The sequence below is a fragment of the Hordeum vulgare genome, chromosome 1H (genome assembly GCF_904849725.1).
Source record: "Hordeum vulgare subsp. vulgare chromosome 1H, MorexV3_pseudomolecules_assembly, whole genome shotgun sequence".
In the NCBI taxonomy this organism is placed as follows: domain Eukaryota; kingdom Viridiplantae; phylum Streptophyta; class Magnoliopsida; order Poales; family Poaceae; genus Hordeum; species Hordeum vulgare.
Window position 1 is genome coordinate 223,119,888 of NC_058518.1, and position 72,089 is coordinate 223,191,976.

The following is a 72,089-nucleotide window of genomic DNA, read 5'->3' on the forward strand; positions in this document are numbered from 1 at the left end:
GACAGTGGAGGTGCTGATGGAGCTGATGCAAGTGCTGATGAAGATGGTCTTGTCTCCAAAACTGGCACGACAGAAGATCTGGCGTGTGTCCTGAACTGAGCGTGAGTCTGGACAGGAGGATTGTCATCATCATCACTTGATCTGGGGCTTGGCACAACATCCAAATCATGCTTCATCCGGTTGACCGTGCTGGTTATCTTAGCCACCTTGACATCAAGATCATGAAACTTAGTTTGTACAATCCTCTCAAGGCTCTTCTACTTTTGGAGTATCTCACTCACGTTCTTTTCTATACCTTGGATAGTGCTGATGAGATATGCTATTTGGTCACCCTTTGTCCTTGGCATCTGAGCACTAGTGGTTATGGCTATTTCTACCTGGGCCTCAGCCGCAATCTCAGCATGTGCAACATCTGAAGTGGGATGACTTGGCTCCATCACCACGAAATTATCCTCAAATTCTAGCTGTAGGGGCAAGTGGTGTCTATCAAGCAGATATTGGCTCTTTCCAACTTTGGAATTGATAAGCATCTGAATGTACGGAGCATATCCACATGACCTCTTTTGGTAAGATGCGGTCCTCTTGATTGTATCTACAATCAAATCTATGACTCTAAATCTCCTGTGGCTATCCACATGATGGAGCATGTTAGTGGAATAACCACGTAACATCTTATGATCGCCTAACTTTTGCATCAAGGTATGCCTCAGAATAGTATTGGTGGTAGGTGGTCCGGCTTGCAAGAAGTAAACTGAGCCTAGCATGTGAGTCTTGAGATACTCTTTGGGAATTAAGTTATACATATTTGCCATGGAGTTGTGATTCATCTTGGACTGAGAATACATATTAAGATCCCCTTCTTCCACCTTCGGGGATCCTAATATGGCAAACCACTCATCAACTGTCGACTTGTATCTCATGCCCTCAGTCATCCACAAAATGTTACCATGTGGATAAAAGTGTGTTGTTGAATAGAACTGCATAATCATCTGATCATTCCAAGCTGTCAACTCTCTGCCAACAAAAGTAACATTGTAGTCTTCATTCTCCTTGATGAATTTCCAAGCAACTTATCACATGACAGTGATAGTTGGACTCTAGTCTAGCAACACAGTCTCATAAAAATATTGTTGATCCTTAGTGAGGAAGCAAGCATCGGCAACTTTCCTTCTCCTGATAGCATAGGGATTAGCAATTCTCCATTTTCTAAGCCCTTGATACTTTCTCTCCTTCATTTTTTCTGCCACTGGATGATCATCATTATGATCTCGCAGGTGAGGCATGATCTTCCTCAAAATAGCAAGTTCTTCTTCTTCCTCAGTAGCATCCTTGGAGGTCGAACCTTGTTTTTATCAGCAGCTGGAATGTCTCTGGTAGTCCTCTTAGGCTTGAAGGCTACTGGCTTAGTTGTTGTAGGCTTGGCCTTGGGAGCAGATGGTTTAGCCTTCAAAGCAGGATTGCTTGCCGTGGCATCCTTCGAAAGCTCCCTTTTCTTATAAGGAGGAGGATAACCAGCTGGAACCTCCTCTTCCTTTTCCTCCTCCTCATCTGGATATTCTGGAGTAGAAGAGTGCAACACAGTTTTTACAAACCTAGTTCTCTGCCTTTTCTGCCTTGACTTCTTCGCCTTTGATTTCTTGGAGATGTTAGGGGCCTCTAGAGATTTTTATCCCCCTTTGTCAGACTCAGGAGCCTTGCTAGCATGAGGGCTATCACACACCTTTCTGACGGTTCTCCTCTTGAGCACATTTTCCTATGGAATGAAGTATGCATCCTCCTCATCATAGTTTCTTGCCTTCCTAATCCTAGTGGCTGCCTTGGGAAAGTCATGCGAGCTAGGGGTTTTAGGGTCTGAAGAGCTAGCTTCTGGACTAGTGTCAGCATAAGATCTGAACTTGGATCTGTGTAAGCATTGTGACTGTGCTCTAAATTTTACATAGCTTATCACTGACCCTGTGAATAGATACAAATGAGAAAACGGATGAGCATCACAAAATACAGAGTTTTCCAAAATTTAAATTCAAAAACTTAGTTTCAGATTTCCACAGTATGGGTTTCGGTTCCATCGAGTTTTAAATTTTGGAGCATCTGGGATAGACAATTTGTTTAACACAGACTTGGTCACTTCTGACTCGGTCTCATCGAAAGCTGACTCGGTCTCACCGAGACTGTTCTCACAAACCATAAAACTCCAAATCGGTAACACCGATAGGTACTTTCAGTTTCATCGAGAAGTCCTTCGTTTTTTGGGAGACCCACATCGGTAGCACCGATTTGTATCCACTCGGTGACACCGGAATGCATATGGCAGAAACCTAAACCTAAAATTTCTCGTTCGCTTAACACTATGGAATTTTCTAGTGGATGATATTGATACAATCCGTGGGAATACGGGGAACTCTTCGTAATGCACAAGAACCAGCAGTTGGAGAGCAAAAGGGGTCGAAGTCTTACCCTAATCCGGTGAAGACCTCGCTATGGCGGCAACGGCAGGGAGGTATCCCGTTGACGGTGGTGGACTCCCGCGGCAAGGGTGCGCGGGAGGTGAGGTACACATTCGTACAAACGAGCGGAGGCAGTAGAGGGGTGCAAGGTTCATCATTTCAAGATAGATTTCAAACGTCATATCCAGAAGATACATATATATATACCCGCATGCTGTTAGAGACACCAAAGCAGAAATTTTTGTTCCACCGAGATGCGTAACTAGCAAATCGGTGATGCTGAGATTTCAAAATTGGTGATGCCGAGATTGAAAACCTAGATCAACCCTAATACTTTGGTGGAACCTAGTTTTGTGAGTTGGTTACGCCGAGTGGCACATGGGAGGTTTTTGAAGTCAATCCTTGTCAAAATGGAACTACCGGTGCTCCTCACACAAAGGGTCGAAAAAGTTCTTGCTCAAATTTTATGGTGAAGCTTGAATAATATTAGAGACGAGAAAGCATATAGCAAGAGGGGGTACTTAGGCATTCGTGTACATCCAATTGCCCAAAGAAAATGAAAGCCAAATAACAAAAATTGGATATCCTCGAATGAAGAAAAATATGCATACCAACATGCTCATACAGTAAGATGTCAAGTAAAACATGGCAAACATGCAAAGTCACTCCAGTATCTACCAAGCTCTTTGTGGATGATGTAGTCATCTATATATAACTATATTAACTTTGGAGCCAAGTAAGAATACTTGATCATAGGTCATACTCATTGTTTAAGCACAAGTGGATTTGCCACTTTTACATAAAGCTTTTAATATCTTCACATCTTATGAGATGCTTTGACTCAAGTCTTAGAGTAAATCTCACCCTTAATGTGGCATCCCCCCTAAGAGGGATAAACTAAACTTGGGTTTATCATTGAAGACTTGATGTCGGTTTTGTAGTAGGGATACTCATGGTTAATGAAGATCATCTTGACTTAGGAGCAATCCCTGTTGTTTTGTACTCTTCTCACCTACATGGATTAGTCCCACACACAAGGTAGAAATACAATGATATCTATGGACACAGAGTAAAAACATGCATGATGATGACCATTGATACATGAATTACCTTATCCCTTGCTTACCTATGAGGGAATGTGTGCCTCCTTGAACTATTGCATAAGGTTGAAGTTGATTGCAAACAGTTCTTGCCAATGATGAATGCGAGTGATTTTTTACGACGGATCACCCCTCAAGAACTTCTCTAGTTCTTCTTCTTGGGGACGTAAATCAACTTTATGGGGATCCTTGGAGTTGAGCTAGCGCTTGATGAAGTAGAGCTAGTGGTGCACTTGGGAACCCACTTGACCATGGCTTGGGGTTGTTCTTCAAATGAGTCAATGTCTTCTTGAAGCTTGTCCTTTCCCTTGATCTTGTGGTCTTGTGGTGGAAGGTCATCTTGAGCATTTGTTCCCTTGGGGAGAGTAGGATCATACTTCTCCTTTTGGGTAGAAAACTTCGTATTGGGGTATTGACTTTCTTCCCATTCAACTCCATTGGCATTGAAATAGACAATGCCTTGGTTCTTTTGGTGCCATCCCTGCTTGCATACAATCTCATCAAATTGCATACTTCCGGCAATATCTTGTAGATACCTTCTCTATAATTCCTTTCAACAAATCATTTTATTGATCAAGTGTAACTTGGCTAAGAGAATCATTAGTGGAATCAATAGAACAACTAGAAGTAACATCATTTGATTTAACATTTATATTGTTGCTACTAGATGAAGAACCTTTCTTGCCTTTGTTACTATTTTGCTTAGATTTAACTTGTGGAAAAAAGTAGACAAGAGTAGTCGTTTGGCTAGATAAGAAGAACTCGTCTTTTGAAGATCGTCATTAATAGCTTTAAGAAACTCATGTTCTTTCTCTAAATTTAGCTTATCGATGTGTAACTTCTCATGAGTTCTTAGAAGCGCTCTATGATCGTATTCAATAGATTCCTGGGCTAACTTAAGAGTGTTAAGTTATTTAGTAAGACGCACAATCTCCTTGTCATCATCACACGACTTATCTTGACTAGCATGATTATTATCAAGTTCATTTTAACTAACATCACTAGTTTCATCAAAGAGCAAGTCATCATATCCTAGTAACTCATCCTCATCAGTATTAAAGTCAATGTATTTGGGGTGTGATACCTTGGGGCCTTTAGCCATGAAGAAACTTCCAGTTCCTTCATTTCATTAGTCAAATCTGTCACACGAGTTGGAGGAAACAAGTGCTAATCCGCCAACACCTTCATCTTGACAATGGTCAGAGTTGGAGTGGTAGCTTCTCTAGGATTGATTGTCGGATATGGAGCTAGAGACCCATTCACTAAAATGAGCCTGATGTCTTCTTCTTGAGTAGCTCTTTGTGTGCTCATCCTTCTTCTTTGAGTCCTTTCTTATTCAAGAGGGTCTTCATTCAAAATGATCTTCTGTACTCCTTCTCTCTCTTCAAGGTGACTCATCTCTTAAGGTTCTTCTTCTAGGTGACTCTTCTCTTCTTTTCTGGGGGGCATGCACTAATTGGAGTTTGGTCCGGGCCTTTCACAATTTTAACAATTCCAGTCACGACTAGATGAACGATTCTCTTCATATATTGAGTTGGAGCTTCTCTCTGTGCCTCTACTCTTGTATAACTTGTTGAATTTCTTGATCATGAGGCTTATCTCTTCATTGGTAACAAGGATATCACTGTAGGTAACAGGATTTTCACTCGAAGCTTTGTATGGACTGCTTGACTTGTTATGAAGCTCTTCTTTGTCTTTGAGTGACATTTCATGAGCAACAATCCTCCCAATGACTTCTGTAGGCTGGAGATTATTCTAGTTGAGCATCATTTGGATCAATGTGCACATGGTGTCCTACTTTCCTTCCAAGGATCTAAGGATCTTCTTGTGATGAGTTTGACGGTCATCTCTTCACTTCCTAAACCGGCAATTTCAATGACTCCTTCACCATCCTTCATCTTGAACTTGTCAAGTTGAATTGGTAGCACATCCAACTTAGATTCCCTGATGGATTCATTACCTTCATGCATATCAACCAAAGTATCCAAAATTTCCTTTGCATTATCAAGACGGCTAATCTTGTTGAACTCTTCGGGGCATAGGTAGTTGAATAGAATGCCGCATGCTTGAGCATTGTATTGCAACACCACAATTCTTTGAGAGTCTCTTCACGATTCGGTTCCTTAATGCACCTTGCAATCCAACAATAATAATAGCCCAAACGGCAGGGTTATTACAAAGAATAAGCGTTTTCATTTTATGCTTCCAACTAGCAAAGTTTATACCATCAAAATATGGACCTCACAATGATAATTTCCCTCACTAGACGCCATAATCTCCTAGGTTGTGAAACCAATGCAATGGAGACCAATGCTCTAATACCACTTGTAGGATCCAAAGTATGTCTAGAGGGTTGTGATTAGATTACTTGACCAAACAAAAACTTAGCCTTTTCCCAATTTTAATAGTTGGCAAGTTTTAGGATTATACCAAGTCAAGCACACCCTACACATGCAAGTCTAAGAGTATAGCAACGGAAAAGTAAAGACATGCACATGTAAATAGAGGGTAGGAATAGGAAGAACAAACGCAAAGATGACATGGAGATTTTTGGTGGGGTTCCGATAGGTGGTGCTATCGCACGTTCGCGTTGATGGAGACTTCGACCACGGAGGGTGACACCTGCGAGAGTCCACGGAGGGCTCCACCCACAAAGGGTCCACGGAGAACCAACCTTGTCTATTCCATTATATATTACGTCTAGGATGGACTAGCCTCACTCGGGGTAGATCTTCACGAAGTAGGCGATCTCCTTGCCCTAACAAACTTCTTAGTTCAACTCCACATGAAGTCTGAGGCTCCCAAGCGATTCTTAACCAATCTCGGAGACACCACTACCAAAAGGTAATAGATGTGGTATGTATGATGAACTTCTTGCTCTTGTGCTTCAAAAGATAGTATCCTCAACACTCAATCACTCTCTCATAGATCTAGCTTGGGTAGAAGAGAATGATTTGGTGGAAAACAACTTGGGGAGGCTAGAAATCAAGATCCATATGGTTGGAGTGGAATATCTTGATCTCAACATATGAGTATGTGGTTCTCTCTCAGAAAATAGATGGGGCAACTTGTGGCTTGTTCTGAGTGCTTCCTCTTCAAATGAGCGGCAAGTGGAGGGGTATGTACACGCATCTCCAAAAATCCAACCGTTACAACACTATTTCCCAATTTGGTGAAACCGAAGCCAAAAATTGGTTGCACCGTTTAGTGCAAAATGTGGCAACTTTTGGTGCTTCGATGAGATCGATATATAATTCTCGGTAAGTCCAATTTGGCTATCCTAGGTAGTTATCCAAACTCGGTGCCACCAATTTGCAAAAATCAGAAATTCGGATTTTCAGCAAATGGCTACCCGGGAATTTGTCACTATTTTTCTGTTGCACCGAATTCAAACTTGGTGGCACCGAAAAGGTTGGGTTGGCTCTAGATTATGTCTAGGGTAAAACTCGGTAGGGACGATTTTGGAAATGTTGGTGGCACCGAATTTGGACTTGGGGCTTCGATAGAATGTTTATGTCGGAGGAATTCACAAGGGTTTTTCGTGGCTAAATCTAAGCACTTGAGCAACGATATCATCATAGATATCTCATCCCTTTTTAATAGTATTGGCTTTCCTAAGGTCTGAACTGTGATTTCTCACATAAAAGTAAAATGTAGAGTCTTCAAGCTTGTTGCCAATAGATGTTCCTTGCATGTAGGGGATCTCCTCATAATCCTTTGCCAATCCATTCATTGAACTTTTCCTGGAATATACTTGGTAGAATCATTAGTTGAATGAAATATATGTTGTTATTAATTACCAAAACCACCTAGGGAGAAGTTGTTCTTTCATATGGGCATTCCCCTTCACCTTCTCCAGCAACCAAAATCTCTTTCAACTCTCTCTTTACCATATTTCCTACAACCGTGATTCCATCATTCTTTATTTGTCGCTTCTGTACTTTTCCTTTTTTTTGAATTGATGCTTATGTAGTACTTGAGTATACGTACATGTGAATCGAATTATGCATTCATTCTTCAACCTGTATTTAAACATGATTCAATATGAACTAAATTATTTCCAACTTTCAAATTTAAATTATGTGAATTATTAACGCGAGCATTCAACTAGGGGTAAATTACACTCCGTGTGCCATTAAATGCACATAGTTTGAGAAAGCAAAACGTTTGTGATCAACTTCAAGATCACATATGTTTCTCCACTCATGACATGTGCGATGAATCTCTGCTGCACACACGGTCAGCTGAACAATAACATGTGAGATTAACAACACCAGTGCACACAGTTACTTATCATCAAGTGTTTGTGATGGTCTCCTTATCACACATGATTTGGTACCGTGAACTGTTTATGATGACGTGCCCATCATAAACGTTGGTAAAAACAAACATGTGCGGTAGGTCTTCATCCCACACGGGCACTATGAATGACATGCTTGGGACATTTAATAAATCACAAATGTTTATTAATAGCGCAGCATGTGGGATAGGTTAAACCTTCACATATGGTTTTTAAGGATAAAAGAATCCACTATTATATCATGTCACAAACGGTCATTGTAGAATCAAATGTGTGTGGTATACTCCTTAACCAACACGATTTACTATCATGAGTTGTTAGTGATGTAGCGCGCATCATAAACGGTGTAGTGCATAATAGCGTGTGTGATGCTAATGTGATCCCACACGAGTAGCAAAGATGGGTCGTATCGGAAGTATGACATTGTTGGAAATATGCCCTAGAGGCAATAATAAATTGGTTATTATTATCTTTCCTTGTTTATGATAATCGTTTTTTATCCATGCTAGAATTTTATTGATTTGAAAGTCAAATACATGTGTTGATACATAGACAACACACTATCCCTAGTGAGCCTCTAGTTGACTAGCTCGTTGATCAAAGATGGTCAATGTTTCCTGGCCATAGACAAGTGATGTCACTCGATAACAGGATCACATCATTAGTAGAATGATGTGATGGAAAAGACCAAAACTGTGAACGTAGCATATGATCGTGTCAGTTTATTGCTACTATTTTCTGCATGTCAATGTATCTATTCCTATGACCATGAGATCATGCAACTCCCGGACATCGGAGCAATACCTTGTGTGTATCAAACGTTGCAACGTTACTGGGTGACTATAAAGGTGCTCTACAGGTGTCTCCAAAGGTGTCTGTTGGGTTGGCGTGGATCAAGACTGGGATTTGTCACTCGGTGTGACAGAGAGGTATCACGGGACCCACTCGGTAATACAACATCACAACAAGCCTTGCAAGCAATGTGACTAAGGAGTTAGTCACAGGATCTTATATTACGGAACGAGTAAAGAGACTTGCCGGTAACGAGATTGAACTTGGTATGGAGTTACCGAGGATCGAATTTCAGGCAAGTAACATACCAAAGGACAAAGGGAACAACATATGGGATTAATTGAATCCTTGACATAGAGGTTCGACCGATAAAAGATCTTAGTTGAATATGTAGGATCCAAAATGGACGTCCAGGTCCTGCTATTGGATATTGACCGGAGAGTGTCTCGGTCATGTCTGCATAGTTCTTGAACCCGTAGGGTCTGTACACTTAAGGTTCGGTGATGTTTCGGTATAGTTGAGTTATAGGTGTTGGTGACCGAAAGCTGTTTGGAATCCCGGATGAGATCCTGGACGTCACGGGGAGCTCCAGAATGGTTCGGAGGTAAATATTAATATATAGGAAGTCCTATTTTGGTCACCAGAAAGGTGTCGGGCTCATCGGTGGTGTACTGGGAGTGCTGGGAGGGTCCCGGGGACAACGGGAGGGGTGAGACGACCCAAGAGTCTTGTGGGATGTAAGAAGAGGTGTACCAGCCCCTGGTGGGCTGGCCAAAGCCTCTCTCAAAGGCCCATGCGGCTAGGAGGAGATATAAAAGGGTAAATGACTTTTAAAAGGAAGGGAAGGAGGAGTCCTCCCAAAGTAGTCCACCTTCCCACAAGGAAGATGGACCCTTCCTTTGGTGTTGCTAACCCCTCTCCTTGGAGGAGGGGCCAAGGCAGCCTCCTCCCCTCTCCTCCTATATATACTAGAGGTTTTGAGGTGTTTTGTGACACAACAATCGGCCACGTGCTACCCTCTCTCTAGATTCGTTTCTCCTCTAGTTTAGTTTCAGCAGCCCTTAGGCGAAACCGTGTTGGAATAGTTCACCACCACCACCACCATGTCGCCATGTTGCAGAACTCATCTAACTCTCCGCCCCCTCTTGCTAGATCAAGAAGGCGGAGATCGTCATCAAGCTGTACGTGTGCTGAACGCGGAGGTGCCGTTCATTCGGCACAAAATCGGGATGGATCGTGATGAGATTGCGGTACGTATCGTGATGAGATCGCGGGACGGGCTACGATTTCGACCGCGAAAATGTTCCACTACATCAACCGCGTTATATATGCTTCCGCTTAGCGATCTACAAGGGTATGTAGATTCACTCTCCCCTCTCGTAGATGATCATCACCATGGATAGGTATGGCGTGTGGGTAGGAAATTTTTTGTTTCCCATGCAACATTCCCCAACAGTGGTATCATAGCTAAGTTCATGCGTAGATGATATCTCGAGAAGAACACAAAAGTGTTTCTGGGTGTTGATGTTCAATTTGCTGCCCTCCTTAGTCTTTTCTTGATTCAGCCACATTGTTGGATTGAAGCGGCCCGAACCAACTTTACTTGTACGCTTACGAGAGACCGGTTTCATCGACTGACATGCAACTTGTTGCATAAAGATGACAGGCGGGTGCATGTTTCTTCAACTTTAGTTGAAACAGATTTGACCGAGGCGGTCATTGGAGAAGGTTAAATAGCAACTTGCATATCACTGTTGTGGTTTTGCGTAAGTAAGATGCAATCATACTAGATACCCATAGCAGCCACGTAAAACATGCAAGAACAAATTAGAGAACATCTAAATTGTTTTTGCAGGGTATGCTTGTGATGTGACATGGCCAATGACATGATATGATATATTGGATGTATGAGATGATCATGTTGTAATAGTTAAATATCGACTTGCACGTCGATGCTATGGAAACCGGCAAGAGCCATAGGGTTGTCTTTGAATTTATTTTGTGCTCGCAGATGCTCTTGCTATATCGCTAGGCAGTAGCTTTAGTAGGAATAGCATAGGTAGTGCAACAACCTCGATGGCAGCGCGATGATGGAGATCATGGTGCGGTGCGAGTGACGATGGAGATCATGCTGGTGCTTTGGTGATGGAGATCAAGAAGCACAACTTCATGGCCATATCATGTCACTTTTGATTTGCATGTGATGTTAATCCTTTTATGCACCTTATTTTGCTTAGGATGACGGTAGCATTATAAGGTGATCCCTCACTAAAATTTCAAGATAAAATTGTGTTCTCCCCGACTATGCACCGTTGCAACAGTTCGTCGTTTCAAGACACCGCGTGATGATCGGTTTTGATAGACTCAACGTTCACATACAACGGGTGCAAAACAGTTGCACACACGGAACACTCGGGTTAAACTTGACGAGCCTAGCATGTACACACATGGCCTCGGAACACAAGAGACAGAAAGGTCGAGCATGAATCATATAGTTGATATGATCAACATGGAGATGTCCACCATTGATACTAATCTCAACTCACGTGATGATCGGACTTGAGTTAGTGGACTTGGATCATGCGCCACTCCAATGACTAGAGGGATGTCTACTTGAGTGGGAGTTCTTAAGAAATATGATTAATTGAACTCATGATCATGAACATAATGAAAAGGTCTTTGCAAATTATGTAGCTTGCGTTCTAGCTCTACTGTTTTAGATATGTTCCTAGAGAAAATTTAGTTGAAAGGTGATAGTAGCAATTATGCGGACTTGGTCCGTAAACAGATGATTGTCCTCATTGCTGTGTAGAAGGTATGTCCTTAATGCACCGCTCGGTGTGCTGAACCTCAAGCGTCATGTGTGGATGTTGCGAACATGTGACATACACGTTTTTGATGACTATGTGATGGTTCGGTGTGTAATGATTAACGGCTTGGAATTGAGGCGCCGAAGACGTTTTGAACGTCACGAAACATATGAGATGTTCCAAGAGATGAAATTGGGATTTTATGCTCGTGCCCTTGTTAAGAGGTATGAGACCATCGACAAGATTCTTTGTATACAAAGTAAGGGAGAAAAACTGAATCCTTGAGCATGTGCTCAGATTGTCTGAGTGCTACAATCGCTTGAATCGAGTGGGAGTTAATCTTCGAAATGAGATACTGATGGCTCTCCAAAGTCACTGCCACCAAGCTACTAGAGCTTCGTGATGAACTATAACATATCAGGGATAGATATGATGATCCTTGAGCTATTCGCGATGTTTGACACCGTGAAAGTATAAATCAAAAAGGAGCATCAATTGTTGATGGTTAGTAAAACCACTAGTTTCAAGAAGGGCAAGGGCAAGAAGGGATACTTCATGAAACGGAAAACCAATTGTTGCTCTAGTGAAGAGACCCAAGGATGAACCCAAACCCGAGACTAAGTGCTTCTGTAATGAGGGGAACAGTCACTAAAGAGGAACTACACTAGATACTTGGTAGATGAGAAGGCTCACAAAGTCGAGAAATGTATATTGGATATACATGATATTGATGTGTACTTTACTAGTACTCCTAGTAGCAACAAGGTATTAGATACCGGTTCGGTTGCTAAGTGTTAGTAACTCGAAATAAAAGCTACGGAATAAATGGAGACTAGCTAAAGGCGAGGTGACGATATGTGTTGGAAGTGTTTCCAAGGTTGATGTGATCAAACATCGCACACTCCCTCTACCATCAGGATAAGTGTTAAACCTAAATAATTGTTATTTGTTGTTTGCATTGAGCTTAGACATGATTAGATTGTGTTTATCGCAACACAGTTATTCATTTAAAGAGAATAATTGTTACTCTATTTATCTGAATAATACCTTCAATGATCTTGCACCTAAAATGAATGGTTTACTGAATCTCAATCGTAGTGATACACATGTTCATAATATTTGATGCCAAAAGAGACAAAGTAGTAATGATAGTACCACTTACTTGTGGCACTGCCGCTTGAGTCATATTGGTGTAAAACGCATGAACAAGCTCCATACTGATGGATCTTTGGACTCACTCATTTTTGAATCATTTGAGACATGCGAACCATGCCTATTGGTATGAACGCATGAAGAAACTCCATACAGATGGATCGTTTGGACTCACTTGATTTTGAATCACTTGAGACATGCAAATCCTGGGCAATATGACTGAAAGCCTCGTTTCCCAGTGAGATGGTGATGATGAGGTGATGTATATGCTTCTCACCCCTCGTTGGACCCCAAGTGGAAGGTGCAGATGTAGTCAGCAGCAATATTCCCTTACACGAAGACTGTAAGGCTTATCGAACCAGGAGGACTCCTAAGCTCAACAAGTAGGTGTATTCCACCCTGGCACTAGCAGAAGACGTGGACCAGCACACACAACAAATAACTTTGCTCCCAATGAGTACAGAGAGGTTGTCAATCTCTCCGGCCTTGTAGTTTGCAAAGGATCAAAACACAAGCGGGAAGGTAATAGTGATTGCAACGGAAAGGAAAGAAAGCGGTAAATAGTGGAGGTGTAAGCAATGATGGTGATATGGACCGGAGTCACATGATGTTCACTAGTGATGTCTCTCCCCCAAAATACGATAAAAAACTATGCTAAGGTAAACAAATCATAGTTGGGCAATTGACAGAATTATGATCGCACCGCAATGCTAATTATGCTCCTTGATAGTTAGAGGTTCACTAGTAATGGGCAATACGCCGAGACAAGTAGACCGTTTATTCATCAGCATCTACTTACTAATCCCACCTTGAGATATCTATCCAGAACATCTCTCCGGTATTAAGTTGCGAGCCCCACCCAAAGTGTAAACTCAAAGCAACGAACAACTGCATTAACGAACTATGCGTAAGGTAAACAATTCTTGCAACCATGGTCACAAGCACCGTTGTTTTCTCCCCGGTGGCAACAAGCACATCCCCTAGTCTCATGTTTCTCTCACTCAAGCTAGACATCGAGGGGCCCAAACCCACAATCATGCATAATGCTCCCTCTTGGAGTTAGGATCTACTACTTGGCCAACGCAATAAAAAGCAACGGAGAACATGCAAGAATCACTAAGGAACATAATATAAAAGGATAATCAAATATATAACTCATAACAATATGAACATAATCTCATAATCCATCAGATCCCAACAAACCGAGCATAACAATAGTAAGAGAATTACATAGCTGCCTTGAAAATGTAGGGCAGCTCACAAGGACTAACCATTGAAGCATAAGATTGGAGAGAATACATCACATAGCTACTGGTCATGGACTCATGGTCCAAGGGAAACTACTCATGGCACATCTGGGAAGCGTCCATGGTGGTGGAGAAGCACCCGGAGGTCAATCCTCCCTCCGGGAGGGTGCCGTTAAGAGGTCTCCTAACACTCCCGATCTCGGAAGCGCTGCGGCGGTGGAACGATGAAGAAATTTGCGATTCCAGAAAGTCTGCGAGTGTTTCCTCACAAAACACTAAATATAGGCCAATGGAGGGCACCGGAGGAGGTGGGGCCCACCCAGGCGACCTCCTGGCGTGGCCTGGGGCCAGGCCACGCTAGCAGGCCGCCTGGGAGGCCCTTGGCCCTCCATCGGTGATCCCTAAGCTTCTGTTTCGCTGCTTCTTTATATATTTTTCTAGATTTTTTCGGGCTTCGGAAAATTGGGTAAAAGCCCTTGCAAAAATAACACCAGCAGACAAAAACTGGCATTGGGTGCACTGAGTTAGTAGGTTAGTCCAAATATGTGTAAAATATAAAAGTGTAGCAAAACATATAACAATATCAGCCAAAAGATCATGGAACAAGCATAAATTATAGATACGTTTGGGACGTATCAACATTCCCAAGCTTAATTTCTGCTCGTCCTCGAGTAGATAAATCATAACACAATAACTTTTGTGGTGACATGCAAACACACATATAAGAACTTCAAAGTAAAGCAAGTGAGATATGCAATTTAAGTCAAGACAATAACAAGCAAGAGTATATCTATTATTGAGTTTACAAAGTAAGAACACAAGGTGCAAGAGCTCTCGATGTATGTGACTCGAATGTCTCCAAATGGTGTTTGCATGCAAGAAGTGGGAGATGGGTTCAGAGATAAAATATTTTTTAATTGATAACTCAATCTACTAAACCTCACACTTAGTCTCCTTCGGAATCTTATTTTGACTCATCCCCAGACCACTTGTCAGGCATAAGTCAAAATGATCCTCTCCCTTTTGATTTGGAGCACTCATGCAATGAATGAGCGTAAGCAAGATATGTTGGCACTTAGGATGGCAAATAGAATAATGATGGGGAAGGAAGACAAAAAGGTGTGAAAGGCTCACATCAATGAGGACCACCATATGTGAGAGAAAGCCAAATGATAGATCTGATGTGAGGAGTAGGGATTTCCATGTAACGGATGCACATATGAGCTAAGGTAAGCTCTCCAATGGAACTAGTGGGGGTGCATCCAACTTGTTTGTTCATGAAGACCTAGAGCCCATCTAAGGAGGCTCTTCATTGGAATATGCAAACCAAGTTCTATAGTGTAAGGATCCCCACATAGTTATGCATGGATGATAATCTCTATGTAGTGCCAATATAGCAATGGAGTACGAGTGTGGATCTTTCAAAAGGAATAGTAGTGTTGCCCCCTTATCTCTTTTTATTTCTTTTTTTTTCTTTTTCTCTTTTATTTTTATTTTTTGTGGCCTCTTTGGCTCTTTCTTTTTATCTCTCATTTGTCCTCTGTGGGATCTTTTGTTTGTCCTCTTTGGGATCTTTTCCTCACTTAAGGGCAACACTCTATATTTTACATGAATAGAAAGAAAAATCATCACACTTTATAAGTACTCAACATAAGGACAAGTGAAAACTATCATGATGTATGCAAATGTATGCCTCTGCCAGTGTAGCACGATATGCAATGATACTTGCGCGTCATGTAGCAGTAATGAGGGCAAGGCCCAACTATCATGCGGCTCTATGATCAAGCAAAATCATGTACGACATGAAGATGAAGTCATGAGATGATGGATGTTACATGGCAATGTATCTAGGAAAGGCTATGGGAATGCCTTAATAGGTAGGTTGGTGGCTGTTTTGAGGAAAGATATAATGAGGCTTATGTATGACATAGTGTATCATGTCATCTGTTTGGATGCCCTAGAGGAAATAATAAATTAGTTATTATTATATTTCCTTGTTCACGATAATCGTTTATTATCCATGCTAGAATTGTATTGATTGGAAACTGAAATACATGTGTCTATATATAGGCAACACACTGTCCCTAGTGAGCCTGTAGTTGACTAGCTCGTTGATCAAAGATGGTAAAGGTTTCCTGGCCATAGACAAGTGTTGTCACTTGATAACGGGATCACATTATTAGGAGAATGATGTGATGACTATGAACGTAGCATATGATCGTGTCAGTTTATTGCTACTGTTTTCTGCATGTCAATGTATCTGTTCCTATGACCATGAGATCATGCAACTCCCGGATACCGTAGGAATACCTTGTGTGTATCAAATGTCACAACGTTACTGGGTGACTATAAAGGTACTCTACAGGTATCTCCGAAGGTGTCTGTTGGGTTGGCGTGGATCAAGACTGGGATTTTTCACTCCGTGTGACGGAGAGGTATATCGGGGCCCACTCGGTAATACAACATCACAACAAGCCTTGCAAGCAATGTGACTAAGGAGTTAGTCACGGGATCTTGTATTACGGAACGAGTAAAGAGACTTGCCGATAACGAGATTGAACTAGGTATGGAGATACGGACGATCGAATCTAGGGCAAGTAATATACCAAAGGACAAAGGGAACAACATACGGGATTAATTGAATCCTTGACATAGAGGTTCAACCGATAAAAGATCTTCATAGAATATGTAGAATCCAATATGGACGTCCAGCTCCTTCTATTGGATACTAACCGGAGAGTCTCTCGGTCATGTCTGCATAGTTCTCGAACCCGTAGAGTCTGCACACTTAAGGTTCGGTGATGTTTCGGTATAGTTGAGTTATAGGTGTTGGTGAACTAAGATTGTTCGGAGTCCCAGATGACATCCAGGACGTAATGGGGAGCTCTGGAATGGTCTGGAGGTAAAGATTGATATATAGGAAGTCCTATTTTTGTCACCGGAAAGATTTCAGGCTCATCGGTAGTGTACCGGGAGTGCCAGGAGGGTGTCGGGGGACCATCGGGAGGGGTGTGTTGACCCAAGAGTCTTGTGGGCTGTGAAAAGATGTGGACCAGCCCCTGGTGGGCTGGAAAAAGCCTCTCTCAAAGGCCCATGCGGCTAGGGGAAGAGATAAAACGGTATATGACTTTTTAAAGGAATCGAAGGAGGAGTCCTCCCAAACTATTCCACCTTCCCACAAGGAAGATGGACTCTTACTTTGGTTCGGCCGACCCCTCTCCATGGAGGAGAGTCCAATGCAACCACCTATCCTCTCCTTCTATATATACTAGAGGTTTAGAGAATTTTTGTGACACAACAATCAGCCACGTGTTGCCCTCTCTCTAGATCCGTTTCTCCTCTAGTCTAGTTTTAGCAGCGGTTAGGCGAAGCCCTGTTGGAATAGTTCACCACCACCACCACCATGCCTCCGTGTTGGAGAACTCATCTACCTCTCCGTCCCCTCTTGATGGATCAAGAAGGCGTAGATCTTCACCGAGCTATACGTGTGCTGAACGCAGAGGTGCCATCTGTTCGACACTAGATCGGAATGGATTGTAATGGGATCGCGGGACGGATCGTGATGAGATCACGGGACAGGCTACAATTTGGATCGTGAAGATGTTCCACTACATCAACCGACTTATATACGCTTCCGTTTAGCGATCTACAAGGGTATGTAGATTCACTCTCCCCTCTCGTAGATGATCATCACCATGGATAGATATTGCCTTGACGGGGAAATCGACACCTATTGGAAGCTAGAAGGGTCCCTTGATCGTTCGGCGGGGGGAGAGAGGTGGCGCTGAGAGCGGAGCTAGCGATCAACACCGGCAAGTTCGTTTACCAAGGTTCGGGCCGCTTGGCGCATAAAACCCTACTCCTGCTTGGTTTGTATTGGGGCTTACTGTAGGGTAATTTCCTACAGTAATTTAGCTGGTGGTTAAGGAGTCTCAAATCCCAAAAGGTCTAACCCCTAGAAAATGAGCCTTGGGCCTCCTTTTATACACAAGGGGTCACCAACAGTGTGCTCGCGGGTTGCAACATGAATAGGATTCACCGCTCATCTTCTACTGTTGTGTCAGGGGCATTAATTGCCTTGTTCGGCCCCTGACCTGTAGCAAGGTGGCTCCGACACATACCCAGGTGGATCGACACCTCGGTCTTGCGCAGGCGCATGAGGATTGCACTGGAGTGGTGGGACTGTGCTAGAAACGGGGGAGGACACCTGGCGAGCGAAGGGAGCTTGCTGGCCTGGTGTCCCTGTCGGAGGACTTGATTATCTTCCTGGCAACGAGAGCTTGCCGGGGGCTTGAATGTCTTCCCGCAAGGAGGGATTGTCGGGGCCCTGCGAGTCTTTGTGAGTCTTCCCGGCAAGGAGGGCTTGCCAGGGTCTTGCAAGTCTTCCCGGCAATGTGGGCTTGCCAGGGCCTTGTGAGACTTCCTGGCAAGGGGGGCTTACCGGGGCCTTGTGTGTGAAACTATTGTACTAGACGCCCTTGGAGAGGGGGCGTGGCCTTGGTGGATAGTTTTTCTTCCTGCCAGTCTTCCTCGTGTGCTGCCGCTAGGGGCGTTGGTAGTGCCCATGCACAAGTCTAGGGCACAAGCGACCCCAGTCTCTAGTGCACCGACAGGAGCCCCCGGGCCTGGGCCATGCACGCGCACGAGGCGTTGCTGGGCCAGGCCCAAAGTGGTGCACGGGCTACCATGACAGGGTACTCTCTAGCTTTGGAGCCGTTGTCAGCGGCACTTCCCCATGTCGCTAGCCGAGCGCGCGAGGTGGAGAGGTGTGCGCACAGTGGCCTCCCCACCACCCGAAGCATTACTGCCACGCGTGAGGCATGCGTAGTAACAGTCAGGCAAGTGGCGTTCATGGCCTTAAAGGCCGCAGTCGAGGTAGGGCCCACCCCCGCATGTATTGGTGGAGCAGGGCGGTTCCCTGTTCGCCCGTGATCAGGGGTGATTGGGCAAGAGGGGAGGCGGTTTCTGGAGTGAGGAGAGCTATCCCCCATGCCTTGCCCTATAAATTAGGAAGTCTGCGAGGGGGTTTTGCTCATCCATCCAACTCCCGAAACATTCAGCATCCCGGGCTTGCGTCTGCAGAGTTTTCTTCAGTCCCACGTGGCGCTCGCCCCTAACCATAGCTAGGGGACAAGGGCGCCAACCATTGGCCGCTAGGGCGGCAAGAGGATCCCATTCGGATCATGCCACGGCTTTAGGGGCCGTAGCTGCGAAGGGCAGCCCGAGCGCCCGAGATGGCGGAGGGGCGAGGTGCCGCGGAGGCAATGGCCGGGGAAGGCGGAGTGCTACTCCAGCACCTTCCTCTTCTCTCCCAGCGCCAGCTTCTCCTTTGTAGGGCAGGCACTGGTGTTCGTCGTGGAACTGCACGGCGTCCCACAGGGCCATCTGCACCTCCCTCGCCCTTTTTCTAGGGCGATGGAGGCCACCAAGCCACCCGTCTTGTGGTTGCGGGGGTACGGTTGCTCCCACGGCGCTATGCAGGTGCACGTGGAGTACACAAAACGCCACTCCATGTTGCTATGGCGGGGCTAGAAATTCTTCGCCCGTGCCCACAGCCTCAAGGATGGGCATGTCCTCCACTTCAAGCTAGCGGAGGATAATATGCTATCCATCAAGTTTTATGGGTGCTCAGGTGTGCGTCTCGGCTGCTGCGAAGACAGCTCAAGTGGTGCCGAATGTCCCTCCTCGAGGAATAGCGACGAGGTGGACAGCGGCGGAAGTGGTGCTCTTGGCAGGTCAGGATCTCGGGGGGTCAAGTTGGAGTACGACACCCCGAGGTCTGACTAACCATCGCCCATGCTACCGAGGCCCGCTCACGCCTCTCCCCCGCCTAGCAGGGTTACCTTGCCGGAGCTGGCGTCGGTGCCTCATTTTCTAGGAGGAGGCACCTCCGCAAGCTCTGACTTCTCCATCCCTCATGCTTGGGCCACCTCGCCTGAGCTGGTGTCGGTGCCCTGCCTCCAGGGGGAGGCGTGCTCGCGGGCTCTCGAGCCTTCCCCCTTCATGTGGCCCTGTCCTCTGGTACCAAGACAAAGGGGCCAGGTGGTGCTTGTCGGGGGTGGTCCCGTTCTCGTCGGCGCAGTGCTAGTTCCGGAGGAGCGGGCCTTGACCGTGCTACGAGCTCCACCTTTTTGTCTTCTTGAACTTCTGTCTGGCAAGCATGTTCCTCGCCAAAAGACAATATCATAGGTCAGAGTAGTAAAATCATCCATGTAATATGTTTGAGTTTTCCTCAAACAGATGAATGAAATGTTGTTTCCTTTGCGTCTGATCCTTCTCTTTGTATGATACCTCCTTTGCGTTTTCCGGAAGCTTGCCGGCGTGACTAGTCCTGACGCTAGTGCTTTGAGGAACGGATCCTTAGCAGTTCGCTGGAGGGTTCGTTACCGGTAAGGCTCCTTGCCGCACTCAGTGCAACCATTATATTGTCGAGCGTGACTTGAGGCGAAATAAGGTGTTGCGTAGCCGCTTGGTCTGTTGAACAGGTTTGGAACCGTGTGAAGGCGCTCTATCGACATTTAGGTCGTTGAACGAGTTCGAAACAAAGCCAAGGTGCACCGATCCTAACAAGGTTCCATCTGCGTGCAGGTTTATCAAACAAAGTTCAGGATTTTCAGAAAGGAAAGAACCTATCTACTCAAAAATTTCATCTAGAATCTCTCACTTATCTGTTGTGCCTCGACACTTCTTCCCGCGGCGTTTGGGTCTTTTGTCGGGACCTCAGATCCCCAGCAAGCAGGATGTTACATTCTCCCGGCAACTTCCCCTCCGGCAAGGTTCTTGCCAATAGTCCTTGACTATCGTATAGAAAGGGGGTTGCCGGAGTAGAACTCCTTTTCCTCTTTTGCCAGGTCGTGCTGGCGAAGCCCCTGAGCGCATCTTCGGCGGCAATGTGACGCTTCCAAGGGGGGAAAGCATTTCCGCTGGAGTGCGTGCCTGGGCTTCGGGGCCTGTTGGCGCATCCTCAACGGCTATGCATCACTCCGCGGAGGTGCGTCAGCCGGAGTATGCGCCGGAGGCCTTGCCGAAGCCCGCAAGCACACCCTCGATAGAACGCACTGTCCTGGAGCGGTGCATCAACCTAATGCCTTCAATCTTGGGTCTCCGCCTCCTTGGCCCACGCTCGTGCAGCGGGGCGCTCGTGCAGGCGTTAGGAGGCCATGGCGAAGTAGAGCGGCCACCGTTGTGCCCCGCTTCGAGCGACCACAGTGGTGCGCTCAACTTCCCAAGATCTGGTGCGGAACTCGCTCCAATCCGCGAAAAAGGTCTAAAACACCCCCCAGGTGGCGCGCCAAAGATGTCGGGGAAATCGACGCGCCTATAGGAAGCTCAAAGGGTCCCTTGATTCTTCGGCGGGGGGTGAGAGGTGGCGCTGAGAGCGGAGCTAGCGATCAACACCGGGAAGGTCGTTTACCCAGGTTTGGGCCGCTTGGCGCGTAAAACCTTACTACTGCTTGGTTTGTATTGGGCGCTTACTATAGGGTAATTTGCTACAGTAATTTAGCTCGTGATTAGGGAGTCTCAAATCCCAAAAGGTCTAACCCCTAGAATATGAGCCTTGGGTCTCCTTTTATAGGCAAGGAGTCACTAATAGTGTGCTCATGGGTTGCAAAGTGAACAGGGTTCACCGCTCATCTTCTACTGTGGTGTCAGGGGCAGTAAATGCCTTGTCCGGCCCCTGACCTGCAGCAAGGTGGCTCTGACACGAACCCAGGTGGATCGACACCTGGGCCTTGTGCTGGCGCATGAGGAATGCACTGGAGCGGTGGGACTGTGGTAGAAACGGGGGAGGACACCTGGCGAGCGAAGGGAGCTTACTAGCCTGGTGTCCCTGTCGGAGGAATTGATTATCTTCCTCGCAAGGAGGGTTTGTTGGGGGCTTGAACGTATTCCCGACAAGGAGGGCTTGTCGGGGCCCTGTGAGTCTTTGTGAGTCTTCCAGGCAAGGAGGGCTTGCTGGGGTCTTGCGAGTCTTCCCAACAAGGAGGGCTTTCTGGGGTCTTGTGAGACTTCCGGGTAAGGAGGGCTTGCCGGGGCCTTGTGTCTGGAACTCTTACTATACGCCCTTGGAGAGGGGGCGTGGCCTCGGTGGGTTTTGGTTTGTTTTCCTGCCAGTCTTCCTCGTGCGCTGCCGCCAGGGGCGTTGCCGGTGCCGGTGCACAAGGGACCCCAATGTCTAGTGCACAGACATGCGTGTGCGTAGGAAATTTTTTGTTTTCCATGCAACGTTCCCCAACAGACATATCTCAAATGGTTTACCGATGATGATTGCTTGTGATAGATATGGACATCCCATATGCTTAGTTTTGTCAAACGTTTGCGTTTTTTGATCACCATCACCGATGATTTTTCCATGTCATGTGGGATTGAACCGCCTATCACCCACAAAGGCAAGGAGATAATTCAAACATACGTCGTAGAAAGGGGTTAAAAACCATTTGTATAGCACGTCGTTGCACCAGTGTAACGAACTTCGTATCACATGAGTGCCCACAATTCTGCGACCTCACCAACTCAGGTGTACACAGGTTTGAACTTGTATCTCACTGGTCCTCTTATGATGTTGTACTTGATCTATATGGAGGATCCTTCCACATGAACATTGAAGAATTTTGCAATGCATGTAAAATACCTTGTTGGGGCACTTGTCTTGAACCACGGAAGAGAGATTGCCATGAATTTCTCATGGGTTTCTCTCAGGGGGGAAACTAGAATAATAACACAAGGTAGAGTTGGTAGCATCCATTTCCCTGCAATCCAATATGTTGCTCTATTTATAGGAAGATGCATAAATGGTAAACATGACTTGAGCACCCTTTTCAGGACTGAACTGAGTATTCTTAAGAGTGTTATGAGGGGAGATAGAACATTTAATATTTGGTCCATCATTGCCCAATGCTTACTCTTAATTCTAAGGTTGGGTACATTTATGGTGGAACTTATGCTACTCTCTTAGCTACTAATTTAGGGGTACACATAAAGGAAAAGGATTCTATGCTACCACCTAGTTATCTTGATTATCATTCCATGGAGCGCCACCAGTTTCTCGAGAGAGTCGATATACCATTCCGATATAGGCTAGCCTTTAACATGCGCGATATCTATCATATTACCTTGCATGCTCCTTCATTATTCTATTTGAGGGAGAACACTAGAATTATATACTTGAGGAGGAATAGTGGCGTACATGACTCGAGAGGATACTTCTCATCAAAATGCGGCAGCTAACCAATCTCTCGCAACAGCAATGGAGTACAACCCCAGCTACTTTCATTGGTTCTATGCAGGCCAACTGTGACCTTAGACCAAGTTAAGCCAAAATCCTTAGCTTTGGGGAGTATGTATTTCTCATTGACATTACATTCACGAACCACACATTCATTCCATCGGTGCTCATCCTTTTCCATTGTCTATCCATGTCTAGTTTTATTTCCGCTTTTCTTTTGTGTGTTTGAAGAACTCTTAGAAAACCTAAAAATATTTCTTTCTTCTTGTCATTTTTTCTTTCTTTCCTTTCTAGTTTGTAGTATTAAAAAGAAAACCCAAAAATATTTCCTATTCTTCTTATGCTTGTTGGGAGTTTTCCCTTGTAAATAGTTTATCTCGTTCTTGTTTCTTTTGATCCTTTCACTTCTCCATAAAATTAAAAATTCCAAAAATATTTTTGTGTGTTTATCTAAAATTATTTTCTCTTCTTTGAGCCATTGCAAGGAGAAGACTATGCTAGAATTTCTGAACGGCTCTCTTATGCAATATTAATCATCAACAAAGAGCCAATGTTACTCATGTCTTATCCTTTGAATAGATTGTTTCGCATTCTAGCTTAGTCGATGGCACACTTGTACTATTATCATTTTCACATCATTCGGTCATGCAAGTAAAAGGAAATACTAAGGATGATTTGATGATGTGACCGTGGTAAAGGAAGCTGCTATGAACTCTTCTTGTTTTCCGTTTTTCGTAAACATGTTTAGTTTATTCGATCTTGATTTAGTATATTATGAGTAAACATGTTTGTGATGACAATTAGTGATTATATTTCATCATGCCTTGCTTAAATAGCTAAGAGTGGATAATGACTTATGTTGTATGTCAACAAGCATTAAAATGGTTGTGATGTAGTATGTAGTATGTTAGTATGGTATCCTCCTTTGAGTAATTCGAGTGGATTGACTTGTCACATGTGCAAACATGTAGTTGATTCAAAACCAATGCATCCTTCATGATATGTATATTATGAGTGCTTATATCCTACTCATTCTAGCATTCAATGTTAATTATTCTCAACGCATGATTATGATTGTTTTCACTCTCTAACTGGTTGCTTCCCAATCTATTTGCTAGCCTTCACCTGTACTCAGCAGGAATAGTGCTTGTGCATCCAAATCCTTAAACCCAAGTTGTTCCAAATGAGTCCACCATATCTACCTATATGTGGTATTACCCTGTCGTTCCAAGTAAATTTACAAGTGCCACCTCCGATCATTCAAATAAACATCTTTTTTGTGAGATCGTACCTCTCATGGAGCAACGAAGCAGCCAATAACTTCCATGCTAAGTGGGTTATTCTCAAGATAGGAGTTTATTCATGTGTTATTGAATGAGACACGCTAGCAAAAAGGACGCTAGTCCCGCGTAATCAAAATAAATTAAGAAAACTCCCCTTTAAAGGTAATTGTTGAAGGGCACCGTGAATTCGGTTAGCCATGGCTTGTGTATGTATCGTCGTTGGGAGTAAACTTTACATTTCTACTTGGGAACCGCCAATAATGTGATTGGCATGGAAGATGCTCAAATTTCTTGTCGTGGCCTTGACAGGAAAATCATACCACCCAACATTACAATTTTATCTTAGTTTTAAACTTTGAGCTCTGATGCCTATGCAAATCGATACTTCCCTCTGCAAAGGGCCTTTTTATTTACTTTCATGTTATTTATCTTCTATTGAGTCATCACCTCCTCGTCAAAGCACCAGACATGAGACCACTATTGTTATTTTTGTGCATTGAGTCTAGTTAATGTTGTATGTGAGCATGACTCGATCTTCTCTACCCTGAATTACAATATTTAGTCGCTACTTGAACCTAAAATATGCTCTCCATTTATGTTTTGCAGTCTCAGAAAGGGATATCGAGATACCATATCATCAAATTATATCATGATTGTTTTGACAAATTATTGGCATATGAGATATTTTATTATTTATCGCTAGTTGGTTATGTTATTGACAAGAGTAAATATAATGCTTAAGTTTTATCATTGATATGGTTGGTCATGATATTTGCATAAAACCTGAACATTATCTAAGCATATATACATCAACGAGAAAAATAAGTTTGTGAAAGTTTTTTTATCACTTTGAGTTATCACGCTGGAGGACAAGCAATGAGTTAAGATTGCGGGAGTTGATATGTCCCAAACGTTTATACTTTTCCAAACACTTCTGCTCTTGTTTTGGACTCTTATTTGCATCATTTGAATGAAACTAAAATAGACTGACGATGTTTACAATACAACTACCATCGAGTTGTTTTCGTGCAGAAATAGAAGTTCTCTGATTGAGCTGAAAATTTATGAAGAATTAGTTTGGAATTAATAGAAAATATTCGATCAAAATCCACCATAGGGGGGCCACCCAGGAGTCACAAACCTGGAGGGTGCACCCCCTAGGGCGCACCCTCTAAGCTTGTGGGGCCCTCGTGGCTCTGGCTGACCTAACTCCAATGATATAAGTTCTGTTTCATGGAGAAAAGATAGAGAGAAGATTTCATCATGTTTTACGAGACAGAGCCATCTCCACCTCATGTTCTTCCTCGGGAGGTCTGATCTAGAGTCCATTTGGGGCTCCGGAGAGGGGGGTTCGTCGATGTCATCATCACCATCCATTCCCCATCAACAATTCCATGATACTCGCCATCGAGAGAGAGTAATTCCATCATAGGCTTGCTGCACAGTTATGTGATTGGATGAAATTTGTCATGTAATCGATTAATTTTTATAGGGCTTTACCCTAGTACGTATCCACTATGTTCCGAGATTGATGTTGCTATGACTTTGCTATGCTTAATCCTTGTGACTAAGGCCCGAGTGCCATGATTTCAGATCTGAACCTATTATATTTTCACAAATATGAATGTGTTTTGGATCCTATCTTGCAAGTTGTATGCACCTATTATGTGTTATGATCCGTAGACCCCATAGTGTCAATAGTTGCAATCATCTCCAGTGTTGACTGTAGTATGAAGATTTCATGTATTCATCATGTGTCAATGCATTGTTCCGGTTCTCTGTTAAAAGGATGCTTTAATATACTTTAGATTTCTTTATGGACCCCGCTCCCACGGGAGGGTAGGACAAAAGATGTCACGCAAGTACTTATTATAAGCATGTATGACTATATGCGGAATGCATGCCTACATTAGATTGATGGATTGGAGCTAGTTCTATGTCGCTCTAGTATGTAACTCTTACATGCTGAATGTCATCCAACACAATTATCCATCATGGATCCAAGGCCTACGTTTTTCGCCTATTGATATCCCCTAAGTTACTATTGCTACTTTTGTTGTTACAACCATCATAATCGCCACTATCACGGTTCTTAATGCTCTTGTTACGTTGCTACTAAAGCTTCGTTGCAGAAAGAAATTCTAAGTCTGGTTGAATTGACAACTCAACTACTAAGACCAATAAATATTAATTCACTCCCCTCGAGTCAAATCAATAAATTAGGGTGTAGTACTACCCGTGAAGACTATTGTAATCCCCTGTACTTGTGGGTTATCAAGGATGATGTGGAGCATCCTACATATATCACCATGTCAACAGTCCATTTCGCAAGTGACACATGCGGCATCTACTTCTTACACTAAAAGGTGAATCATCTCCTTTACATGTGTTGACTTGACACCTTCGCAGATGGTATACTACTTCACATTCCTATTGTGTGCATGCATAGATATTATTGGAGCTTCATGAATTAAAAGGAGGAGTGCAAGCACCAAGGAACAAGTACAACATCCAAGATGCAAGCATCGAAGCGAAGATGAAAGGAAGGAGAAGAAGGTGGAGCGGTTGCTGGAGTTGGGTCGGATGTTCGAGCACCAAGTAGTGCATCCACGCATTTGTGCATCAGTGGGACCATCTGAGTAACAAGTCAGACAACCGGATACATCAACTAAAGGAACCCTAAGCTCACGCATGAAACAAGATCATCTAGGACCCCATATGGATCATCCCGAAGATATTCGGATCGTCTGGGCCCTGTCTACGAGCTGAGAGGGTCTTGGGCCTTGTATCCCTACCTAGCTTACACCCTCGCCCCTAGTACTATATCTAGAAGTCATCCACGTCATTTCTAGGGATAGCTAAGAATAGATCTCATATGATAGAGCTTAGCACATGTATCTCCCCTTGTGGGGTTCCTCCTAGAGAGGACACTCCATTGAAGCATGATACATATCAAACGTATCTACAACTTTTGATTATTTAATGCTATTATATTATAACTTTTCTGGACTACCTTCTTAATTTAGTGTCCAGTGCTGGTTCTTGTTTTTTCATTTCTTGGTTTCACAAATAGAGCATATCTACGAAGGTCCAAATATGATGCCAATTTCGACATGTTTTGAGTATGAAGGACCCTAGAAGCTTCTGGAGACCACGAGAGGACCCACCAGCCACCCACATGGGCACGTGGCACGGATAGGGGGTTTTGTACGACTTATGGTCATGGAACCCTGGCTGCTCTGTTTCACATAATTCATCTGCCTTCATAATTCCGGAAACCCTTAGAGAGACACATGAGAGAAACCGCCAGAGAAATATTCTGCCAACATCTGGTTTGTTTGACAGAAAGTTGCTAGTTGCTTTGTATCAATACTTGTGTTACAATGTTGCTGTTTTGTTTACTTCACTATTTTTCCATATCATCTATAGTTGTTTGCTTTCAAACTTGCCACTAGCAAGATGAGGGGATTGACAACCCCTCGCCAAGTTGGGTGGAACCTTTTATTTTGTTTGTGTGCAAGTCTTGCTTATGTTGTTAGGTTGTAGATTCCTACTGGTTTGATTAAACCTTGGTTCTTAACTAAGGAAAATACTCTATATTGTTGCGCTACATCACCCTTCTCTTTGGGGAAATCCACACCTCCTATGGGAGTATTACCGCGCAAGGCCTCTACTGGAGAAAATCCTTAGGGATTCAAGGCCCTTCATGGGAAGATCCATCCATGAATTCCACACCCATCTCCCCATGCGAGTTGGATGAACTACCTCTCAAGAACTACATTGTATCTTTATTCCCCTTTATATTGTTAGATATTGATGCATCCCATGTATTGCTTGTGATCTGAGGAGTGCTTGATGTGGATCTTGTCCAATATAGTGTTTTCCCCTCGATTTCTCCATGTTTCTCTCTGTGTTCCTTATGTTCGTCGTGTTCTTTCTCAAATCAACCTCCAATTCATGAACATCGGGACAACATTGTGATACGTTTGTCCGTACCTATATCACATCCCAAGCACACCATCCCATGCCAGCAAAATAGAGTTAAGGTCATGCAGATATATCAACACGTGTGATCCTGGAAAATGCTCTTTTCAAAATGCGGGCACAGATCCCAAGACTGGACTTCCGTCTAGACTAGGGCATTGAAAGTCCGGGCAGATATCCCAACCCATGCCATAGGCCAGAATCGTGTGATGTGGGGGTTGTGTCCTGCCTTTCTATGGGCCAATCTATTTGGTTGCTTTGATCGGCAAAAGAAAGAGATGGGCTTCTATAGGGTTGGTGGTGGTTTCAAAGAAGTTGTCCAATGCCACCACAAGAAATGGCTCAACACCTAGCAGCGAGCTATGCCTAAATTATATGTCACAAGACATATATTTTTGGATTCATATTTGCAAGAGGTTTCGAACATACTACTTTTGTGTTATATAACATCTTGTTTGACATTTAAATCAAAGTTTCAAGACTGGCCCAAAATACAATGGAGAGTAATGAACTAGAATGAAGGTAGTAGTTTGATACGTCTCCAACGTATCGACAATTAATGAAGTATTCATGCCATGTTTGCCTATGTTTACAATATTTTTATATGGTTTTGATGCACATTAGATGATTTATTTAGAACTAACCCGGACTAGCGTTGTTTTCAGCAAAACTACGGTGGTGTTGTTTTTCTGTAGAAATAAAAAGATTCGGAATTGGGCAAAACTTTTTAATGATTTGTTTTGGAGAAAAAGAGAAATATTGGACAAAAGAAACACCAGAGGAGGGCCCCCTGGTTCCCACTAGAAACTAGGTCGCGCTAGCCCCCCCCCCCCCCTCTCGTGGCCTGATGTCTAGTGGGCACCTCGTGGCCCATCTTGGCGTGATTCCAACACCCAAAAATCATATAAATATAGAAACCTCCAAAAGTAACCCTAGACGAGAAGTTATGCCGCCGCTGGGCTTTGTAGCCAAGCAAAACCAATCTACAAACGTTCTACTACCCTGTCGGATATGGGAAATCATCTCCGGTGGCCATCTTCATCATCCTGACGGAGGCCATGACCTCGGGGCTGAGGGTTTGTACTAGTAGATATTTGTTTAATATCTCTCTCTTGTGTTCTTTAGATGTCATGATCTTGATATATCACGGACCTTGTTAATATAGTTGGATCATATGGTGTTTGTCCCATGCTATTGTTGTGATGAGTTGAGTCTTTCTCTTTAATATCTTATTATGTTGGATTGAATATTCAGGTTTGAGAGCACATGATGTATGTCTTGCATGCGGATATGCATAGTGACATTAGGGTATTCAAGTGATTCACTTGATATATGTTGTGGCATCAACTCACGGATTCCCGAGGTGACATTAGGGTAATCTAGGCATAGGGGCTGATTGCATGTTTTCATACTATGTTTTCTGATAGAAATCTTGGTGTTCTCCTTGAAGTTCTTTCTGTTGGATTGTGTATTATGAATCTAACTTTTTTATTGTGTTATTTTAGTACGAACTCTTGATAGATATATCGGAAAGGATAACTTTTTATCTTAGTGCAAACTCTTGCAAAGATTGATCGGAAAGAATAACTTTGAGGTGGTTTCGTACCTGACAAACATTTTTTATTGTGTTCTTCGCTAGATAGGAACTTTGGAGTGATTCTTTATCGCACATTGAGCGATTGTTATATGATCTAACTATGTTAGCATTCTTGAGAGATTGCACTAGCGAAAGTACGGACCCTAGGCCTCATTTTCAAGCATTGCAACAATGTTTATGCTCACTTCTGTTACTTGGTACCTTGCTGTTTTGATTTATTCAGATTACAAAAAACTATATCTACTATCGTTACTACATGTGTATGACCATCTCTTTGTCGAACTAGTGCACCTATTGTTGGAAATATGCCCTAGAGGTAATAATAGAATAATTATTATTATCCATTCTATAATTTTATTGAATGGAAACACACATACATGTGTGGATATATAGACAAAACAATGTCCCTAGTGAGCCTCTAGTTGACTATCTCATTGTTCTAAGATGGTTGAGGTTTCCTAGCCATAGACAAGTGTTGTCACTTGATAACAAGATCACATCATTAGGAGAATGATGTCATGGACAAGATGCAAAACATAAACGTAGCATGTGATCATGTCATTTTTTTGCTATTGTTTTTTGCATGTCAAGTATAAATTCCTATGACCATGAGATCATGTAACTCACTGACACCGGAGGAACACCGTGTGTGTATCAAATGTCGCAACATAACTGGGTGACTATAAAGGTGCTCTACAGGTATCTCCGATGGTGTCCGTTGAGTTAGCATGGATCAAGACTAGGATTTGTCACTCCGTACGATGGAGAGGTATCCCGGGGCCCACTCGGTAATACAACATCACAAACAAGCCTTGCAAGCAATGTGACTAAAGAGTTAGCCATGGGATCTTGTATTACGGAACAAGTAAAGAGACTTGTCGGTAATGAGATTGAAATAGGTATGGAGATACCAATGATCAAATCGCGGGTAGGTAACATACCGAGGGACAAAGGGAATGATATACGGGATTAACTAAATCCTTGACATAGAGGTTCAACCAATAATATCTTCGTAGAATATGTAGTATCCGATATAGGCATCTAGGTCCGGCTATTGTATATTGACCAGAGAGTGCCTCAGTCATGTCTACATAGATCTCGAACCCGCAGGGTCTGCACACTTAAGGTTCGGTGACGTTTCGGTATAGTTGACTTATTGATGTTGGTAATCGAATGTTGTTCGGAGTCCCATATGAGATATCGAACGTCATGAGAGTTTCTGGAATGGTTCAGAGACAAAGATTGATACGTAGGAAGTATCCATTTGTCTTCCGGAAGGTTTTCGGGCATTACCGATAAAGTACCGGGAGTGACGAATGGGTTTTGGAGTTCAGCCGGGAGGGGCCACCCACCCGGGAGAGAACCAAAGAGGCCCAAGGGTGGTGCACCAGCTCTTAGTGGGCTGGTGGCCAGCCCAAGAATCCCACTTCGGCCGAAAGAAGGAGAAAGGAAAGGAGAGGAGGCCAAACCGAATTGGGGAAGGACGACTGCTCCTTCCAAGTTGTGTTGGAGGAGGACTCCTCCCTCTCCTCTCTCATCGGCCGACCCTAGGGGTTTTCCCTAGGGCGCCACCCCTCCCTCCCACCTATATATAGTGGAGGTGAGAGATGCTTTTGGCACCACAAGCCATAGTGCAGCCCACTCTCCCTCCACCACTTCGTGACACCCCGTAGTTAGTTCGGTATGGCACAGCGAAGCTGTGCCGGAGTGGCTCCACCACCGTCACCACTACACCATCGTGTTGTCGCCTTGTCGGAGAATTCAGCTACCTCTTCGTCTCTTACTGGATGAAGAAGGCGGAGATCGTCATCAATTTGTACGTGTGCTGAACATGGAGGTGACATTCGTTCGGTACTAGATCGGGACGGAGTTCGTGGGACGCTTGCGATTTGGATCGCGAAGACGTTCGACTGTATCAACCGCGTTTCTTAACGCTTCCCACTTAGCGATCTACAAGGGTATGTGGATCCGATCTCCCCTCTCATATATAATCATCACCATGATAGGTTTTGCGTGTGCGTAGGAATTTTTTTGTTTCCCATGCGACGTTCCCCAACAGTGGTATCAGAGCCAGGTTAATGCGTAGATGATATCTCAAGTAGAACACAAAAGAGTTTGCGGGCGTTGATGTTCAATTTGCTTCCCTCCTTAGTCTTTTCTTTATTCAGCGGTATTGTTGGATGGAAGCGGCCCGGACCAACATTACTCGTGCGCTTACGAGAGACCGGTTTCATCGACTAGCATGCAACTTGTTGCATAAAGATGACTGGCTGTCTGTTTCTTCAACTTTAGTTGAATCGTATTTGACCGAGGCGGTCCTTGGAGAAGGTTAAATAGCAATTTGCATATCACTGTTGTGGCTTTGCGTAAGTAAGATGTGATCATACTATATACCTATAGCAGCCACGTAAAATTTGCAACAACAAATTAGAGGACGTCTAACTTGTTTTTGCAGGTATGCATGTGATGTGATATGGCCAAAGACATGATATGATATATTGGATGTATGATATGATCATGTTCTAATAGTTAAAATATCGACTTGCATGTCGACATGTCGATGCTACGGCAACCGGCAGGAGCCATAGGGTTGTCTTTAATTATTTTGTGCTTGGTGATGCTTTGCTTTATCGCTAGTAGTAGCTTTACTAGTAGCAACATAGTTAGCGCGAAAACCTCGATGGTAGCACGATGATGGAGATCATGGTGTGACGCCGGTGATGATGGAGATCATGTCGGTTGTTTGGTGATGGATATCAACAAGCACAAGTTCATGGCCATATCATGTCACTTATGATTTGCATGTGATGTTAATCCTTTTATGCACCTTATTTTGCTTAGGACGACGGTAGCATATAAGGTGATCCCTCACTAATATTTCAAGATAAAATTGTGTTCTCCCCTACTGTGAACCGTTGCGACAGTTCGTTGTTTTGAGACACCAAGTGATGATCGGGTGTGATAGACTCTACATTCACATATAAAGGGTGCAAAACAGTTGCACACGCGGAACACTCGGGTTAAACTCGACGCGCCTAGCTTGTACAGACATGGCCTCGGAACACAACAGACCGAAAGGTCTAGCATGAATCATATAGTTGATATGATCAACATGGACAAGTTCACCATTGAAACAGTACTCAACTCATGTGATGGTCGGACTTGAGTTAGTGAATTTGGATCGTGCGACACTAGAATGACTAGAGGGGTGTCAATTTGACTCGGAGTTTATTAGTAATATGATTAGCTAAAATCAATTATCTTGAACATAATCTAAGTAATCTTTGCAAAATTTTATGTTGTAGATCAATGGCTCACGCAGTAGCAACCCTAAATTTTAATGCGTTCCTAGAGAAAGCTAAGCTGAAAGATGATGGAAGCAACTTTGTTGACTGGGCCCGTAATCTGAGGCTTATCCTCATGGCTGCCCAAAAGCAATATGTCCTTGATGCAGCGCTAGGTGATGCACCACCCGAAACGGTGACCCACGACGTTATGAACACTTGGCAGCCACGTAAGGATGGCTACTCATTAGTTCAATGTGCAGTTTTGTATGGCTTAAAACCAAGACTTCAAAGACGTTTTGAACGTCATGGAGCATATGATATGTTCCAGGAATTGAAGTTTATTTTTGTGAACAATTCCTGGATCGAGAGGTATTAAACCTCCGATAATTTCTATGCTTGCAAAATGGAGGAGAACGGGTCTATCAGTGAACACATACTCAGAATGTGTGGGTACTCTAACCGTCTAGCTGAGCTAGGGATTTCTCTCCCGCAAGAGGCTATCCCTGACAAAGTTCTTCACTCACTGCCACCTAGCTATAAGAGCTTTGTGTTGAACTATAACATTCGAGGGATGAATAAGTCACTCGCTGATCTGTTTGCAATGCTGAAATACGCTGAGACAGAAATCCAGAAAGAACATCAAGTGTTGATGGTCAATAAGGCCACTAGTTTCAAGAAAAATGGCAAGGGCAAGAAGGGTAACTCCAAGAAGAGTGGCAAGGATGTTGCCCCTCCGACAAAGAAACCCAAGGCTGGACCCAAGACGGAAACTGGGTGTTATTATTGCAAGGGGATTGGTCACTCGAAGCGGAACTGCCCCAAGTATCTGGCCGATAAGAAGGCGGCCAACGCCAAACAAGGTATATTTGATATGCATGTTATTGATGTGTACCTCACCAGCTCTCGTAGTAGTGCCTGGGTATTTGATACCGGTTCTATTGCTCACATTTGTAACTCAAAAAGATGAACTACGGAATAAACAAAGGCTCGCGAAGGATGAAGTGCTGATGCGCGTGGGAAATGGTTCCAACATTGATGCGATTGCCGTCGGCACGATCTCACTTCAGTTACCATCATGATTAGTGATGAACGTGAATAAATGTTATTTAGTGCATGTGTTAAGCATGAACATTATATCTGGGTCTTGTTTATTGTGAGATGGTTACTCATTTAAGTCAGAGAATAATGGTTGTCCTATTTATATGAGTAATATCTTTTATGGTCATGCACCCAATGTGAGGGTTTATTCATGTTGAATGTCGATAGTGATGATACACATATACATAACATTGAGACCAAAAGATGTAGAGTTATTAACGATAGAGCCACTTTGTTGTGGCACTGCCGCTTAGGTCATATTGGTGTAAAACGCATGAAGAAACTCCAAGCTGATGGACTATTGGAGTCACTTGATTTTGAATCACTTGACACATGCGAACCATGTCTCATGGGAAAGATGACTAAGACTCCGTTCTCCGGAACAATGGAGCGTGCAAGTGACTCATTGGTGATCATACATAATGATGTGTGCGGACCGATGAGCTTAGAGGTGCGCGGTGGATAACAATATTTTCTCACCTTCACTCGTGATTTGAGTAGATATGGTTATATTTTAATGAAGCACAAGTCTGAAACATTTGAAAAGATCAAGCAATTTCAAAGTGAAGTTGAAAATCATTGTAACAAGAAGAACAAATTCCTACGATCTGATTGAGGAGGTGAGTATCTGAGTTGCGAGTTTGGTGCTCACTTAAGACAATGTGGAATTGTTTCACAGTTGACACCGCCTGGAACACCACAGGGTAATGGTGTGTCAGAACGTCATAATCGTACTTTATTAGATATGGTGCGTTCTATGATGTCTGTTACCGATTTTCCATTATCATTTTGGGGCTATGCATTGGAGACAGCTACATTCACTTTAAATAGGCCACTATCAAAATCCATTGAGACAACACCATATGAACTATGGTATGGCAAGAAGCCCAAGTTGTCATTTTTTAAAGTTTGGGGATGTGATGCTTATGTCAAAAAACTTGAACGTGAAAAGCTGGAACCCAAAGCGGAAAAGTGTGTCTTCATAGGTTACCCAAAAGAGACAGTTGGCTATATCTTCTATCTCAGATCCGAGGGCAAAGTGTTTGTTGCTAAGAACAGAGCTTTTCTTGAGAAAGAGTTTCTCTCGAAATAATTGAGTGGTAGGAAGATAGAACTTGATGAGGTTGTAGAACCTTTGCTTCAAACAGATGGTGGCGCGGGACAGAAAGAATTTTTTGTCGAGGCTACACCAATTGAAGAGGAAGCTAATGATGATGATCATGAAACTTCAGATCAAGTTGCTATCGGACCTCGTAGGTCGACAAGGGAACTTACTACTCCTGAGTGGTACGGGAATCATGTATTATCAATCATGTTGTTAGACAACAATGAACCTGCAAGCTATGGTGAAGCAATGGTGTGCCCAGATTCCAACAAATGGTTAGAGGCGATGAAATCCGAGATAGGATCTATCTATCAAAACAAAGTATGGACTTTGAAAGTATTACCTGAAGGCCGAAAGGCCATTCAGAACAAATGGATCTTTTAGAAGAAGACATGCGTGGACGGTAATATTACCATCTATAAAGCTCAACTTGTGGCAAAGGGTTTTTCACAAGTTCAAGGAGTTGACTAGGATGAGACTTTCTCACCAGTAGTGAAGCTTAAGTCCGTCGGAATCATGTTAGCATTAGATGCATTTTTCGATTTGAAATTTGGCAGATGTATGTCAAAATAGAGTTCCTTAACGGGTTTCCTAAAGAAGAGTTGTATATGATGCAACTGGAAGGTTTTGTAGATCCAGAGAATGTTGACTAAGTGTGCAAGCTCCAGCGATCCATTTATGGACTGGTGCAAGCATCTCAGAGTTGGAATCGGTGCTTTGATGAGGAGATCAAGGTGTTCCGGTTTATACAAGTTTTTGGGGAAGCTTGTATTTACAAGAAAGTGAGTGGGAGCTCTATAGCGTTTCTAATATTATATGTGGATGACATATTGCTGATTGGAAACAAAATAGAACTTTCGGAAAGCGTATAGGATTACTTGAATAATAGTTTTTCAATGAAGGACCTGGGGGAAGCTCCTTACATATTAGGCATTAAGATCTATAGAGATATATCAAGACGCTTAATAGGACTTTCACAAAGCACATACCTTGATAATATTTTGAAGAAGTTCAAAATGGAACAATCCAAGAAGGGGTTCTTGCGTGTGTTGCAAGGTATAAAGTTGAGTAAGACTAAATGCCGAGGGACTACAGAAGATAGAGAAATGATGAGTGTCGTCCCCTATGCTTCAGCCATAGGGTCTATCGTGTATTTAATGTTATGCAATGTTATGCACTAGACTGGATGTCAGCCTTGCCATAAGTTTGGCACACGGGTTTCAAAGTAATCCAGGAATGGAGCACTCGACAACGGTCAAGAATATTCTGAAGTACCTGAAAAGGACTAAGGAAATGTTTCTCATTTATGGAGGTGACAAAGAGCTCGTCGTAAAGCGTTACGTCGATGCAAGCTTCCACACTGATCTAGATGACTCTAAGTCACAAACCGGAAACATGTTTATTCTTAATGGGGTGCGGTAAGCTGGTGCAGTTCCAAGCAAAGCATCCTAGCTTATTCTACATGCAAAGCTGATTACATATCTGCCTCGGAGGCAGCTAAAGAAGGTGTCTGGATGAAGCAGTTCATGACAGATCTTGGAGTTTTGCCAAGTGCACTAGATCCAATAAATATGTTCTGTGATAACTGAAAGCACATATGCTCCCTTGGTGATTTTAATAATTCATGAGACCATATATTGTCTCTTGGACTAACACTTTTACCTAGATATTTCAGGATTAGTCCACAGAGAACTATGGCTTAAGGTTTATGTGGAGATGCCCCTTGATGCAAGAAAGGAATAATATTGGCTCAAGTTTCAAGCTAGAAGACTCTTCATTTTATATTTGTGAGAAATCAATTTTGAGTCCATAGGAAAGCCAATATTATTAAAAGGGGTGAGGTAGTAAAATGAACTGATTGCTCAAATGCTCAAAGTTAGCCACCAAAACACCGAGTCATTTTTCCCACATGTCCACTCTATCAAGTTCCACATTCACAAATTCGGTGTCACCAACGTTTCCACATCGGACCCACTGAGTTTTATCCTCAGACAGAACCCTACCCATTCCTACCAAATCGGTGCAACCGAAACTGCATCGGTGCTACCGAGTTGAGTGTGACCAACATTCTGTTGCCAAGATAAACAAAATCGAAATTTCTGAGTTTGAGTATCGGTGCCACCGAGTTTGGTCATCTGACCATTAGTCTCCTTATTGGTGGCACCGAGTTCTATATATCGGTCTCACCGAGATTCAAAAGTTCACACCTTTACTATAAGTCGGTACCACCGAGTTGTCCACTTCGTTGTCACTGAGTTAGCACTTTTGTGTGTAATGCTTGGATTTTGGCAGCTGCCTATATATACCCCTTCACACACCTCGCATTCGTGGGAGAAGCACTCAGAACACATAGTTCATTTCGAGATCCATTTTTTGAGAGATAACCACCTACTCATGTGTTGAGACCAAGATATTCCAATCCAATCATTTGAAACATGATCCCTAGCCTCCCCAAACTGCTATCCATGAAATCAACCTCTCCTACCCATTCATATTCTGTGAGAGAGTGATTTGTGCTTAGTAGACTATCTTTGGAAGCACAAGAGCAAGGATTTCATTGATCTACAACATTTATTACCTTTTGGAGGGTGGTGCCTCCTAGATTGGTTAGGTGTTTCTTGGGAGCCTCCTACTTCGTGTTTTGGAGTTGAACCAACATGTTTGTAAGGGCAAGTAGATCCCTTACTTCGTGAAGATCTACTGTGAGTAAGGCTAGTCCTCCGTGGACGTAAGCCGTGGTGGGATAGACAATGCTGCTTCTTTGTGGACCCTCCATGGGTGGAGCCCTCCATGTACTCTCGCAGTTGTTACCCTCTGTGGGTTGAAGTCTCCACTAACAGGGATGTACGATAGCGCCACCTATCGGAACCATGCCAAAAATCGCCGTGTCAACCTCTTGCGTTTGATCTCCCTACCTTACTCCTCTACATTACACTTGCATGTTTTACATTCCGCTTATATACTCTTAGAACTGCATGTGTAGGGTAACTTAGACTTGTTACAACCGCTAGATTTCTCCCTTCCTTGAAATTGGGTTAGGCTAGAATTTTTATCTTGACAAGTAGTCTATTCACCCCACCCCCCCGTCTAGACACATCTTCTATCGATCCCTCAATTGGTATCAGAGCAAGGACTCCAAAATCTTGTTTTAACCACCATTGGAGGAAGATGAATGTGACTAGTTCCCAGATTTTTAGTTGTAGAGTGCCTATTCTTGATGGGGTGTACTTTAGACAATGGAAAGACGAAATGCTAGACATATTCATTAAGTTCCATTTGCGCAAGTATATTGAATGTCCCTATGCGCCTCCCATTGATCCCATACATCCTTCTCATGATGATGATGTTAATATGCTTGGTAACCTTAACATTGTCGATCTTATCATTAGAGGTTTATTAAGAAATTTTCTTAATCAGTTGTAGAACTTTGAGTGTGCTCATACCTTGTGGAAATACTTAGAGAAAAGATATCCAAACTATTCCTTGAAAAATCTTGATATCACTGTTCACAGGTACATTGCTTTCCATAAGATGAAGCCAATCGATCCTAACTTCGATAAATGCCTATTTGAGTTTCGTGACCTCATGCATGCTAAAGGAAATGTCATTACCATCAACAATATCATTGTTGAAGCCATTCGAATGCATAAATTTGAACATTGTAATAGTCAAATTTCTTATGGAACTTTTGTCTCTTATGGGGAAATTTCATCCGATGATGACTATGCCGAATGTGGCTACTACGATGATGATGAGAACTTTGACACCGAGTATCAGAATACCATGAAGAATCTCAGTCTTATGGCCTTAAGGACTACATGGTCGATGGAAAGGAGTGGGTTCTCGACAGTGGATGCACCGATCACATGACCGGAGATAAAGACATGTTCCATGAGATTACACCAAACAGCGGACCTCGAAGGTATATAACTTTTGGAGACAACTCCAAAGGTAAGGTACTAGGTCTCTGTAAGGTGGCCATATCTCATGATAGTTCCATTCAGAATGTCATGCTCGTTCAATCTCTTGGCTACAATCTACTTTCAGTATCTAGACTAGCAAATTTTGGTTTTGATGTGCCATTTACAAAAGTTGAATGCCAAGTGTTTCGTAGCGACAATCATAACATTCACTTTACTGGTTTCCGTAGAGGTTATCTATAGATTTTTTATTTCTCTAAGACATCCAAACCAGTACATGCCTTATTGCAAAATCTTCTCAAGGTTGGTTATGGCGTAGAAGGGTTGGACATTTTTGTATGCGTAATCTTGACAAACTTATCAAAGGTGATCATATTATTGGTGTTAAAGATGTTATCTTTGACAAAGATAGACTTTGCAGTGCTTGTCAAGCAGGAAAACAAGTCGGAGGAAGTCATCCCGTGAAGAACATCATGACCACAAGAAGACCCCTCGAGCTGCTTCACATGGATCTCTTTGGTCCCAACGCTTATAAGAGCCTCGGTGATAATTCTTATGATCTAGTTATTGTTGATGATTTTTGTAGATTTACATGGGTGTTCTTTCTCAATGATAAGTCGCAGGTACAAATGATGTTCAAGAACTTTGCTGGAAAATCTCAATACCAGTTTGAAGTGAAGAGCAAGAAGGTTCGGAGCGACAACGGAACGGAGTTCAAGAACACTAATGTGGATACTTTTCTTGACGAACAAGGTATCTTACATGAATTCTCGGTAACGTATAGACCTCAACAAAATGGAGTTGGTGAGAGGAGTTGGTGAGAGGAAGAACCGGATACTTTTCTTGACGAATACAAGACTCCAAGACACTTTTGGGCAGAAGCCGTGGAAACAGCTCGTCATGCCATAAAGCGACTCTACCTGCACCGAATTCTCGGTAAAACGGCATACAAGCTACTCAACGGTAACAAACCCCAAGTTGGATACTTTCAAGTATTCAACTCTAAGTGTTATATTCTTGATAAGCATAGTCAATCTAAATTTGAAACTAAATCCTATGAAGGTTTCCTTCTTGGTTATGGACCAAACTCTCACGCTTACCGTATCTACAACAACTTCACTCATAAAGTTGAAGAGACGGTAGATGTGAAGTTTGATGAGACTAATGGTTTGCAAGTTGAACAATTGCCAATTGATGTAGGAGATAAGGGACCTTCGGAAGCTATGAAAGATTTGTCCATTGGCAAGATTCATCCCATGGAGGTGAAGGAAATCACTTCATCAACTCAAGCAGAAGCTCCCACTTCACGTCAAGGTGAACCGCAAAACGACATGTAAACATCCACAAGCGGTACACGACATGATGAAGAAGAGGAAGAGAAACTTCCTGATGATCCACCTCAACCTTCCTCACCACCACCTGAAGGAGAAGATGACGCCGATGAAAATGCTCAAGATGATGATGAAGAATAAGAAGCTCCTCCATCCAACAAGAAGAAGCTATCAAGAGTAAGAGAAAGAGTGGATAGATATCAATCGCTGAAACAAATCTACAACGACATAAACAACGGGAGAATCACTCGCTCTAAAACTCGACTAGCTAACTTTTGTGAGTATTATTCTTTCATATCTACCATTGAACCCAGTAGAAGAAGCTCTCCAAGATCCAGATTGGGTGAATGCCATGCATGAAGAGCTACACAACTTCGAGAGGAACCAAGTATGGACACTTGCTGAAAAACCAGAAGGCGAGCAGAATATCATTTGTACAAGATGGGTGTTTTGGAACAAGAAAGATGAAGACGGCCAAGTTGTACGCAAAAAAGCACGTCTCGTAGCCCAAGGATATATGCAAGTCGAAGGTATGGACTATGGTGTGACTTATGCTCCTGTTGCTAGACTTGAAGCCATTCGTATTCTTCTAGCTTATGCCAATCAACATGATATATTTCTCTACGAAATGGATATTAAAAGTTCCTTTCTCAGTGGAGAAGTTGAAGAGGAATTTTATGTTAAACAACCTCCTAGTTTCGTGAACCCTAAGAAACCAGATCATGTTTACAAACTTCGTAAAGCTTCACATGATCTTAAACAAGAACCTCGAGCTTGGTACAAATGCATAATGAAGTTTCTAATTGAAAAGGGTTTTGCAATTGGAAAAATTGATGCAACCTTATTCACTAAAAGAGTAAATGTCAAACTATTTGTTTGTCAAATATATGTGGATGATATTATCTTTGGCTCTACTAACCCACATTGTAGTGAAAAAATTGGAAACTTGATCTCACAGAAGTACGAGATGTCCATAATGCGTGAACTGAAGTTCTTCCTTGGGTTGCAAATCAAACTATCGAGAGAAGGTACGTTCATCTCTCAAACCAAGTACACCAAGGACTCGATCAGGAAGTTCAACATGCAAGAATGCAAAGGTATGAGAACCCCCATGTCTACTTGTGGACATCTTGACCTCACTAAGGATGATGCACACGTTGATCAAAAGGTTTATCGATCAATGATTGGATCATTGTTATATCTATGTGACTCTCTATCGGTGCACTAGAGACTGGGGTCTCCTGTGCCCCAGACTTCTGCACGGGCACCAGCAACACACTTGGCGGCAATACACGAAGAACGACCAACAGGAAGATACCCCAGGCTCGCCAAGACCACACCCCACCAAAGGTGTGAAGAACCAGCCCAGGAAACAGGGCCCCGGTAAGCCCTCCTTGCCGGGAAGACCCACAAGCCCCCGGCAAGCCCTCCTTGCCGAGAAGACTTGCAAGGCCCCGGAAAGCCCTCCTTGCCGGGAAGACGTCCAAGGCCCCGGCAAGCCCTCCTTGCTGGGAAGACGGGCTAGGCCGCAGGCAAGGACGCCAGGCCGACAGGCTCCCTTCGCCTTCCAAGTGTCCCTCCTGTCACAGTGCCAGCGACTGCCACCACTCCAGCGCATCCCTCATGCGCCAGCACAAAGACCAGGTGTCAATACACCTGGGTACGTGTCGAAGCAACCTTGATGCTGGTCAAGGGGCCTGACAAGGCATTTACTTCCCCTAACACCGCGGTAGATAGATAAGCGATGAACCCTGTTCACTATGCAGCTTGTGAGCACACTGTTGGTGGCCCCTTTGCCTATAAAAGGAGGCCCAAAGATCATTTCTAGTGGTTAGACCTTTTGGGGGTTGGACCTTTTGGTGTTTAGACTCTTTGATCACCAACTAATTACTATAGAAAATAACCCTACAGTAAGCACCCAGTACAAACAAAGCAGGAGTAGGCTTTTACGCGCCAAGCGGCCCGAACCTGGGTAAACGACCTTGCCGGTGCTGATAGCTAGTTCCGCTCTTAGTGCCACCTCTCTATCTCTGCCGAACGATCAAGGGATCCTTAGAGTTTCCCATAGGTGTCGTTTTCCTGGCAGGGGGGGCTGCTGGGAGCTTCTTCGCGGATTCGAGCAAGCTCCACACCAGATCTTGGGAAGTTGAGTGCACCATCGCAGTTCCCCAAAGTGGGAAACAACGGTGGTTGCTCCACTTTGCTATGGCCTCCTAACGCTTGCGCGAGCGCGCCGCTACACAAGCACAGGCCAAGGAGGCGGAGACCCCGAGCTCGATAGCATCAGGCTGAAGCGCCGCTCTAGGACAGTGTGTTGCTGTCGAGGATGTTCATGGGGGCTTCGACGAGGCCTCCGGCGCATACTCCGGCTGACGCACCTCCGCGGAGTGATGCATAGACATCGAGGATGCGCCAACAGGTCCCAAAGCCCGGGCACGCACTTCAGCGGAAATGTTTTACCCCTTTGGAAGCGTCGCGTCACCGCTGAAGATGTGCTCAGGGGCTCCACTAGCACGGCCTGGCAAAAGAGAAAAATGAGTTATACTCCAGCAACCCATTTCCTATATGATAGTCAAGGACTATTGGAAAGAACTTTGCCGATGGGGAAGTTGCCAGGGGAGTGTAACATCCTGCTTGTCGGGGATCTGAGGCCCCGGCAAAAGATCCACAGGTCATGGGAAGAAGTGTCGTGGCACAACAGATAAGTGATAGAGATTCTAGAAATGCCAATCTTTGTTTGAGAAACGTGCACGCAGATGGAACCTTGTCAGGATTAGTGCACCTTGGCTCTGTTTTGAACTCGTTCAACGACCTGAATGACCACAGAGCGCCTTGACATTGTTTCGAACTTGTTCAACAGACCAAACGACTACACAATGCCTTATTTCGCCTCGAGCCGCACTCGACGATCTAATGGTTGCACTGAGTGCGGCAAGGAGTCTTGTCGGTAATGACCCCTCCGACGAACTGCTAAGGATCTGTTTCTCAAAGCAGTAGCGGTAGGAATAGTCACGCCGGCAAGCTTCCGGAAAACGCAAAGGGTGTATCATAACAAAGAGGGAGACCAGACACAAAGGAAACAACATTTCATTCATCTGTTTGAGGCAAACTCACACATATTACATGGATGATTTTTACTACTCTAACCTATGATACTGTCTTTTGACGAGGAATATGCTTGCTCGATGGAAGTTCAATAAGACAAAAAGCGGCAAGGCCTCCAGCACAACCCAGGCTGTCTCCTCCTGGACCAGCACTGCGCGGAGGAGAACTCGGCCAGAAGGGAAAGCGGAGCTGGGAACCAAGCACTGCCTGCAATATGCGGCAGCGTCGGTTCTTCCGCCTCGTTGGTCCCAACTCAAGAGGAGAAGAGTCGCGGACTGACGGTGATTGTGCGACCGACGGTCAGTACGAGGTGAGATCCTCATACCCAGGCTTAGCCTACCGAGGGTATGACCCGTACCCGATGTCGCTACCCACTACTAAGGAAAAGCCTATACATAGGACTTTAGTAGTGGCGCTGGAAAAAATAACACGCTGCTGCTAATTAGCAGTAGCGCGGATTGAGTTGAGCGCTACTACTAAGAGCTTAGCATTAGCACTGCTTGTCAGGAAAGCGCTACTACTATGTGGGACCAGACGATGCCACCAACAGTAGCTGTAGTAGCAGCGTTTTCCATAATCCAGCACTACTGCTAAGTTTGTAGAGGTAGCGCTTTGTTTTGCACCACCGCTGCTGCTAGTGGGCCCCAATTAATAGTAGCACGCTTCTCTAACAAGAGCTACTACTACAATAATAGCATCAGCGCATTCTGGTATGAAACGCTATTGCTAGTTGCGGCTGCTGGCACCTTTCTACCCCTGTCCCCCTCCTCTCCCCCACTTTGACCTACCTCGCCCTCCTTTCCCCTCTCCACTCTCCACACCATTGTTTCTCTTCTTCTCTCTTCCTCCTACCTATATTCTCTCCTCATTAATGTCCCCCTCCACCATAACTCTCCTTCATAAATGGCCTCAATCACATCTCTCTTCGTCCTAGCTAACTACCTCTCTTCCTCTCCCCATTAATGCCCCCACCACCATAACTCCCTCTCCATTAGTTAGATAACTAGATTCACCTCTCCTCCCCAACAACTAGATCTAGCTGACTATTTAGCCATCCAGGCGTGCTCTTCCGATCGTTCACTCTCTCATCATCTCTCTCGGGCCGGGAGATATATAGGTGAGTAAAAAAAGTTGTTCATTTGAAGAATGGGAATATGTGTGTGAATGAGAATATGTGTGTTTGGGATATATATATATATATATATATATATATATATATATATGGAGAGATTTGTGCGAGTGTGACATACCCTCGAGTTGCTTATGTTTTGCCGAAATGTTGATTTATTTCTGTTTCGATGAATTTCGAGAAAACTCAGTATGTCCTATTTTTAGTCAAGGTCATGCCAAAATTTTATATGACTTTGAAGCATGCATGCATGCATTATTTATTTTATAACCCTTTTGCTTGTTATATACCATGCAGTCGGTCATGAAGATGAGTGGATGGAAGGTGGAGTGGTACATGCAATCCGCGGTGATGGACATGCATGCAAATAAGCGGACTAGGATTAGATGTTCATGTGCAAGATGCAAGGAAGGAGTCCTTTTGGACCCTTTTGATCGTGGCACTTTGAAGGCGCACCTGCTGATGAATGGTTTCATGGCGGACTATACTAGGTGGATAAGTGAAGAAGAAGATGATTATGAGGACATCCAAATGGCAGGGAATAATAACATGGGGCTAGACGAAGAAATGACCGATCGACACGAAGACGATGGTGTCAGACATGGCGGCGGGGAAGAGTCCCGAAATGACGGCGGCGGAGAAGATTTCGGACACGGCGAAGAAGAGTCCGGAAATGGCGGAGAAGAGGCGGTGGTCACGCCGTAGTCTTCAAGGCTACTAAGTGCAGTCATGCAAGACCCTCATGTTCAAGACCTCCTTCGCAAGAGTACGACTAGAGAGAGAGCTGCTTCTAGAGAGGAGGCCAAGCTGGCTCAACTTGAAGTGGACTTGAAGACTCCATTGTATTACAGTTGCGATCATGAGGTGACCCGCTTGAGTTTCACGCTCGGACTTCTAAAGACGTAGGCTAAAAACAAATGGAGAGACAAAAGCCTCGATGAGCATTTGAAGTATCTACATAATAAAGTTCTTCCAGCAGGGAACCTGTGTCCTAGTAGTGTCGCGGAGGCCAAGAAAATTTTTTGCCCTTTTGATTTGCCGCACATTAGGTACCATGCATGCATCAATGATTGCATCATTTATCGGGGGGGGAGACGCGGAAAAAACCAACTGTCCAGCGTGCAATGCTTCTCGATACAAGAAGGAAGGAAAGAAAGCTCCTCAGAAAGTTGTATGGTACTTTCCAATCACTCCCCGTCTGGAGCGGTATTTCGTAGATCCTAAGGAAGCAAAGCTCATGCGCTGGCACGTGGAGAGGAAGAAGCTCGACGATGGAGATGATCCGAGGCTGAGACACCTCGTAGATGGTAGCAACTGGAGAGCATTCAACGCCGTATATGGATTTTCTAAAGAAGATCCAAGGAACATCGTGCTTGCTGCGAGTACCGATGGCTTGAATCCGTTTGGACACCAGAACACCAACCGCAGCACATGGCCCGTGTTTGCATGGATGTACAACCTCCCCCCATGGAAGTGCATGAAGACAAAGTACATACAGATGTGCATGCTGATTCAAGGGCCAAAACAATGGGAAATAGTATTAACATGTATATGGGGCTTCTACAAGAGGAGCTAGACACGTTATGGAAATCACCGGCATGGACATGGGACGCCGGGAAAGGAGAGTATTTCCATACGAGAGCCGCGCTGACGACGACAGTGCACGACTATGTCGGTTACGGGTACACCGCAGGCCAGGTGTGCCACGGATACAGCGGATGCATGAGGTGCATGGATGATACAACGTCTCAACAGCTTACGTCAACGAAAGATGGCGGGTCTCGGAAAATCGTGTACAAGGGGCATCGTAGATGGCTCGAGAAGGATGACCCGTGGAGAAAGCGTGGAGATATTTCAATGGGTTGGCAGAGCTTCGAGGACCTCCACGTAAGAGGAGCGGCGCCGAAATCGCCGCGTTGTTGAGAAACTAGGAACAATGCCCCAAGCCGGAAAAGATCAAAAAGGCGCGAGAGCTGCTCCTGAAGGTATGGAAAATGAGGTATGTTTTCTGGGGCTTGGAGTACTGGCCCAATCACGACACGCCTCATTGCCTTGATCAAATGCATATTACGAAGAATGTCCTCGAGAGCTTGCTTGGCACAATGATGAACATGCCGGAGAAGACCAAGGATGGGCCGAAGGCAAGGAAAGACTTGGAAGATTTGAAGATCAGGAAAGACCTCCACCGTAAAAAGTCGACGGAGGAAACAAAGACGAAGACAGAGGAGGGGGAAAGGGGCAGAAAAGTCAACAAGAAGGAGGAGAATTACTGCCCCCTTCTTGCTTCACCGTAAGTCCGAAGGAGATCCATCAATTCATCAAGTGCCTTATGGGAATCAAAGTCAATTTCGGTTACTGTGGGAAGATAAGCAGATTTCGACACCCCAAGAAGAAAACGTTCAGCGGGATGAAGTCTCATGACTGTCACGTGATGGTGACGCAGATACTCCCGATTGCCGTTAGAGGGATAATGGAAAAGCACGTCCGTGAGACACTTACTGGTCTCTGCAACTTCTTCGATGTTATCTCTCGAAAGTCCATAAGTGTGAAGCAGCTCCGAAGGCTACAGGAAGAGATCGTTGTCATACTATGTGAGCATGAGATGTACTTCCCTCCCGCGTTCTTTGACGTCATGATGCCGTTTGAGAGGATGAATGGGGTCATCAAAGGATTTGTTCGTAACAATGCTTGTCCCGAAGGGAGCATCGTCCAGGGGTATCTGACGCATGAGTGCATCTCCTTTTGCGAGAATTATATAAGCGTCGGAGACCCTGTTGTTGGTTTGCCCATGAAGAAGCACGATGGGAAGCTCGAAGGAGATGGTCACAACAACGGCCGGAGGGAATTGCACGTGGACTACTCGGATCGGCGGAATGCTTTGACAATGCTAACTTAGTAGTGTTACAACACCTAGATGTGGTAGATGATTATGTGGCACGACAGAAAGAAAACATCGCAAAGAAGTACCGTGATAAGTGGATGCTCAAGACGGACGACGAAATTACTGTACAGCACAACGCTACTTTCTTGCGTTGGTTCAAAGAGCAAGTTCTTGAAAATCCCCCGGAAGAGGGCAGTTCGGACGGATTGCCCATACACGCCTTAGCACATGGCCCTGCGCCCAAGCTCGCGACCTATTAGTCCTACGATATCAATGGGTACACGTTCTAACGGAGGCCGAAGACATGGACAGTGATTACCAGAATTCCTGGGGTGACAATTCAATGCGTGACCGACACCAATGGCACAACTGAAAGATTCTACAAAAGGGTCGAAGAGATGTGGGATCTTGACTATGCTGGAATGCACGATGCGACGATGTTCCGTGTCAGATGGGCCAAGGACATCGTAAGATAAAACAAGTATTTCACCACCATGTCTATACCCGATGCGAAGAGCACTCCCGTGAACGTTAACATCATCGCCAAAAATGAGCCATGGGTACATGCTAAGCACTTGACACAATGTCTCTTCATAACCGACCTGGCCAACCCCAGCCGTGTTGTTGTGAGGAGATCCAAAAGGAGCAACGTCGGAATGGATGGAGTCGCCAATGAGGAAGACTACGACCAATACGGCAACCCGATGAGGGAAGACGATGATGACGATGTAGTATACGTGAAAAGAAGATTCAAGACTCCATGGCGGCAGAAAAGATCGTACTCCATGGCTCCGGAGAAACCACAAGGAGGAGCTCAATTACTCGGAAACGAACAAGAAAGTGAAGAAGAAACTCAATGTGAACCGTCATCGACGCAGCTGATCAAAAACTTACATGTATATATTTTGTGTACGTACTTAAGTAACCGTTATCGGTCAACTGATATGTTACCACATGCATGATTCCGGTGATATTCGCGCATAGGGGGGAGACGAAGATGCAGTCGTTGTCGGGAGAAAAACAAATAAGAAAAAGTAAAGTAAAGTAAACAGAAAAGGAAGGAAAAATAATAAAAAGAAAAGAAAAATAATAAAAAGAAAATAATAAAGAATAATAATAAAAATTAAGTAGTAAAGAAAATAAAGTAAAGAAGTTATTTAGCAGTAGCGTTGGTAAAAAACCAGCGCTACTACTATATCACTTAGCAGTAGCGCTAGTACAAAGCGAGCGCTACTACTATGGCTTAGCAGTAGCGCTGGTGCAAATCCAGTGCTACAACTATGGCACTTAACAGTAGCGCTGGTACAAATCCAGCGCTACTACTATAGTTAACCCGGCTCAAAATTTCCTAACTCCCCCGCCCTCTCCCTCCACTCTGCCCTATCGATCCCCCCCTCCTGTTTTGCCGTCGCCGCCCACCGGAGACCTCCAGGCGCTCCCTCCCCCCCCCCCTCCAGGCGCTCCCCCCCCCCCCTCCAGGCGCCGCCGCACCCAATCACAAGGCGCCACCGCACCCCTTCACGACCGAAACCGGTGAGCGTGATGTCCTTGTTCCATTTCTCGGTCAAATCATACCGTATGTGGGCGTTGTCTGCTGATTGATTAGTGAGGCATGCGGTGGAGTTGGAATGCCAAGGAATCGGGATCTCCGCTGGTTCGGGTTATTGATGCGCCAACTAACAAAAATACCTAGTGTCCATTCTTCAGTTATTGATGCTAGTAGCAGTTATGGGTCTATCTGACCCAATCTGTTTGGACTGGACTCATCGAGGGTGGCAGCTTTGCATATTATTTTAGCTTATAGACACGACCGTATACTTCATTGTGCTGCATTTCTCAGCTAATGTTAGGATTCATTCCATGTCCGTTGACCGATTATGTTCTGCCTAAAGTTATTCACAAAAAAATGTACTCCCTAAAGTTATGGATATATGTTTGTAGACCAAATAATTTATGGATGCTATTACTAGTAGTTTTGAGTTCTGGCCCCTTAGTCTGTTTAGGCTCTTAGAGGGTGCCACCTTTGCATCTTGTGAAATCTAAAGATGGAACCGTTAGCTTTCTCATGTCCGCTTTCTTCCCTAACAATTCAGCTCGCGCACGAAATCATTAGCCGCCTCTTCTTAATTTATCATTTACCACATTGATTCCTGCATTTGTCAGCTATATTAGGACTTACGTTTCATGCTCTTTCCTAATCAGTACATGCCACACATGGTTATGTAAACCCACACTGTGCTGATACATGTGGCCATCACACATGGTTTAGTTATGGAGTCTCAACTTGGTTGCCTAAATGTGCTGGTGCAAGTTGGTTACAGCAGTACATACCTATGAGGTGTTCCATGACATTGATGTTTATATTTGTATAAATAAATAATCTTATTTTCATGTCCGAGTGGCCTATGTTTTGCCAGAATGTTGATTCACTTCCGTTCCGGCAAATTTCAGGCGCACCATATGTCCAATTTTTAGCAAAGGTCATGCCAAAATTTTCGGCATGACTTGTGCTAGAAACTAGGATATATGGAGTACCCGGGATTTGCCGGCAGGGTAATGAATCAACATTCCGACCAAATATAGGCCCCTTGTTTCTCTTCATTATATATTTTATTTACAATTGTTGCATAGGAAACATGTCTACCAACACCGAAGTCGTGGGTGGTTCTGCTCCCTCCGCAAACCCCATGGAGGCAGCAAATCACTATTTTGATTACCTAGACGAACACGCCTTGGGGTTACATGCTGGCGGCAGTGGTCCCAACCCCGACATCGGCACCGACACCAGCACTGGCACCGGCACCGACACCGCCCCTGAGACCGGCAACGATAATGTCTTAGCCGGTAAAGCACCGAAGAAGAAGAGGACAAGAAAACCAAACGCACTTGGCATCAGACAAATTGTGGTCACGGAGATTCACCCAACAAGTTAGAGCCAACGACGCCAGAGGAAGCGCGCAAGTGCTGGGGCAATAAACTTGGATGCCTCCTCAGGGAAACCGCCAACATCAATGACGAGAGGTTGAAGCATATACCACATATGGAGCGCATGCTCCTAAAGAAGTTGCACAATAGGTTCATGTTCCCCGGCCGGAATGAAAAGGAATATAAAGAGCCGTGGGATGATCCCGTCATGACAAAATTAAACGAGAAGGCGATGGTGACGTTCACCAACGACTTGTCCTCCTGGAAAGTTCGGGTGAAAAAAGCGGTTGGGAAGAATGAACCGTGGTCCAAGATTCATGTTGATAATCCGACAATAACGGAAGAGGACTTTGCAAAATTCCTGGAGAATTGCGAGAAAGAAGAAGTCAAGGCAAAGTCGGAGAAAATGAAGGCGCTCCAGGCCAGGAACACGCCTCCCCACCGCCTCGGAAGCCGTGGTTACGAGGGGAAGAGGCACAGGGCCAAGGAGGACGCCGAACGTGAAAGTCTCGGGATCCCAAACCGCTTGGCGGAGTTCAGCGACCCGCTGGAGCATGACTGGATCAGGGCCTGATACAAGTGGGACAAAGAGAGAAAGATCTTTTACACGGACCCGAACATGAGGGAGTTCATGAGACTTCTGGTAATGGTTATATTACCACATTATCATATTAATTAGCTTCCAATCATTTTGACCGCAAGTTTTGTCACATTAGTAAACCATCCACGTTCCTTTTGCAGAAAGAGCAGCACCAGAAGGCAGCTGAAAGTGACGAGTCATCACAGTCGTCGGCAAGGCCCAAGTGGGACACCCCATTCAACCGGGCGCTGAACATACTGAAAAAGGTCCCGGTGGACAAGCCGCCATCCAATGGACGTGTGCACTTCGTCAGAGATGGGGCCTCATGGAAGATGTGCTACCCCGATGAGCCAGAGGAGAGAAGGAAGAGATGGTTGGTCATCACTCAGGAGAGCATAGACGAGAAGGTCGCGATTGCGGTCAATAAGACCAAAGCTCAGACCAAAGAAGAGTTGGTCGGGGTAGTCAGTGGGTTGGTCACTGACGCGGTGGCCAGCTTGATTCCGGAAATTTTCAATTACACAAAGAACGATCCAATTGCACGGCCGGAGGACTTTCCAATTCCCAGCTTTGCCGGGAGCAACTCGGCAAACACCACAGCACACCCACCTGCCCAAGAAACCGCAAAAGGTCCCGCTCCTGTTCATAGCAGCGCGACCTCAGTCTCTGGCATGCTCGTGTTGGGTAACGTAGCATAAATTCAAAATTTTCCTACGCATATTCAGATCTTCCTATGGAGAGACCAGCAACGAGAGAGGGGTGAGAGCATCTTCATACCTTTGAAGATTGCTAAGCGGAAGCTTTTCTAGAACATGGTTGATGGAGTCATACTCGCAGCGATTCAGATCGCGGTGCGATTCCGATCTAGTGCCGAACTACGTCACCTCCGCGTTCAACACACGTGCAGCCCGGTAACGTCTCCCGCACCTTGATCCAGTAAGGAGGAGGGAGAGGTTGGGGAAGAACTCCAGCAGCACGACGGCATGGTGTCGATGGAGAGACGAGGTCTCCCAGCAGGGCTTCGCCAAGCACCGGCAGAGAGGAGGAGAAAGAAGGGCAGGGCTGCGCCGAGAGAGAGGGAAAAGTCTATCTCCCAATGGCCAAAAGTGCCTGGTATATATAGGGGAAGGGAGGGGCTGCGCCCCCTTGAGGGTTTCCCCCTCCTGGGGGGTGGTAGCCCTAGATGGGGGATGGTGCGGCGGCCAAGGGGGGGAGGAGGGGTGTGGCGCACCCCTGGTGGGCCTTAGGCCCACCTGGCTTAGGGTTTGCCCCCCCATTTCTCTCCCCTGCGCATTAGGTGAGCGGGGAGGCGCACCAGCCACCGAGGGGCTGGTTCCCTCCCCAACTTGAACCATCTTACCTCCCGGGGTCGTTGCCCCCCTTCGGTGGACCCCCGGGGCCACCTCCGGTGGTCCCGGTGGTCCCGGTAAGTTACCGGTGATGCCCCCAAACACTTCCGATGTCCGACACCATCCGTCCTATAAATCAATCTTTACCTCCGGACCATTTCGGAGCTCCTCGTGACGTCCGGGATCTCATACGGGACTCCGAACAACTTTCGGTAACCTCGTATAACAGTTCCCTATAACCCTAGCATCATCGAACCTTAAGTGTGTAGACCCTACGGGTTCGGGAGACAGGCAGACATGACCGAGACACCTCTCCGGCCAATAACCATCACCGGGGTCTGGATACCCATGGTGGCTCCCACTTGCTCTACGATGATCTCATTGGATGAACCACGATGTCAAGGATTCAATCAATCCCGTATACGATTCCCTTTGTCTGTCGGTATAGAACTTGCCCGAGATTCGATCGTCGGTATACCCATACCTTGTTCAATCTTGTTACCGGTAAGTCTCTTTACTCGTTCCGTAGCACGTCATCGTGTGACTAACTCCTTAGTCACATTGAGCTCATGATGATGTTCTACCGAGTGGGCCCAGAGATACCTCTCCGTCACACGGAGTGACAAATCCCGATCTCGATTCGTACCAACCCGACAGACACTTGCAGGGATACCCGTAGAGCACCTTTATAGTCACCCAGTTACGTTGTGGCGTTTCATACACCCAAAGCACTCCTACGGTATCCGGGAGTTGCACAATCTCACGGTCGAAGGAAAAGACACTTGACATTAGAAAAGCTTTAGCATACAAACAATACGATCTAGTGCTATGCTTAGGATTGGGTCTTGTCCATCACAGGATTCTCCCAATGATGTGATCCTGTTATCAATGACATCTAATGCCCATGACCAGCAAACCATGATCATCTATTGACTAACGAGCTAGCCAACTAGAGGCTTGCTACGGACACATTGTAATCTATTTATTCGCACATGTATTACTGTTTCCTGTTAATACAATTATGGCATGAACAATAGACGATTATCATGAACAAGGAAATATGATAATAACCATTTTATTATTGCCTCTAGGGCATATTTCCAACAGTCTCCCACTTGCACTAGAGTCAATAATCTAGTTACATTTTGATGTATCGAACAGCCATAGCATTATGGTGTTGATCATGTTTTGCTCGTGGAAGAGGTTTAGTCAACGGGTCTGCAATATTGAAATCCGTGTGTACTTTACAAATATCTATTACTCCACTCTGGACATGGTCCTGGATTGAGTTGTAGCGGCATTTGATGTGCTTCGTCTTCCGGTGAAACCTGGGCTCCCTGGCTATGGCAATGGCCCAGTGTTATCACAGAAGAGTGTCATTGGACCCGACGCGCTTGGAACCACTCCAAGGTCGGTGATGAGCTCCATCATCCAAATTCCTTCATGAGTCGCTTCTGAAGCAGCTATGTACTCCGCTTCACATGTAGATGCTGCCACGACTTCTTGCTTGCCCCTGCACCAGCTCACTGCCCCACCATTCAAAACATATACGTATCCGGTATGTGACTTAGAGTCATCCGGATCTGGGTCAAAGCTGGCGTCGGCGTAACCCTTTACGACAAGCTCTTCGTCACCTCCATAAACGAGAAACATTTCCTTAGTCCTTTTCAGGTACTTCAGGATATTCTTGACCGTTGTCCAGTGTTCCATACCGGGATCACTTTGGTACCTTCCTACCAAACTTATGGCAAGGTTTATATCAGGTCTGGTACACAGCATGGCATACATAAGAGAGCCTACGGCTGAAGCGTAGGGGACATAACGCATCTTCTCTATATCTGCTGCCGTGGTCGGCGACTGAGTCTTACTCAATCTCATACCTTGCAAAACTATCCGTCCTATATATCAATATTTACCTCCGGACCATTCTGGAGCTCCTCGTGACGTCCGGGATCTCATCCGGGACTCCAAACAACTTTGGGTAACCTCGTATAACAGTTCCCTATAACCCTAGCGTCATCGAACCTTAAGTGTGTAGACCCTACGGGTTCGGGAGACAGGCAGACATGACCGAGACACCTCTCCGGCCAATAACCATCAGTGGGGTCTGGATACCCATGGTGGCTCCCACTTGCTCTACGATGATCTCATCAGATGAACCACGATGTCAAGGATTCAATCAATCCCGTATACGATTCCCTTTGTCTGTCGGTATAGAACTTGCCAGAGATTCGATCGTCGGTATACCCATACCTTGTTCAATCTTGATACCGGTAAGTCTCTTTACTCGTTCTGTAGCACGTCATTGTGTGACTAACTCCTTAGTCACATTGAGCTCATGATGATGTTCTACCGAGTGGGCCCAGAGATACCTCTCAGTCACATGGAGTGACAAATACCGATCTCGATTCGTACCAACCCAACAGACACTTTCAGAGATACCCGTAGTGCACCTTTATAGTCACCCAGTTACGTTGTGACGTTTGATACACTCAAAGCTCTCCTACGGTATCCGGGAGTTGCACAATCTCACGGTCGAAGGAAAAGACACTTGAAATTAGAAAAGCTTTAGCATAGGAACAATACGATCTAGTGCTATGCTTAGGATTGGGTCTTGTCCATCACATCATTCTCCCAATGATGTGATCCCGTTATCAATGACATCTAATGCCCATGACCAGGAAACCATGATCATCTATTGTCTAACGAGCTAGCCAACTAGAGGCTTGCTACGGACACATTGTAATCTATTTATTCACACATGTATTACTGTTTCCTGTTAATACGATTATAGCATGAACAATAGACGATTATCATGAACAAGGAAATATGATAATAACCATTTTATTATTGCCTCTAGGGCATATTTCCAACGGCTCGGTGGGCCTTCCTCGTTGGCTGAGCTCGATGCCATCATGGTAATTAAGTGTCATATCATTCTCACCAGCATGTCTACATTCTTCCGTTTCAGTTGCCTTTCAGATGTTTGATGTCACAGACATGTCTCCTTCGTAGGCCGACGACACCCCGTGCACCCTACTCTACGACATCAAGGGCCAGGAGGTGGTTGTGGGAAAGGCAACCATAGTGAAGCCGAAGGATCGCATGTTCCACAACCGACAGATACCCGATGGCGTCTTCAAGGTTATCGTGGCCAGTGTCTTAGCGGGCTACGAGGATTTGCCTCCTCCGATACCAGTCGGTGACGACGAGAACCCTAATACGATTGGCGCATGCAAGAACTGGTTCTTGACTTGGTCGAAGTCTCTTCTTCGTCTCGAGGAGCCCAGTATCATCACTCCAATGCCAACTTCTCAAGAAGGTATGAACACCACCCCACCTACCACATTACCTGCACCTGTCGTGGCGGATGATGGTAGCGTACGACGTGAGGTTGAGCCTCAATTAGTGCGAGATCATGTCGCCCCCGGTGTCGAAGAAGCAAATGTTGATGATGACATGGAGGATGATGATGATGACCCGAACCAGCATTTGAATACCGCCTATGATGGATTGTTGGCTCAGGACGCCGAAGACTCAGGCTATGACCGTGTAGATGATGACTTGATGCTGCCTGATTTGCCAGAGCCGGAACATCCTAAGGTGGAATGCAAAAAAATCTCTCTTCAGGCCATCCTCGCAGGAGACGCCTCCAGATGTCGCCTCTACCCAGCAACCACCCGATGCCCATCCACTGTTTAGCCCGAGGACACTTGGGGTGGTGGTTAGGGAAGGTATGGTGGGCTCACTACCGCCACCCCCCAAGAAGCAAAGGAGGAGACCGACCAAGAAACCTAAAGGCGCCATAGGTGCTTCAAGCAGCCAACCGCCTCTGAAACCCCTGGTGGTAGACAGAATACCTGTCGAAGGTAAGCTGCGTGTCCACATCACCGACGAGCCGATCCTACCTGCCAAAGCGCTAGATCACATACTGAACAATGATCTAAAGAGACTCCATGAAGATATGCTGGCCAGATAGAAAAACCTTCTCGCCGTGAAACATCCAGGATACCCGCTTTACGCGGCTCATGTGTCGGGTGGGAAGATGTACGTGGATACCTGGACAGCGAATACGTTCATCCTGTGATTTGACTACATCTACAACATGTTCCACATGACCAAGCTGGATTTCCAATTCATCCGCATGTATGCACTGTATCTCGACTACGTCATCAAGAGGGAGAGCATCAACTATATCTGCATCGCGGACCCATACTATATGCACGAGAGCTTCTTGGAAGTTTGCAAAGAGCACCATGAGTATGCGAGCAAGTACCTCGACAAATTCATGGTCGACAATAAGGACAAGGAAGCGATTCTCCTGCCTTATCATCCCCCGTAAGTCATCCGCGCATATCCTTTCGACATGTTAATCATTCCTTTGCAAGCATGGTGGCACAACTGAGGTGTACTTAATTTGCACAGCGGGGACGGCGCCCTCCTCATCATTCTGTACCCGGAATACTCCCATGTTGTCTACTTGGACTCATCGAAGAACCTGAAGAAAAAGGATTACACGCACGTCAAGAATGTTCTCGACTCTGCCATGTGGACCTTCAGCATGACTGGTGGATATATCAAGGTGAAAAGGTCCAGGAATAAAGCACCGACTTTTGGCCATAAGACCGACTTGTGATGCATCCATCAACAGAACGAGAGTCAGGCTAATGGATTCTACCTCATGCATCACCTACTGGAGTACAGAAGGGATCAGCAATGCCTTCGCATGTCAGCTACTGTCGAAGATGCCGAGATTGTCAGCTGGGCCACAAGCATTGGAAAGACACCGGATCATTGAATCCGAGCTGAGTTTTATAACGTACAGTGTGAACTAGCCCAAGTGATCATGAAGCAAGTCCTCGAACCAATGGGGATGTTCTACCATGGGCCAATCACGCGGGTTGATATCCGAGCACTGCTAAGCGCTCAACGTCTGGACATGAAGCCTTTCATGAAGCTCGGTTGCGTCCTCCCCGACTATATAGATTGGAACGCCGACCTGGACGACTGATTGTCAATGACAATGCATTGTAACTAAACCGTGGTCCTGAACTAGTGCGCCTTATCAGTACTGTCTTTCTATGGCAAAACTTTCATATTATGCACGGCTAAACTATGTGATGTAACTAAACCGTGGTCCTGAACTAGCGTAGATTGTTCTAGTTAATTAGTTTGGGTATGAGGAACTTCGTCATCTATGTTTACTATTGGTTGCTTTTATTTTGGTAATCATGTCTCTTTTTGTTTTCTTATGTACATTATGTTGCATATTATCATTCAAATCAACAACTCACATTGCAGGTACTAGCTAGATCACAGATGGCGAAGGGCTACTATGTTGTGTACATTGGGAGGGTTCCAGGAGTCTATGACCACTGGCCAGCCGCTCAGGCCCAGGTGCACAGGTACCCGGGTGCTAGCCACAGAGGGTTCATCACCAGAGCCAAAGCGGAAATTAGTTACTTGCGATGGTCGACACTCCAGCATGAGCAGGGGCGGCACCGTCGGTACTACATAGTCGCGCTCGTCTTCATGCTGATCGCTCTTCTGTTCTACATCATGTTGTAGATAGAGATGATGAAACTTGTGGGTGTGCCATGACCATGCAGCTGCGCTTACTCAAGACATGACATGATCGCACTTATGTATCGCTATTTTTGAGACTATGTGATGATATTTTCTGTTGAATGATAATAATGATGATGATGATGCATGGTATTATGACAAGACTATTGTATGTCTATGATATGTGAGAAGGGTAGATGTTTAATATGATGTGATGAAACTATTGTATAGAATCTGTATAAATAAATCACAAATACGTAGAGTGTGCAAATCTACGAAAACTGTAAAAGTTAGGAGTAGCGCTGGTAAATACTTACCAGTAGCGTGGCTTAGTAGCAGCGCTTTCTCTAGGCACGCGCTACTACTATAGTTAGCAGTAGCGCTGGAGGGGGAAGAGCTACTGCTAACTAGACTTACCAGTAGCACCGCCCATACCAGTGCTACTACTAGTTATTAGTTGTAGCGCGATAGCAGTAGCGCTCGGCCCAGCGCTACTACTATAGGATTTTCAAGCGCTACTGGTGCGGCTTTTCCCTAGTAGTGACCTTCTGTCCCGTCCTCGTTGCCCTCGCACGAGGAAGAGCTTTAGTCCCACTCGATCTCTCCTCGCAGTAGCTGAGGCGCACACCTGGGCTCTCGTATATCTTGACGGAGAGCAGGTTGTCCGCCATCATCTTGAAGCGAAGAACGTGCCCATTCCAAAGATTATGGGATCGGGCGAAGCTCTTCCACCCACGGCCGAGGAACAGGAGCCGAGGCCCCGGTTGCTCTACGACCATCAGTATGGCGTCGTTGCCGCAGCCATGCACCCGTAGCCACAGCATCGGGAGCTTCTCTTTGCTCGTCACCTTGGCGAAGGCGATGGGAAGTTGAAGCCGGGTCCTCATGCAGCCTTGCAGTTTGACAAGAAACTCCAACGGAGTCCTTTCAACATGAGTCCACGCGGGAACAAGCCTAGGAGAAGACGGGGGTGCTGGAGTAGCATCCCGCCTTCCCCGGCCACGGCCTCCGCGGCGACCGCGGCCCCTTGCCCCTCCGCCACCTCGGGCGCTCGGGCCGCCCTCCGCGGTTGCGGCCCCTGAAGCTATGGAATGATCCGAACGGGATCCTCTTGCCGCCTTGGCGGCCGATGGTGGTCGCCCTAGTCCCCTAGCCATGGTTAGGGTCGAGCGCCACCTGAAGTTAAAGAAGATACTGCAGAAACAAGCTGGGGATGCTGAGTGTTTCAGGAATTGGATGGACGAGCAAAACCCCCTCGCAAACCTCCCGATTTATAGGGAGAGGCGCGGGGGCTAGCTCTCCTCACTCCAAAAACCGCGGCCCCTCTCGCCCAATCACCCCTGATCACAGGCGAACAGGGAACCGCCCTGCTGCACCAATGCATGCAGGGGCGGGCCCTGCCACGACTACGACCTTTGAGGCCACGATCGCCACTTTCCTGACCGTTACAGTGCATGCCTCACGCATGGCAGTAATGCTTCGGGAGGTGGGACGGCCACTGTGTGCACGCCTCTCCACCTCGCGCTCTTGATGCGTGACGTGGGGCAGGTCCACTTGCAACGGCTCCAAGATGCCAAGCACCCTATCACAGAAGCATGTGCACCACTTTGGGCCTGACCCAATGATGCCTCGCGCACGTGTGTGGCCGACGCCCGGGGACTCCTGTCGATGCACTAGAGAATGGGGTCTCCTGTGCACCAGACTTGTGCATGATCACCAGCAACACACTTGGCGGCAATACACGAAGAAGGACCGGCAGGAAGATACCCCAGGCTTGCCAATACCACACCCCACCAAAGGTGTGAAGAACCAGCCCAGGCTACAAGGCCCCAGTAAGCCCTCCTTGCCGGGAAGACCCACAAGGCCCCGGCAATCCCTCCTTGCCAGGAAGACTTGCAAGGCCCCGACACGTCCAAGGCCCCAACAAGCCCTCCTTGACGGGAAGACGGGCTAGGCCGTAGGCAAGGACGCCGGGCTAACAGCTCCCTTCGTAGATGCTGGTCAGGGGGCCTGACAAGGCATTTACTACCCCTGACACCGCAGTAGATAGATAAGCGGAGAACCCTATTCACTATGCAGCTCGTGAGCACACTGTTGGTGACCCCTTTGCCTATAAAAGGAGGCCCAAAGTTCATTTCTAGTGATTGGACCTTTTTGGGGTTGGACCTTTTGGGGTTTCGACTCTTTTATCACTAGCTAATTACTGTAGCAAATAACCCTATATTAAACACCCAGTACAAACAAAGCAGGAGTAGGGTTTTACGCGCCAAGCGTCCCGAACCTGGGTAAACGACCTTGCCGGTGTTGATCGCTAGTTCCGCTCTTGGCGCCACCTCTCTCTCTCTTTTGATCGATCAAGGGATCCTTAGAGTTTCCCATAGGTGTTGTTTTCCGTACACTCTTGTCCTAATATCATGCTAAGTGTTTGCATGTGTGTCTGCTATCAAGCAGCACCTAAAGAGTGTCATCTATTGGCTTTGAAAAGGATAGTGAGATACCTTATACATACACCAAACTTTGGCATATGGTATCCCAAGGGATCTTCTTTTGATCTTGTTGGCTATTCCGACTCGGACTATGCTGGAGACAAGGTTGATAGAAAATCTACCTCAGGTACATGTCAATTTCTTTGGAGATCTCCTGTCTCTTAGACATCCAAGAAACAAAAAACTGTATCCTTGTCAACTGCCGAAGCTGAATACATTGCCGCTGGATCATGTTGTGCTCAATTACTATGGATGTCTCAAACGCTAAAAGATTATGGCATTCATGTTAGAAAAGTCACTCTTTGTGTGACAATGAAAGTGCTATTAAGATTGCATATAATCATGTGCAACATTCAAGAACCAAACACATCCAAGTGCGACATCATTTCATCCGTGATCATGTTGCCAAAGGACGTATTGATCTCAGGCATGTCGTCCCGACAAACAGCTGGCTGCCATTTTAACCAAACCACTTGATGAGAAAGTGTTCTATCATTTGAGAAGTGAGCTGAACATGATTGATGCTTCAAACTTGAGCTAGACTCACTCGGATGCATGCAAGGGCATGAGCTTGACTGATTGTTCCTTAATGCCATTGATATGACTATCTTACGTCTTGGAAACTATGCTCCCTTGTATTGCATCTAACCTTTTGTAGGTACTTGGCAGAAATACACTCCAGAAGATTGCAAATGAACACCATCAAAAGAAATCTTGATGTGGCCAAGTGTCAACAACCTTTTCTTCGTAGATGAAGGAAGAAGACAACAAAATCATATCCTTGACAAATCTACGAAATTGAATTTCACTCATGTCATTTGGATATATTATGTTCTACCTTGCGTGACTAACCATTGTAGGTGAAAAGTGAACCAAAATGTCATGGAATGCTCCCAACTCAAGATGATCATCATCAAACATTGACATCCACAACAAGTTCACCTACATGCCACGTCATCAACATCATTCGAAGGTATGTACTCATATCCTTCATAAAGCTCTACACCAATTCAGGGTGTACAACAACTCAAGTGATATGAAGACATTGGAATGCTTAATCGAAAAATGGCAACCCCATTTCACGCTTGACGATGAGTATGACCTATGATCAAGCATCCTTGCATGACTCCTCAAGTCAAATACTCTAATATAGGTGACCTAGACACCGCCCCACATCTAGATGAATAATATCGTACGGTTCACATTTGATCTTTCACATTCTTAGAACCATTCCACTCTCATATATATGTGTGTATTATCAAAAAAATGTCTTTTAGTCTTCCTACTTTTGTTTAACTGTCTCAATTAGAATTATCATTCTTTTGGACTCTTGACCTTTTGAAATAATTCTTTCAATCAGCCCATTTTCTGTTAAAGAGTTAACTATCATTGCAACTCAGTTTCACCGACCTTGGGAAACTCGGTCCAACCGATTTCTCCAAGAGGCCTAAGTATAAATCTCGGTTTTTCTAAATCATTATGCCTCGGTGACAACGACTTTTCTGACTTTGTTGCTCTGATAATTTTTCCGGACTATTGTCTTACAAGGAGACAACTTCTCCACGGGGGGGGGGGGAATCTCAGTGATCCCATGCAATATAAGAGTGAGAATCCTCTAGGATCCCTAACTTAGGGGGAGATCATTCAAGGAACTATTATCCATACCTAAGGACGAAAACATTCAACGAACCTTACAAAATAGCTAAGGGGAGAAAAGACAAATTCTAGGAACCCTTACAAGATAGAGAAGTATCAAGAATCATATTTATTCTCTCAATGAATCCTTACCCTCTGACCTTTCTTTTTGGTAATTGTGCCAAAGGTGGAGAAATATCAAAATATCATCAAAGCTTCCATTCACTGAACCTATTTATAGGGGAGAAATACTATCATATATTATCGAGAAGCTTATATAAAAGACGGAGAAACAACACTAAGGGGAGATACTTGTACCAAACCCTACACATTAAGGGGGAGAGAGATAAATACTGTAACTGGCTTTATTAATTTGAACATATTTCCCTACCTACTCCCAATAGCTACATGCCATGATTCAGGGGGAGAGGAAACCTTATATACTCATTTTAGCGGAGAAAAAGTTCATGTTCCTTGGAGACATATTGTTTCATCAAATCCTATCTTAAATATGTCTTTAATCTCTTGGTACTTTTGAATTTCTTTTGCATCTTTACAACAGGATACTCTTGTGTTATCTAACATTTGTTTTCCCAAGTGTACTCCTATGTCAAGACGCTCAAGATCCTCAAGGTAAGTATATGCATCATGTCCTTATACATGATGAGCTCTTGTTTCTTGCACATATTGTTTGCGAGAGGGATTCTTGAACATGGAAGTCCTTCATTCACATATGTTTGTTGCATATAGCCAAGATTCCTATGACTTGTCTTGTCCTTCTACCTTGTGTGTGTCCATGCATTCCAAAGCATCTATCCTTTACAGGGATTGCACACATTTAGGGGGATCTTGTACTAGTCATATTTCCTTCAAAGCTGTCATGTCCTTATGAGTATCTTTATTTGAAGCTTTGATTGTATGTTGTCATCAATTATCAAAAAGGGGGACATTGAAAGCCCATATGTTCCCTTGGTGATTTTGATAATTCATGACAACATACATTGTCTCTTGGACTAACACTTTTACCTAGATATTTCAGGATTAGTCCAGGGAGAACTATGGCTTATGGTTTATGTGGAGATGCCCCATGATGCAAGAAAGGAATAATATTGGCTCAAGCTTCCAGGTAGAAGACTCTTCATTTTATATTTGTGAGAAATCACTTTTGAGTCCATAGGAAAGCCAATACTATTAAAAGGGGGTGAGGTAGTAAAATGAACTTATTGCTCGAATGCTCAATATTAGCCACCAAAACACTCAGTCATTTTTCCCACATATCCACTCTGTCAAGTTCCACATTCACAAATTCCGTGTCACCGGAATTTCGAAATCGTACCCACGTAGTTTGAACCTCGGATAGAACCCTATCCATTCCCACCAAATCGGTGCAACCAAAACTGCATCGGTCCTACCGAGTTTAGTGTGACCAACATTTTGTCGCTATGATACACAAAATCGAAATTTTTGACTTTGAGTATCATTGCCACCGAGTTTGGTCATGTGACCGTTATTCACCTTTTCGGTGCCACCGAGTTCTATATATCTGTCTCACCGAGATTCAAAAGTTCACACCTTTAGTACTAGTCGGTACCACCAAGTTGTCCACTTCGGTGTCACCAAGTTTGCACTTTTGTGTGTAATGGTTGGATTTTGGCTACTGCCTGTATATACCCCTTCACCCACCTCTCATTTGTGGGAGAAGCACTCAGAACACACACTTCAGTTCTAGATCCATTTTCTGAGAGAGAACCACCTACTCATGTGTTGAGACCAAGATATTCCAATCCAATCATTTGAAACTTGATCTCTAGCCTCCCCAAACTGCTTTCCACCAAATCAACCTCTCCTACCCATTCATATTCTGTGAAAGAGTGATTTGTGTTGAGGAGACTATCTTTAGAAGCACAAGAGCAAGGAGTTCATTGATCTACCACATCTATTAGTTAGGTGTCGCTTGGGAGCCTCCTACTTCGTGTTGTGGAGTTGAACCAAGATGTTTGTAAGGGCAAGGAGATCGCGTAATTCGTGCAGATCTACCGTGAGTAAGGCTAGTCCTCCGTGGACGTAAGACATGGTGGGATAGACAAGGCCGCTTTTTGTGGACCCTCCATGGCTGGAGCCCTCCGTGGGTTTAAGTCTCCACTAACATGGACGTATGATGGTGCCACCTATCGGAACCATGCCAAAATTGCCGTGTCAACCTCATGCGTGTGATCTCCCTACCTTACTCCTCTACATTAGACTTGCATGTTGTACATTCCGCTGCCATACTCTTAGAACTGCATGTGTAGGGTTACTTGGATTTGTTACAACTGCTAGATTTCTTCCTTCTTTGAAATTTGCTTAGGCTAGAATTTTGATCTTCACAAGTAGTCTATTCACCCCCCCCCCTCTAGACACATCTTCTATCAATCCCTCAATAACACTGGTGCGATTACTCTAGCCAAGGAACCAAGGTTTCACAAGAGAACCAGACACATAAAGTGACGCTTCTATGCCTCCGTGATTACATCAAGGAGGAGGACATAAATATTTGCAAAGTGAACACGCATCTGAATGTAGAAGATCCACTGACTAAACCTCTTCCACGAGCAAAACATGATCAACACCAGAATTGTATGGGTGTTAGATTTGTTATATTGCAAATTACATAGAGATGTGAAGCTAGATTATTGACTCTAGTGCAAGTGGGAGACTGTTGGGAATATTCCGTAGAGGCAATAATAAAATAGTTTTTATTATATTTCCTGTTTCAATATAATCGTTTATTATCCATGCTATTATTATATTGAATGGAAACACAAATACATGTGTGGATATATAGACAAAACAATGTCCCCGGTGAGCCTCTAGTTGACTAGCTCGTTGATCAAAGATGGTTGAGGTTTCCTAGACATAGACAAGTGTTGCCACTTGATAACGGGATCACATCATTTGGAGAATGATGTGATGGACAAGACCCAAACTATAAACATAGCATGTGATCGTGTCATTTTGTTGATATTGGTTTCTACATGTCAAGTATACATTCCTATGACCATGAGATCATGTAACTCACTGACACCGGAGGAATGTCTTGTGTGTATCAGATGTCGCAACGTAACTGTGTGACTATAAAGGTGCTCTACAGGTATCTCCGAAGGTGTCCGTTGAGTTAGCATGGATGAAGTCTGGGATTTGTCACTCCGTATGACGGAGAGGTATCATGGGGCACACTCGGTAATATAACATCACAAACAAGCCTTGCAAGCAATGTGACTAAAGAGTTAGCCACGAGATCTTTCATTATGGAACGAGTAATGAGATTGAAATAGGTATGGAGATATTGATGATCGAATCTCGTGTTGATAACATACCAAAGCACAAAGGGAATGATATACGAGATTAACTCAATCCCTGACATAGAGATTCAACCGATAAAATCTTCATAGAATATGTAGGATCCAATATTGGCATCCAGGTCCGCTATTGTATATTGACCAGAGAGTGTCTCGGTCATGTCTAGATAGTTCTCGAACCCGCATGGTCTGCACACTTGAGGTTCGGTGACGTTTCGGTATAGTTGAATTACTGATGTTGATAAGTAAATGTTGTTCGGAGTCCCGGATGAGATCGCGGACATCACGAGGGTTTCTGTAATGGTCCGGAGACAAAGATTGATATACCGGAAGTATCTATTTGGCTTCCGGAAGGTTTTTGGGCATTACCGGTAAGTGCCGGGAGTGACGTATGGGTTCTGGAGTTCCACTAGGAGGGGTCACCCACCCAGGAGAAAACCAAAGAGGCCCAAGGGTGGCGCTCCAGACCTTAGTGGGTTGGTAGTGAGCCCAAGAAGGCCATTTCGGCCAAAAGAAGGAGAAAGGAAAGGAGAGGAGGCTAAATCGAATTGGGGAAAGAGGACTCCTCCTTCCAAGTTGTGTTGGAGGACTCCTCCCTCTCCTCTTGCGCCGGTCGACCCTAGGGTTTTTTATCCTAGGGCTCCACCCCTTCATCCCACCTATATATTGGAGGTGAGAGAGGCTTTTGGCTCCCCAAGCCATAGTGCAGCCCTCTCTCCCTCCACCACTTCGTGACACCCTGCTACTGCAACAAAAGACCTTCCAATGGCACCAGAAATAGGTGTGTCGACGGCACCAGGAATCCTTCTGCTACGGCTACGCCTTAAGGGACTTCCTAGGCAAATATGCAAAGGATTTCCCATGTGGCCTTGGAGCCTTGTGTTGGTGTTCCCTCGAAGCGGAAAGGGTGATGCAGCGCAGCGGTGGTAAGTATTTCCCTCAGTTTGAGAACCAAGGTATCGATCCAGTGAAGGAGTATCGCAAGAGCCTGCACAAACACAAAAAGCTTGCTCCCAACGCTTTGAAGGGGTTGTCAATCCCTTATAGATTGTTTGCCAAGTGAGAACTGAAAGCAAAAAAGTAACAAAGCAAAATAAAAGCAAAAGTGGAAACGATAGGTGTGAATAGACCCGGGGGCTGTAGTGTTTACTAGTGGCTTCTCTCATGAAAGCAAGTAGACGGTGGGTGAACAAATTACTGTCGAGCAATTGATAGAACCGCGCAAAGTCGTGACGTCATCTATGGCAATGATTATATCTATAGGCATCACATCCAAAACAAGTAGACCGATACTTTCTGCATCTACTACTATTACTCCACACGTCGACCGCTATCCAGCATGCATCTAGTGTATTAAGTACAAAAGAACATAGTAACGCCTTAAGCAAGATGACATGATGTAGATGGACAATCTCATATCTACGACAGAGCCCACCTTCTTACCCTTGATGGCAACTACTCAATATGTGCCTTGCTGCCCCTACTATCACTGGGAAAGGTCACCACACGGTAAGAACCCAAAACCAAGCACTTCTCCCATTGCAAGAATCATAGATATAGTTGGCCAAACAAAACCCAAGACTCGGAGAGACTTACAAGGATATCAAAGCATGCATATAAGAAATGAGCAAAGACTCAAATAGATATCATAGATAATCTGATCACAAATCCACAATTCATCGGATCTCGACAAACACACCGCCAAAGAAGATTACATCGGATAGATCTCCATGGAGATCATGGAGTGAAGATCCAAGAGAGAGAAGAAGCCATCTAGCTACTAACTACGGGCCCGTAGGTCTGAAGTGAACTACTCACGAGTCATTGGAGGGGCGATGATGATGATGAAGAAGCCCTCCAACTCCAAAGTCCCCTCCGGCAGGGCACCGGGAAGGGTCTCCAGATGAGGTCTCGCGGAAAGGGAAGCTTGCGGCGGCGGAAAAGTATTTTCGTGGATCCCTTGATTTTTTTCTGATTTTTAGGGAATATATAGGCGCAAGATCTAGGTCAGGGGGGCGCCAAGGAGGCCACAAGCCTGCCCACCGTCGCCTCCCCCTGGTGGCGGAGTGGGGTCTTGTGGGCTCCCTGTAGCCCTCTTGGCTTGGCCCACAGGCCCCCTGATCTTTTTCCATTCAGGAAAAAATCATTTCGGGGATTTTATTCCGTTTGGACTCCGTTCCAAAATCACATCTGAAAAGAGCCAAAAACACAAAAAAACAGGAACTGGCACTTGGCACTGAATTAATAAGTTAGTCCCAAAAAATATTAAAAAAGGTACATAAAACTTCCAAAGATGACAAGATAACAGCATGAAACCATAAAAAATTATAGATATGTTTGAGACGTATCACACCCCGCAGCTAGTTTGGTACGGCACGACAAAGCCCTGTCGGAGTAGCTCCACCACCATCACCGCCATGCCGTCATGCTGCCGGAGAATTCAGCTGCCTCTTCGTCTCTCTTGCTGGATCAAGAAGGTGGAGATCATCATCAAGTTGTATGTGTGCTGAATGCGGAGGTGCCATCCGTTCGGTTCTAGATCGGGACAGAGTTCGTGGGACGCTTGCCACTCGGATCGCGAAGAAGTTCGACTACATCAATCACGTTTCTTAACGCTTCCCCCTTAGCGATCTACAAGGGTATGTGGATCCGATATCCCCTCTCGTAGATGATCATCACCATGATAGGTTTTGTGTGTGTGTTGGAAAAATTTTGTTTCCCATGTGACGTTCCCCAACACCTATACAAATTACCATTGTATTTGGTGTGTTGGGGATACAAGAGAAATTTTATTATTTGGTTGCAAGGTTTTTTGAGAGAGGCCATCTTCATCCTACACCTCCCATGGATTGGTAATCCTTAGGTCATCCACTTGAGAGAAATTTTCTACTATCCTACAAAACTTTGTGCTTGGAGGCCCAACACGAGTCTACAAGAACAAGTTGTGTAGTGAACATCAAGCTCTTTTGTGGCGTCGTTAGCGGGGAGGTGAGTGCTTGAAATTATATCTTTAGATCTTGTAATTGATTTTTTTAGTTTCTTGTTTTATCACTAATTTGGTTTACAAAAGGAAAATTACAAAAAAAATGGAATTGAGGTGGTCTCATATTGTTCATCTTTATCTTGTCTTCATTAAAATGATGGAAAGGAAAAGTGTGCTCAATTGTTAATGGAAGATTTTATGAAAATGTTTAATGTGAATTCCTTGAATGATGAGCATGATAGAAATATTGTTAGTATGAATTCTCCGAATATCCATAATGCTAATGAAATGCAAATCCACAAGCTTGGGGATGCTATGTTTGATGAAGTGATATTTTTAGTCCCCCAAGTTTAATGAGCAAATTTATTATGATGAAAGCATGCCTCCTATTTATGATGATTATATTGATGAGAGTGAGTTCGAATGAGTGTCAACTCTCTGTACTAATGATCCCACCATTTTGGAGGGTGTTGAATCTTTTCATAATGATAAAAGTGGATTTGTGGAGGTCGTGACTGTTGGGGAACGTTGCATGGGAAACAAAAAATTTCCCACGCGCACGAAGACCTATCATGGTGATGTCCATCTACGAGAGGAGATGAGTGATCTACGTACCCTTGTAGAACGTACAACAGAAGCGTTAGAGAACGCGGTTGATGTAGTGGAACATCCTCACGTCCCTCGATCCGCCCCGCGAACAATCCCGCGATCAGTCCCACGATCTAGTACCGAACGGACGGCACCTCCGCGTTCAGCACACGTACAGCTCGACGATGATCTCGGCCTTCTTGATCCAGCAAGAGAGACGGAGAGGTAGAAGAGTTCTCCGGCAGCGTGACGGCGCTCCGGAGGTTTGTGATGACCTTGTCTCATCAGGGCTCCGCCCGAGCTCCGCAGAAACGCGATCTAGAGGAAAAACTATGGAGGTATGTGGTCGGGCAGCCGTGAGAAAGTCATCTCAAATCTGCCCTAAAAGCTCCATATATATAGGAGGAGCGAGGGGGACCTTGCCTTGGGGTCCAAGGGACCCTCAAGGGGTCGGCCGAGCCAAGGGGGGGAGGACTCCCCCCCCCAAACCGAGTTGGACTTGGTTTGGTGGGAGGAGTCCCCCTCCCTTCCCACTTCCTCCCTCTTTTTTTTTCTTTTCCTTTGATTTCTTTTTCTTGGTGCATAGGCCCCCTTGGGGCTGTCCCACCAGCCCACTAAGGGCTGGTGTGTCTCCCCAAAGCCTATGGGCTTCTCCGGGGTGGGTTGCCCCCCCCCCCCCCCGGTGAACTCCCGAAACCCATTCGTCATTCCCGGTACATTCCCGGTAACTCCGAAAACCTTCCGGTAATCAAATGAGGTCATCCTATATATCAATCTTCGTTTCCGGACCATTCCGGAAACCCTCGTGACGTCCGTGATCTCATCCGGGACTCCGAACAACATTCGGTAACCAACCATATAACTCAAATACGCATAAAACAACGTCGAACCTTAAGTGTGCAGACCCTGCGGGTTCGAGAACTATGTAGACATGACCCGAGAGACTCCTCGGTCAATATCCAATAGCGGGACCTGGATGCCCATATTGGATCCTACATATTCTACGAAGATCTTATCGTTTGAACCTCAGTGCCAAGGATTCGTATAATCCCGTATGTCATTCCCTTTGTCCTTCGGTATGTTACTTGCCCGAGATTCGATCGTCGGTATCCGCATACCTATTTCAATCTCGTTTACCGGCAAGTCTCTTTACTCGTTCCGTAATACAAGATCCCGCAACTTACACTAAGTTACATTGCTTGCAAGGCTTATGTGTGATGTTGTATTACCGAGTGGGCCCCGAGATACCTCTCCGTCACACGGAGTGAAAAATCCCAGTCTTGATCCATACTAACTCAACTAACACCTTCGGAGATACCTGTAGAGCATCTTTATAGTCACCCAGTTACGTTGCGACGTTTGATACACACAAAGCATTCCTCCGGTGTCAGTGAGTTATATGATCTCATGGTCATAGGAATAAATACTTGACACGCAGAAAACAGTAGCAATAAAATGACACGATCAACATGCTACGTCTATTAGTTTGGGTCTAGTCCATCATGTGATTCTCCCAATGACGTGATCCAGTTATCAAGCAACAACACCTTGTTCATAATCAGAAGACACTGACTATCATCGATCAACTGGCTAGCCAACTAGAGGCATGCTAGGGACGGTGTTTTGTCTATGTATCCACACATGTAAATGAGTCTTCATTCAATACAATTATAGCATGGATAATAAACTATTATCTTGATACAGGAATTATAATAATAACTATACATTTATTATTGCCTCTAGGGCATAATTCCAACAGTGACTTTATTTAGTGATCAGTCCACTATTTTGGAAGAGCTTTCAATTGACTATGACAAAAAGGTTGCTATCTATGATGATTATTGTGATGGCGTGTATGCTATAAAGAGTAATAATAACCATGAAAATGTCATCATGATTTTAATTTTCAATTGGATTATGCCACTCAAGTATCACATGATAGTTATTTTGTTGAGTTTGCTCCCACTATTATGAATTAGAAGAGTTTTGCTTGTGTGGAGAGTAATAAAAAAATTATGCTTTTGCATCATGAAAAGAATGTTGTATGTGATCGTTATATTGTTGAATTCCTTCATGATGCTACTGAAAATTATTATGAGGGGCGAACATATGGTTGTAGGAATTGCAATAATATCAAATTTCATCCCTGTGTGTTCAAAGTTTCAATGTCATGCTTATTTTTCCATCTTATGCTATTTGATTCTTGCTCCAATAAATTATTTGCTAACAAAATCCCTATGCATAGTACGTGGATTAGATTAAAATGTGCTCGCCATGTGATTCATGATGCTCTTTTGCATGCTTCAACTATTATTCCTATACGAGCATCATTGAAATCATCATGCCTAGCTGAAAGGCATAAAAGAAAAGCGCTTGTTGGGCGACAAGCCAATATTTACCCTAGCTAAAAGTGCCAAGTAAAGCCTTTGGGATAGTGTGGATACTTGTTTGTTTGAATCTGTGCAAAAACAGAAACATTTGCGTCCAGTGTAGAATTTCTATGATTTTACTAGAGTGACAAAAATTCTGAATTTCTTACACAGTTTTGGTATGAAAAATCACTAGGCTTTCCTAATTTTTCAGAATTTTTAGAGTCAGGGAAGTATGGTTTTAATGCAGATCTTCAGAGACTGTTCTGTTTTTGACATATTCTGTTTTGTGTGCATAGTTTGCTTGTTCTAGTGCTTCCATAGCTTATACTGAGTGATATAAAATATGGGAATGATAGAATATAGTAGTTATTATGGGAGAGAAATTATGAATCTTGTCTTGGCATTACCTAAGTGAATGATCTATATTTATCATACTAACCCATCTCACGAAGTTCCGTTAAGTTTCGTGTGATTGAA